Below are 72,089 nucleotides of genomic sequence, written 5' to 3'. Positions count from 1 at the left end.
CAACATAGTTTTCTCCTCTAAGATGATGAGGAGGTATTTTCATGTATAAGACATTTAAGAATATATCACAATTCAAATTCATAACTCAGTATTTGTAAACAAATTTAAGGGTAATTGACAACATTCATAAAAAATATAGCAGTATCCTCATATATAATAATTCTCCATCAAAAAATCATTGACAATTTTCAATATACATATATTACTATTAAATCAACATTTATCATAGATATCATTATTCCAAGGTAAATTCACAACATTACATCCAAAAATAGTAATGTCATCATACATAATCATTCTCCATAAAAAAACATTGACAGGTTTCAACGCATATATAAAGTAACAAGATAATACCAATAATATCGTCATCATCCTTAATCAAATCATCTAAAATTCAAATGTGTGATTATCATATCAAAATATTTCATGAACACCATTATTCTAAGGTAAATTCACAACATCCATCAAAAGATAGTAATATCATCATACATAATAATTCTCCATCAAAATAATGTTGATAATTTTCAATATATACATAAAAGAACAAGATAAAAATGATAATATCATCATCATATTTAATCAAATCAACTAAAAATCAATGTAAGATAACAAAATAGAAATGTTTCATAGATATCATTATGCTAAGGTGAATTCACAACATCCATAAAAAAATAGGAATCTCATCATGCACGATAATTCTTCATAAAAAAATTGTAAACAATTTTCAACATATTCACAAGGTAACAAGATAGTACCGATAGTATCATCATCATTATTCAAATAAACTAAAATTCAAATGTATGATTACCATAATAAGACATCCAACTAAATATAAAAAATAATGCATGGCTAGCTAGCACCACGAAAATCATAGCTAAGCTCATCCTCATGATCATTTCCATAATTATCATCCTAACCATCCTGATAATATCATCCACATAATCATCACCATTGCCATCGCCATCCTCATCATCATCATCTCTGATATATGATGTAATCTAAACATAGTCTATATCATCATCTTCGTGGTCATTACCTATAGTGTTCTGGAAAAAAAACAATATTACATGTTAGTACTAATTCTATAGAAAAATGCATATTTTTATTACAATAATAACAATAAAATGAGGTAGGATATAATAACATTTAATAGTAATAAAAATAAAATGAAAATATGGCTTAAGATGTATTGGAGATCCAACTAAGATTACACTTGTAATTCACATTAAGTAGTAGAATCATTCTTTAATCCATATGAAATAGGTACCTGTTTGTTCTTCATATTATATTGGGAATGTTTCTTATGATTTCCATGCATAATTGGTAAATTAATATTTACTGGAAGCTTTATTTCAAATTACAATTGTAATTCAAATTAGAAATAAAATAAATTTTAACAAAAAAAGAATGTCACATGAAAAAGTAAATTGTTTTTAATAAAAAATAAGTTGCATACAATATGAATGTCACATGAAATATTGAGTTGTTTTTAATGCATGTACTTTTCTCTATAATAAGATGGATCTTAATGTTCTTTCAAGAACAAATGCTCACAAATAATTACTTCATTTTATCCATTATAAAATTTAATCCATTATACCTAGTGATGACAATGATTCCATTCAATTTGTTTTGAACTCTCTAAATATAATGTAAAATAGAAAACTCCATGACCACGACCATGACCACGACCCCCTCCCTTGTCTTTTCCACCATCAAAGACAATGAACTTGGAGTTATGACCACGATAGCAACCCCTCCCTTGCCTTGTGTCCACCATTAGAGGCATTGAACTAGGAATTAAGAGCACTTATGTTTTCTTTGCTCTAATTAATCTCCAAGGAATCAAAACTTGATCAATATATCAAGGACTCCATCAAGGAATAGATATATCATAAGAGAATCTCAATAGGAGTTGCCAAAAGAGTGTGAAATAACACTTATCTCTGTTTTATGAAATAACTTGAGTGAGTGGAATGAATGGTGGGAAACACTTACCAAGGAAAGGAATATTTTTGGTCCATCTTTATTTCTATTATTATTTTTGCTTCTTAGAATGGAGGGAAGTGTTTAAAAAAAATTCAAAAAAATATTTTAAATTAAAATATATATATATATATATATATATATATATATATATATATATATATATATATATATATATTTGCTTAAGTTTAGTTTTTTTTTAATATATATTCAGTTTAGTATTTTTTTATTTTCTAAAAAAATATATTTAGTTTCTGGTTTTTTTATAACAAAAATTATATTTTCTTTTTATAAAAATGGATTTTAAACATCTATTCATGCTAAATTTGTGATTTTATGATATAAGTTTAAATTATATAGAAAAAAGTAACTTAATGCCATGCATTGTGTTGCTGAGATGGGTATTATACATCTCTTCCTTGCTAAGTTATAGAATGTGCTTGGGTTTTCTTAATGCAATAAAATTAATTCTTCTCTTCATTATATCTTGAGATGTTCAACTTGCACCTAATAAAAAAATAAGGTTAAAATAGGTTTGCCTTTTTCCTTTGTAGATTTATTTCCCCATTAATCCTTGTCTTAATAGATTAATTGTCTTATGGTGGCCTTGAGTGGCCACTCCCATTAGTTGCATGATTTTTAGTTTTATGTTAGTGACATTTCTTAGGATTGATAACATGTTATTTAATTTATGAAAATGTGTTATTTTCCATATTATTGTTAAATATTAATATTAAATATGTTGGTTTTGAACATGGTTTAGCAAAAAGTTCCCAAAAGGTTTATAGATTGTAATTTATAATGTAATGCTTCACTGCTTGATGAAATTGTTTTGGATATTTTTTTTAAAGATTCATTGATTGATGAAATTTTTATGGATGTTTTTTTAGTATATTAACTTGTATGTGATAAAGTCAAAAGTCACCTCTTTTTGATATTTTCATTGGTTAATTTCCCTTAAGGCTATCAAGTTCACCATTCAGTCCCAGGTTAAGGAAATATAGGAGTCATGAAGTGGCATTGTCCAATAACTTAAATCTTGGAACATGTTTTTTTTAGTCACATTATACTTCCTTTTTGTGTAAATTCTCCATGAAAATAGTCTCATGGAACATGAGGGACCTCAATAGCAAAGGAAAACAAATACTCCTAAAACAAAAATGGTACGCAAAGCACCCATCAATAATGTTGATATAATCCCAAATGCGGGGGATCGACAAGTACAGTGAGGTGGCAATCGACTGGGTTGGCATGTGGCTAGACCACATGGCCTTCTGTAGATTGGCACAGTGGTCCAAAATTGGCATTCACAAGAGCCATAAATGCACTTTACGCGGGCGCCATCTCCAACCTGTTAACCATCACCCACCTCGGCTCTGTGCAAACATGAATCCTCGGGAGAATTTCACTTCTGCATCTATCCGTCAACATCTGCCTCTACACGACCTCTGCCCTCAAGACGCAGCAGCACCCAGCTCCCACATAACCACCGGGAGACGCTGCCACCTCCTTTGCTGCATTGCTTTCGGATCCGGCATTCACTTCACCCAGAGCCTGGATTGCCATTTTATTTTCCATTCGGCCCTTGTTGTTAATCCCTCCGCTAAGTAGCTCACAAATTCAATAGTGTCTCTACACCACACTGTGCCCAATTCCAAAATGAATTCTCATACTCCTGCAGACAACATGCCAATATTACGACACCATATGCGCAGCCGTAGGGGAGGGATCCGAGGGAGCTTGATTCACCCCCAACACTCTCCTGCTTCGAACACCACTTCCTCCCTGGCAGAGCAAGCACCCAGGCATTACCAAAATACTCATAGTGGAAGAGAACGCCTCCATTCGGTGCTCCCTACCTCGCCTCCCAATAGCTTTCCCTCCATTTCAGCTTTGTCTCCCAGAGGCACTCCACCCCATCCTCAGCTGCAATCCCATAATGCCAAATTCACCTTCCGCTCTACCCTGAACAGGCCCATCATCACGGCCACTATATCCATTCTCTTTCACCAGGCAGAGCAGATCACAAAGGAACAAGCCACAGAGGTTGTCGGACACACCAGAGCAATTGCGGAGAAGGGCACTATGAGTGGTGGTAGCACCAGAGTCATTGGGGTACAGGACATTGCGGGTGGTGGATGCACCACAGACAAATGCAGCCACACCAAAGCCAAACCAGCAATGACTCAGATGAGCATCCAAGAGGCAGGGGATCAGGACAATGAGCAGAAGACAAGACGTGCAGGGAAGGAGGTACTGGACGAAGTAATGGACCCTTACTATTGTTTTGTCGAGGAAGAACACCCGGCAACGCAGGCAAGCAACACAGAGATCTCGCAATAGGCAGGTGGTGACATGGAGGAGTACAGGTGTTTTATCGTGGAGGAACACCCGCCATCTCCACCTTGCTCCTAGTCAGCCACTTTTCTTGCCTCGTGTCTGCCACATAGTATGCCACCTGTCTGCCACTCAGATTTCCACGCGTCCGCCACACAATCTGCCACACAGCATGCTACGTGTCTCTTCTCTCAGGTTTTTGGAACTCTGATTCCTAGTTTTCTTGTTTCCATAGTTTTGTCATTCCGGGGAAAAAACTATGGGTTTTAGGCTCTTCAGTTAGTTTTTTTTCTCATTATGAACACTGATAACAAATTGAGTGCTTCGCTAGTTTCCCCTGAGTGTGCAGCAAGCTAATTTTTTGAACTCTTTTTTACTAAGGACTGGTTTCCCTTCTTGGGCAGTCCAAATCTAGACTTTGTTGGTTTTTGCCATTTCTTAGGCATGGTTAAGTACAAGCTAAGGCCTCAGTGTATGATATCTTTTTCAGTAATAGAATTAGCATAACTTAGAAAAATAATAATAATAATAATGTTGTTATAAGAAATAAAAATATTAAGTGAGGTTCTACCTCATATAATTAGAAAATGGGGGAGGAATTTCAAAGTAGTAGTGATTGATGATTAAATATACTTGGGTGGAATGGCTATTATTTGGAATGTTCAGGACATCAAGATTACCAATATGTTTACCTATTTTTGCATTATGACAATATAATTCTAGTTAATTGACATCGAGGACTACTACCATGTATCCAATGTCTATGACTCCAATATCGCAAATGGAAAACCCTATTTCTCAATTCTATTTCCAGCACAAGTAATCTATACTCCCCATCTCCATGGATTATTGGGAGTGACTTCAATATTATCAAGTGTCTCAAGGAACTAAAAGGATGAATCACAATTTTTACCAAGACATTTTGTAAGATATACCATCAAGGCCCTAAAGTAGTATCCATTAAAGTTCTCAAGTAATGAGTCTCCAACCCACACATGTGGATCAATGACATGTAATACATGTGTGTGTGGTGACTAAGTTAATACACTAGTCTAATAACTCCACGAACTTAAGTATTTCACTCCATCACATGATTGACTGTAGTGTGACATAAGTAAACCAAGAGTAGACATGAAACCCTTAGGCAAGAAAAATTCCCTAGATCTTCAATTAGGTGCTTAAAGGATGAAGTGAAAATGAAAGGGGAAAATAGGACTTCATGATTTTACCATCACAAACATGTGATCAAGTGTGACTAGGAGTGTATATATTCATATGTTTTCCAAAGAGGGTGTGAATACATGAGTTACCATTCATTGGGCCTTATTTTTCTTTCTTTTGATTTTCTTATATATAGGAATTAGGGAATAAGGATTTCATAAGTTTTGAACAACTCATAGATATAATATTTACATAAATTTTCACTTTAACCTTAGATTTTAGACTTAGATAAATCATTATAGTGTATATTTAATGATTTTGGCTTTCACTTTTTGATTTTGTTTCATCACAAATGACAAAAAGGGGAAATATTTTGCCACAAATCTATGAATTCTTATTCATAAAGGCATCATGCGATGAAAAAAAATTAATGATGTTATTCCCTATGAAAATGATGGGTATTCTTGAGAAACACTTATTCTTGTGGATGTCTCCTCCCTGGTTGAGAGGGAGTGAGCATTGACACCATATTATCCATTTGTCATGTACTATGGCCGAGACTAACTATTGTAAGCCTACTAAAGACACCAATAGGGAGGATCGTGGATTAGATAAACATATGGGACCAATATTCTTTGAGAATTTGTGCTTTGGCTAGGACTAACTGCCATAAGTCAAGTACATTAATCCAAGATAAGAATAGTCATGAGGATCAACTTTTCCCGGTGTCAAATATTATGACAGTGGATTAGGAAATGATCATGTGAGGACATGTCTGATGAACATCCTAGTGCGGTAAGTGCCTAAAGAGGCAGTGGTGTCCAAATTTATGCCTCCCAACATTGTGCTATGATCTAATGGAGATATATAACTTGTTAGTTAAGGCCTTTCTATTTTGACAATGTTGGCTATGATGATTTAAATCATTGTTGATGCTTATCAATCCAAATCCCTTCTTATATGAATATTTCAACTTGATAGTACTTTTTTGTCTCATTATGAGTATCTCCCTAGTTTGGAGGGAGTGTCATCATCTTCATTATCATCATCATCACCACCATCAATCTAATCATTGCATTATCATCATAATCACCATTCATGTCGTCATAATCATCATCATGATTATGGACATTATTGTCAATTGTTCATAATTATAGGTGTCGTAAGAAATATCATCAACCCAAAAAATATTACGAATTCTCAAAAAGGGTTGTTAGGACACATGATATATGCAAGAGAAATGACAACTTTATTTTCTAGAGATGATCGATGACCATCATCACCACTACCATTATTATCATCATTATAATTTTCATCATCCCGATCATCATAATTAATGTAATTTCTATCATCATTGTTGTCAACTTCGTCATGAACATCATAATCATCATTCATGCCATTATTGTTGATGATGATGACCAAGATGAAAATAATGATAATGATGATCAAATGATGATGACTTGGAATATGACTCTAAAGATAATGATTATGGTTATGACCATGACAACATTTAAAAATTGGGAAGACTGTCCAAGGCCATTAGCATCGCCATCATCATTGTCATCATCATCATTTTTATTATAACCCCCATCATCTTTATCATCATTTTGATTATCATAATAATCACAATTCATGTCATCGTCATCATCTTCATTATCATCATCGACATAATTTTTGACATTGTCATCAGTTGTTCATAATTGTTAATGTCATAAGAAATATCATCAATGCAAAAATTATATGAGTGTTGGAAAATGGATGCAAAAGTCAAAAAAAGTGGGGGCAACAATGGATGTAAAATTGGATGAAGAGTGGACACAACATAAGTAGATGCAAAACAAGACAGAAAAATTGACACGAAAGTGGATGAAAAAGTAGATCTGATGCAAACTTGGACACAAAATAGGGTGCAAACATGGATGAAAAAGTGGAAGAAAACATGGGTGTAATAGTAGGCATAAAACTTGGCATGAATTTTTGTGAAATAAATGTGGACACAACAATGAACAAAAAAAAGACACAAACTTGGATGCAAAAAGGATGCAAAATTAGATTAAAAAATGGATGTAAACATGGACCAAACATGGGTGCAATAGTGGACACAAAATTAGATTCAAAATTGGACACATCAGAAGTGGATGTAAAAGTAGATGCAAAATGGGATGTAAAAAATAGAAAAATTATTTGATGCAAACTTGGACACAAAAGAGGATGAAAATGTGGATGCAAAATTGGAAGAAAATGTGGGTTTCAATGATAGGCACAAGATATGGAACAACAAAAGTGGATGTAATAAAAAACACAAAAAGTATGCAAACTTGGATGCAAGACAAGATGCAATAAGGGATGAAAAAGTGGATGCAAACATGGGTGCAATAGCATAAACAAAATTGGATGAAAAGTATGGATGCAATGGAGTTAGATGCAAAAGATGATACAAAACCCAACACAAAAGTGGATGCATAAATAGATGGAATATTTTGATGCAAAAGTGGATGCAAAGATGGATGCAAAATTGGAAGCAAATATGGGTACAATAGTAAGTACAAAAATGGTATAAATAGTGTCACAAAAAAAGTGGATGTAATGATAGATGCAAAAAAAGAAGCAAATGAAGATGAAAAATAAGATGCAAAAAGGGATGCAAAAGTGGACGTAAACATGGGTGCAACAATGGATGAAAAATATGATGCAAAATTTGATGCAACAAAATTAGATGCAAAAGTAGATGCAATATGAGACACAAAACCTAATGCAAATCTTGATGCAAAGGGGATGCAAAAAATGATGTAAAAATGGATGCAAAAAGTAATTTAAGAAATGATGCAAAAGAGGATGCAAGTGATGATGAAAAAGTTGATGCAAGTGTAGGCACAAAAAGTGGATGCAATAAATGATACAAAAGTTGGTGAAGCAAAATTAGGTGCCAAACTTGATGCAAAACATGGTGCAAAGGGTGGCACAAAACTTGGCATAAAACTTGGCTTAAAAACTGGTGTAAAACCTGATGCAAAACCTATTGCAATACCTGGTGCTAAACTTGGTGTAAGACTTGGTGAAAAATTTGGTGCAAAATTTGCATCAATTTTTGCACCATATTTTATTAATGGACACAAATAGCACCAAAAATGGGCTCTAGACACAAAAAAGGAAGAAAAAAGGGATGCTAATCACATGGTTTTTTTGTAGTGTATCCCAGAACCTAGAGAGCCTTTCCCTGCACAAATTAGCATCGATATCCTTATGTTTCCTGAAGGAATCATAATATGTGATGTGGTCTTCCTTCTCACAATGCTCTTTATACCACTCAAACTCTGCCATAATACATCATTTCTCACTCAATTCAATTATTAGCTAAGAAATGTTTGTGTTATGCTTGTGTTCCATGTTTCTTGCTATTTGCAAGGCGATCAGTGCTTTATCATTTTGCACAAAGTTGACAACACCAAATTCAAGAACACGTTTTAAGCATCAATTAGTACATGGAAATAAGAAAAAAAAATTAGAAACATAGATAACAGTCAGTGCTCACATTAGAATTTAATATCAAAGCTTACACAATAAGAAATAAGTAACATAAATTCTAGATAAACTAAGGGATAACCTCTTTTCCTGATCAAAGACTTCAAGCTCAAAAGAAAGTCATGACAATAAGCTTTTCAATCTTTTATATATTCTAATCATTGCAGAAATATTCAAAGGTCAAATTAATTAAAACAATATTCCATTCAACACTTGTAGTTCATCAGATTGCAATGTTGTCCAATTACATAAAGAAAGAAATGAGGTAATTAACATCCCATGCCTAGGAGATGTTTGTGTGCCTATGTGTATGTATAACGTTTATATATATCTATATATATATATATATATATATCAAATTATTTGGAGATGTTTTACCTTTGAAGTTCAAAACTTTTCTATTGTCTCTTTGCATAATAATTTTAAATGGTTAAATTTATAATACTTGATGAGTCATTTCACTTGTATAAAACCAAGTGAAATATTAAATGCTTCAGTAGTTCTTTCAAATTCTATTTGAAGAGGAATTGAGTATCACCTAAACATCAACACTAGTAGCTCCCAATTGTAATGTCATTCCCATCTTGTAAGAGGACTCTAAATCAGATTGTGCAATTGTTTCTTGACTAATGGACATTTCTATGACATGTTTTAAAATAGAAGCATACCCTATATGCTCTGAAAAGCAGTCATGTACGATATTATGATATGGTTTTTCATAGCTTTGCATTGTCAACTGAAGCATCTTCAAAACAGTCACAAAATTATCAATACAAGTTGTGCCTTCACTTAAACAAAACATGTAAGTGTTGAAAGGTCTATAGGGGCTCATCTTGATAACTCCATCTAACTCCCTTAGAGATTCAGGGCCATAGTTTGCTTGAGGTTATGCACTCGCCCGCACCCATTTTGTAGAGCAACTTAGTAGTAGCAAACTTAGTAAGTCATTTGTTACCCATAACCCCGTGAGTGTGTTGTAGGATGTAGAGAAAAATAGAACCAAAAAAATAACTTGTGAAAAGAGAAAATCATAAGCTAACAAACGACAATGGACAAAAAAGCTCACATGTTGGGAGAAAACAAAACTTGGTTCTCTTTCCTGGTCTAAACCCACCATGGATAAATGTTGATGGGTTATAATTATTTTAAAGATTAACACATTAAATGGTTACACACATCAAAATTTAGTTGACAGTTAAAACAATAAAATCTAAAGGTGGAAAAACTCTCGATTCTGTAACAATACTCTGACGGTCCAAAGGAATACAAAGTAATAACTAAAAAATTCCTTTTAAAAAACACCTCACCAAATAAATAATATTACATTTGATATATATGACATTAATATAAAATTTTATTTCTAATTATGAGATTGTAATTCTAAAAATATAAGAAAATAAATATAAAACTAAAGATGTAAGATAAACGTAATATTATGTTGAATGATATAAAGAAAAGTTATAAATATAGATCTTTGATTAATAAAAAGGAAGATCTAAGAAAGAATAAGATAATGCAATATTTTAAGCTCAAGTTTAATTTGGTTAAGAGAAAAAATAAATTGAATAATTATTATACGTTATTTAAATTTTTTATAATATTATTAGTTTTTTATATATTTTTTTAATAAATATTGATTTATTTAATTATTATTTATTTCTTTTTATATATAAATTTAAATATGGATTTTTTTTTAATTCTAAGTTCATATGATAGATAATATTTTCTTAACTTGAATAGTTCAGTTTTTTTTGTGGTTAGTTGCTATTACAATAAATTTAAATATAATTTAATTAACATGGATTTATCAAATGTTTCTACAAGTGTAACTATTTCCTCAATTTTCTCAATCTTTTGCATAATGAAAAGGCTTTTTATCAAAATGGATTTGATTTTAACTCTAATTATTTTCACAACGATTAGCCATTATTATTAGTTACCACAACTATTATTGCAATAATATTGACACTAACAAGTACATTCAAACATTTGAAATACCATATCATGTAAAGATCACAAAGTTTGTCATTTAACAATTTTAATCAGTTTAAAAATAACCATTTTAATCGGAAACATAAGTCATATTTATAATCTTAGCAACATTTTTCATATCATTTCAATTCAATTTTTTATATGTTAACTCTAAATATATTATGCATTAGAATTATTCAAGTTTTTTTAATTTTTATGTTAACTCTAAATATGTTATGCATGAGAATTATTCAATTTTTTTTAATTTAAAAAAAAAATCATCAGAAGGATTTGATTTCAAATTACATTGTATGATAAATTTAGATTTAAGATGGATTCACTTCACTTTTTTATACACATGATTTATGTGTCAAACTCTATAATAAATATTAAAAGAATACACATCTCTCCTAATAAGATGTAGAGAATAAGTCCCAAGGGATAGCTCGATTGGTCGAGCCCTCGTTGTTAAGTACTTTGCCTATTGGATGTCATGAGGTCAAATATCCTCGATGCCCTTGGGGTTGGGCCCGATATATTAGGCCATATTTGGTGGTTCTCTTTGGATTATTGCTCGTGGACATAGCAGCCACTTAGTGACTGCGAACCATGGTTTCCTTCAAAAAAAAATATGTAGAAAACACCTATAATAGGAATAAAAATGTTTATACTTCTAATTAATCTCTACTTACTAGATATCAAAATATTTACTTAAAGTGGACATAGTAAACATTGAAATATGGTTTTTCATAATAACATTTTTATAAAAATATTTACTTGAATTGGACATGGTAAACGTTCAAATGATTTTTCATAATAATATTTTCTTTCAAACATGATAGGTCAACTCCATCTTAAACATAAAGTGAATTTCACTTCTCCCACATGCTTAGTTAAACAATGAGTTATGATATATTTTGTTCCTTTAAATGGTTTACATATATTTATAGATAGAGGGGTTGTACATTAAAATATCTTAATTAATTGACGTTGTTTTTTTTTCTGTATTCAGGCTTCTATGATCCATAATAAATTAAATAAATTCTTTCGGTAGAAATCACATGAGAGAAATTTTTGGCCGATGCGTTTCGAACCAACAGGGGTTTTCTTATGAATATTTAACCTTTATAATAAATACTAAGACAATTGCATAATTTTTTTCTATAAAATTTTATATTTAATATTTAACAATTTTAACCAATAAATCTAAGTTGTGCTAGTAACATCCTTCATATAAATTTGATCAATGTCTTAATTAATGTGTTATTAGCATAAATCCATCTTAACTCCATGATCCAGGTGGATATTGGTGGCCACTCGCCTATTCATCCTAGACTTCGAGTCAGTTTCATCTGTGTCCTTATTTATTTCAGCATTTACTATTTTTAGTAGTTTTTCAGGTCGTGAACTTCCGAAGCAGTTTTGACCCCCTAAACAGTGTTTTTTTGAGCTCTGCAGTAGGCCTATAGCCTTTGGCAAGGGTCTGCTGCAAATCCTATAGTGCTTGGAGAGACCTTTCCAACAAGGTATTGTATGTGCCAAATAGAGATAATATGACCAAGTTACGACCCCAAGAAGTTGCTTGCCCAACTAACCCCAATGGGGCCCATAAATTCCTGGCATTCCATCTCCTAAGGTTAGGGTTTTGGTTGTTTAGGGTTTTCCCTTGTTGTTCAATATAAATAGGCACTTGAGATTCATTGTAACATAGTTAAAAGGCATGTAGTTGTCAGATCTCTTCTCAGAGATAGGCTACCACTGCCGAGCTAGTTCATCCCATTCTGTTTGTAAGAATATTTCAGTATTTTGATATTAATGAAATTATAGTGTTATTTCTGCTGCATCTCTGTATTTATGGTTATATCTGTAATTTGTTTTTTTCATGTTTAAGTTTGGATCAGTGGTATCAGAGGGGTCTACTCTTTCTCTATTTTTCTTTGCATGTCCCCAACGAGGTCACGGTATAAGGAGTTGAGGCTCGAACTGGTTAAACCTTTGCAAGACCACCCTTGCAAAACCAAATGGCCTCCCATGGAAGAAGAAAAGAAAGATGAGGGGGCAAGAGATCCTATCAAAATAGTGCTTGAGGAAGCCCTCGAGAGATAAAGGGATGCAATGATGAATAACTTTTCCCAGATCCTTCGACGACTACCCATAGGTGACACTATTTATCTAGAAGTCACTCTTGAGGTGCCGCTCCTTTTAAGGTACAAGTTAAATTCAATATTCCCATATTTGAGGGCCAGATAGATTTAGGCATCATAGATAAATGGTTAAATCTGTTGGAAGGATATTTTTCTTTTTATAACTTTTCCAATCAGGAAAATATTACTTTTGCACTTCTCAAAATCGCCCCACATGTCAAGGATTGGTGGGAAACATACTTTGAACAAAAGGATGAGAGGGAATTCTCACTGTTTTCAGTTGCACCCACTTGGGATTCTCTCCAAGATACCATCAAGGAACAATATTACCCTATCGAGAGCTATGAAGATAAATACAACAAGTGGATCATGCTACGACAAGGAACGGACAAATATGTGCTAGAGTTCACAAATGTTTTCCATACTCTTCATACAAAGGTGGGTATCAAGGATTCTGAGCGCATTTTGTACTCAAGTACTGCAACTATCTACATAAGTACATCTAGGATGAGATGGAGTTACTGGACATCTCCTCGCTTGGCACGACATACTGGTACACTGTTAAGATTGAGTAAAAGTTTAAAAAAAAGAAGTGAGACTTTGGATTTGTGAATCTAAAGCAAGAAAAAGGAACCCCTAAACCATAGAGCAAAGGACAAAGCCAAGGCAAGGTGACCCAGGACAACCCGATGAAGCCGCAAGCAAACAACAACACCACGAAGGTAAAGAAGGACACGGGAAATGGTGTGAGTTCCATAAGAGTTCCACTCACAACACAAGTGAGTGTCGAGCCAAGCAGTCACTGGTGGCTGAGCTGAAGGTTTTCGAATGAGACGTATGTTACGAATTTGAGCAAGAACCTGAAAAGCGGAATGACAAAGGGAAGCTGGTCATTGATGCGGAGCCTAGTTCCCCCATGGCCACTACCAAGATCCAAAAAAATGAGCTTGAAGATCCAAAGGAAGGGGAACACCTCTTCCACTCACAGATGTGGGTGAAGGGTTCTCCACTGCAGTTCATTGTTGACAGTGGGAGCCAAAACCTCATTTCAGTAGAGGTCATGAAGCGGCTGGGCCTCCTCACTACAACACATTTGTAGTCATACACCATCAAGTGGCTTCATCAAGGACTAGATCTCTGTGTCAGCCAGTAGTGTCACTTTCCCTACAACATGAAGCCCTTCAGAGATGAGGTACTGTGTGATGTTTCTCCTCTTGAAGTTTGTGATGTATTATTAGTACAACCATACTTGTGGAAGCAACATGTTGTATATGAGTCTAGACCTCGCTCTATGATTATTACTTTGGGTAATAAGTTGTATAGGATATCAGAGGTAGCCTTGCCTACTACCATCTCTTTGATCACTACAAAGAAATGCACTAAGATCATTTCCTAGGCCAGGAAATTTATTTTCCTTATGATTTTCCCTCAGGGAAAGAAGAAGGTTGTGGTCACGACTTCCAGACAGGGTTGCTCCATAGTGTAGTAGCAGATGGACAAGGTCAAGGAGGAGTACAAAGAAATGTTTGGCTCACCTACAGGGGTACCTCTGCACTGTTAGGTAAAGCACTCCATCAATCTGATCCCAGACACGCCATTAACCAATGGACTGATATATCAACTCTCTATTCTGGATAACAATGAGATCAAAAGGAAGATTCAGGAGTTGTTGTAGAAAGGGCATAGCAAGCCAAATTGATCACCCTGTGGGAGCTCGATTGTACTGGTACAGAAGAAGGATGGGACCTGGAGACTCTATATTGACTATTGGGTGCTTAACAAGATCAATGTCCAGAATAGGTACCCAATCCCACGACTTGATGACATTTTGGACCAGCTCAAGGGGGCCAAATATTTTAGAAAGATTGACTTGAAGTCTGGTTATCGTCAAGTGCCTATCGAACCCTTCAATGTGTGGAAGACTACCTTCAAATCTAAGGACGATATTTTTAAACAGTTGGTAATGCCTTTTAGGTTGATGAATGCCTGTGCAACCTTCATGAGATTGATGGAAGACATCTTGCAAGCCTTCAATAATGAATTCATGGTGGTGTAGTTAGATGACATCTTGATCTTCAGCCAGAGTTGGGAAGAGCAATTCCACCATATTCGACATGTCCTTCAAACCCTGCAACAACACAAGATGTGTGGCAATTTGGAGAAATTCACTTTTGGCATGACTTAGGTTCAATATTTGGGGTACATCATTAATGAGAAGGGTGTGCCTGTGGACCTAACCAAGATACAATTCATTCAGGATTGGCCAGCCCCAACCACTCTAATATAGCTCCACATCTTTCTCGGTCTTGCCATTTTTTACCGTAGGTTAATGTTGGGGTTCTCTCATACCACTTGGCCTTTAAGTGAAGTCACCAAGGGAGAAGCAAAATTAAAAAAAAATTGGCCTGAAACCCAACATAAGGCATTTGTTGAGTTGAAGCATGGCCTCTATTCTGCACCAATGGTCACATTACCAGACCTGCAACAACCATTTGAGATTCAGACAAATGCCTCCAACTATGCTATTGGTGAAGTTCTTACTCAGTAGGGGCATCTAGTGGCTTACCATAGTGAGACACTTTCAAACATAGTCCGAAAGCATCCCACTTACGAAAAAGAAATGTATTCCATTGTGTAGGCCTCCTGCTAATGGAAGCATTACATTATGTCGAAGGAAACGGTCATCCACAGAGACCACCGACCCCTGCAATTCATACAGACACAAGGGAAGTTGCAAAATGATCACCATTAGAAATGGTATAGATCCCTGCAACAGTTCCAATTGAACATTAAGTACAAGAAGGATAGCACCAATAAGGTTGTAGATTACCTCACATGACCACTAGGCATGACACTGATCACTTTTCTCGACTCCTATGGGCACGAGAATTTAGGGTGGACGCATCTTTACAAGAGCGATCCACAATCCAGCAGCACATACCAAACACTCCTCGAAGGTAAGAAAAGTCCAAATTTTCACCTCCAGGATGCACTGTTATTCCACCTGGAACACATCTGTGTTCCTTCAAGTGAGCGTGCAAGGATGATTTACGAGGCGCACTATAGTCTGGTCATTGGACATTTCGGAGTAGATAAAACAATGACAATAGTGTAGAAGTATTTTTATTGGTTGAAACTTCATCAAGATGTTAGGAAGTACATTAGATCTTGCACCCTATGTGTCATTGCCAAACAACCATCAAGAAGCAAGGATTATATACTCCTTTGCCCACTCCTAGTCGACCTTGGGAATCCATCTCCATGGATTACATGTCGTTCCTTCCTTCTACTAAGCACGAAAACGACTGCATTTTCATGGTCATTGATAGATCCTCTAAGAGGGCCATCATGGTGGCCTGCAAGGAGAGTATCACAATAGAGGCCACTGCTAATATATTCTTTCAATGAGTGTGGGTACACTTTCAGATCCCATAGGCCATTATCTCAGATCGAGACAACAAATTCCTAAGTTCATTTTTGTCAAATCTTTGGTTGATGCTAGATACAAAACTTTCTATGTCCATGATGTTCCATCCCCAAACTGATGGCAAAACATAGATTGTCAATAAAATGATCCTACATATTCTGCGCATGTACAACTCGAAGCATCCAAGCATATGGGATGAAATCCTCCCCTATATCCAGCAAAACTACAACAGACCTCTCCATAGCTTAATGGGTCATATCCCCTTTCAGATAAGGATGGGATTTTAGCCATTATGTCCCATTGATGTAGCCATACCATTTGCAGATACTTAGGAAGATTCATCTCACATCCAGTCTGAAGCCAACAGGGCTAACAACTTCATTTAGCGCATTCAACACATCTGCCAGCAAGTCCATGATATATTGAACAAAGCCAATTCTAAGTACAAGCAACACCATGATCAAGATCGAGTGTCACACAAGTTATAGGTGGGTGATTTCCTTGGTGGACCCCACCACAAGCTTCGCCAGCTCCAATATGGGCCATACACCATCACCAAGGTTGTAGGGCACAATGCCTTCGAGCTCAGCATCCCACCGTTCCTTGGTATGCACCTAGTGTTAAATTTAGACCGTCTTGAGCCATACTTTCCACCATTGTTCAACACATCCAACATTGCAAAATAACTCACACCAACAGAGCTAAACCCGGATTGCATGGAATAGGAAAAAATAGATCAAATCATGGACACACAAATCAATAACACTCGACAACAAAGGATCCAGCTATATAAAGTTGTCAAAGCAGGCCAACTCCTTCACCGAGGCAAGTGGCTCACCAGGGATCAGGTTCAACAGAAATTTTCCTCACCACATGGATGCTTTGCAAGTAATGGGTACCATTTCTTCCTAAGGGGGGAGGATTGATCCAGGTGGATATTGGTGGCCACCCAACTATTCTTCCTAGACCTCTAGTTAGTTTCATTTGTTTCCTTGTTTATTTTAGCATTTACTAGTTTTAGCAGTTTTGACCCCCTAAATGACGTTTTTTTGAGGTCCGCAGCAGGCCCATATCCATAGGCAAGGGCTTAACATAAATATTGTATTACTCATAGTGACCTTTCCAACAAGGTATCATACTTGCCAAATGAAGATAATATGACTAAGTTAAGACCCAGGGAAATTGGCTGTCCAACTAACTCCAACGGGGCCCACAAACTCTTGGTGTTCCATCTCCTGGGTTAGGGTATTCCTTTTTTTTTCCAATAAGAAATAGGCCCTTGAGCCTCATTGCAACAAAATCAAGGGGAATTTATCCATCACATATCTTCTCAGAGATAAGCTACCATCTGAGCTATTTCATCTCCATTTTGTTTGTAAGCATATTTCAGTATTTTGATATTAATGAAATGAAGTATTATTTTTGTTGCATCTCTATATTTATGGTTATATCTGTAATTTATTGCATTCCTGTTTTTAAGTTCGGATCAATCCATATATATCATGCAGGTGCAAATTTTTCCTCAAGTATTTTTAATCTCCTTATTTATAGTGCATGATAAATCAAGAGTTAAAATGGATTAATGCCACTTCTCTACACACACTCATAACCCCCATTTTTCAAATCTATATTAAGTAGTAAATGAATCCACATCTCCTTCATAATGAGATGATTATGAGAGGTAGATAACACTTATAGGGGGAATAAGCAATTGCATACTTTTATTTAATCTCATTATACTTGATATAAAAATATTTTATTTAAAGTGGACATGATAAACATTGAATATGATTTTTTTTATCAATATATATTTTTTGAAATGTCTCATGTCAACCTCATGTTGAGAATGAAATAAATTACAAATATCCCTCAAGTTTAGTTCAATAATCATAATTTTATTTTCTTTAATTTTTTATTTTAATATATAAGTTCCATCTTAATCACATATCTACCAAGCCCAAAGAGAGATCAAATTTCTTGATATGAAACCTTTTTAGACTAATGTCAAACCCTTCTTTCCTGTGAGTTTATTAGCCATATAAAAATTTGGCCTTATTACCACTTTTTACAAAATTAAATAACAAAGCAATGAAATGAAAATATTAAAAACACAAAAAATCGTAAAACAAGAGAGAAATGGATATATGTGATTCACTCAATCTATGCTAGGTCCATAGAGAAACAATGGGTCCTTCCTTTTGTATTATCCAACAATCTGAAGGGATATAACCTACAACACATCCATTGTCACTTCATCTTCGCTCTCACATAGTACCCTCTCTTTTACTCACGGAATAATACATATCCACAATACAATTCCCTCATATAAACTGAGTGTTTCCTGTAGAACATTCTCTATGGATCAGTTAGCTCTAATACCATGTAGAAATTCTCATTGTAGATTAAACTGATTATGCAATTTACTAAGCAAAATACTTAATCTACTTCTACAATCAAACTTGCGGAAGCTTAATCGATTTTGAGCAAGATCAACCAGAACACATATAACAGAGAAGAAGATTCAATCACACATGAAACATAGAAGAAAACTCTGGGGAAAGCCTCAGCTAAAAACCCCGCTATCTGTATTATCATACAAGTGGAAATATCTCAGGATTACATAAAGCTTTAGCTCACAAGCTATCCAGCTCTTAGTACAATCCCTCACTGCTGCTCATAGACAGAATAGACAACACATATGCCTTCCTTCAGTCCTCCAAGCATCCTATTTCCTTGCGCAATTTCTCTTGGGTCCTCCAGCTGCAACCTATGTGATTCTCACCTCACACACAACACTGACCTCTGAAATAATTGTGCAATCCTGAACGAGATAATTCCTTCTGGATGGATGAGTTTCCTTTATAGGAAAATTCCTCCAACTAATAGTACAATGTCCCTGTCTTTAATCTCAACTGGGTCTTTGTCTGAACTGACATGCATGAGTTATTTACGAGAGAATCTTCAGTTATCTGGAGTACACTAGTTTCATGCATGCATGCATTAACTGACTGAACTCACAATTAGTTCCTCCAAATGTTTGGAACTAATTTGACTCGACTTAACTCAGTTAACTAAGCTAATTAATTACAACTCAAATACAACTCATCCTTATCTCCTTAATTAAGGGATAACTTCCTCAATCAAAGGGATAATTGTTGCATGTCCTCAAAAAGGCTTCATGTTTGATTTTCTCTAACTAATTATATCAATATGAATTAATTAATTATTTTTCAAACAGCTGATCAGACCAAATTCAAATTTTAATTCTCAATTTTAATTTAGGGACTAATTAAAATTGGAATCTATCCTGAAATGCTATTTATAATAATGTTATTTTTAGCATTTGTATTTTTTTTCTATTTCCAACAGAGTTGGAGTATATCATGAAATGTCATTTATAGAAATGTTATTTATAGAATTTCTATTTTTAGCATTTCTTGTTGCTATTTTAAACACTCCCTCTCAACAAGAAAGACATTCAACTTGAACCCGATCCTGAACCTTTATAATGTTCTGCATGCAACACTTCTCTCAAGTGTTGTTGCTGCAGCAACTCCAGAAACAAAAAATATCCAACCTGAATTAGAATGATGCCTCTGTCATCAAAGTCTCTGACTGTTATTGCGTCTATCGACTGAAAACTCTGCACCTCTGTGCCCTTCCGTATCTGACTGCTCTAGCCTCTGTCACTTTGATCTCTGATTGCATCAATCACATTGATTCCTCCTGCTGCATTTGTGCTACTGTTGGTCCTATCTCCTAGCACTACATCTGCACTGCACCTCCTCTCATCATGTTGCATCGTGCTACCCATTGTTGCACTGTAACTCAATTACTGAGAAGTACGTAACTGATCTCCCAACTGACCTCCCAGTTGGGCTAGAAACACCCTCTGATGCTGAAGCTCCCTATGCCGCTGACAAGTGCTTCCTCTCTGATTCTGCATAGCTGCAACAACTCCCTGCATCTCACATTGTTGCACACCTCTCTGTGCCATCCTGCACTGGTGCAACACTCCTGTGCCTCTCGCATTGTTGTAGCCTGCTAGCTCTACATTGTCTTGGGACTCCTGCACTGTAGCTCTCTCTGTCGCTCCATCTACATCCGTCTCTACCCACTTAGCCAGTCCTGCTACTCCTTGTTGGGCTCCCGTAGCAAGGTCTAATAAAAAAGGTTGGGTACCTCAAGGATCCTGCCCCTATTTCAGCCTTCTTGGGAATATCACTCCACATCTCCCCACCTCCCACCTGGAGGTATGGATGCATGTGATCCCTCTGCCCACTTGGATTGAAATTTCCCCCTACTTGAGGTCTCTACATGGGTGGATGCCTCCACTCGATCTCCTCTCGGCTTCTCCAATTGTGGCTGCTCCACAACCTCCTGAAACTGCTTCACCAAATTGTGGCTCCTCCACAATTGTCTGAGACTTCTTCTAGCATTGCATGTTGAGAGGTAATGTACTCTCCCTCTCAACCACCAAGTCTCCAACAGTTGCCTTTCTCCTCAAGGCTTTGCATGCATCTTGAACCTCAAGAGAATATAGGTTCTTGACTCGTGAACCGATCTGCTTCATCTGTCTCGTGGTGATGTTTCTAAGGAAAACCTTTCCCTTACTGAAGACTGCATCATAGCCTTTGTCCTCTAACATTGCGATCGATACCAAGTTCTTCTTCAGTCCTGGCACAAACTTCACATCTATCAAGGTAATGCGAGCTCCATGCTCCCTCTAAAAAGAAACCGTGCCCACTCCTGAAACAGTATACTTTTCATCAGTACCCATATCTATGAGTATCTTAAGGTCTTTTTCCTCTAAGGTACTGAACAAACTCTTATTGTCAGTCATGTGGAATGAGGCTCCACTGTCAAGAAACCAACCATAACCCATCATCAATGAAACCATGCATGCGATGAAGGTAAAATCCAATTCGAACTGAGAGGCCAATGCCTCACCTTCAGATCCTTCCGAGGATCCCTTCTTGGATTTCTTCAATGGAAAATTAGTTGCATAATGGCCCACCTCATGACAATTAAAGCATCGCACTTTAGATTTGTCAATCTTCTTCCCACCATGGGAAGAACTCGATTTGGGATGAGAATCCTTCTCCTTCCCTTTCCTTACCTTACTAGCTAAGTCTATATTTTCTTCATCCTCCTTGGATGAAGAACCATCTTTGGTGCTTCTCTTGATCTTCTCATGCATCAGATCCGACCACAGTCATTCCCAATCTGGTAGTTTCTCTCTTCCATTCATTGAGTCCTGGTAGCTATGCCAGCTCTTAGGAAGGTCGAGGAGAGCAAGACTCACCATGTCATCATTGACTGTCGTGATTCCTACACTTCCAAGCTCATCTGTGCAAGTGGTGAGCTTGTTCAAATATGTAGAGATCGTGTCACCCTTTTCACATTTGATTTTCTGAAGCTTGTCCTTCAGCGCCAGCTTCCTTTGGTCCCTGTTGTTCTGATATAGATCCTTCAATGTCTTCCACATTGAAAATGGTGCCTCCTTCCCATGGAGACTCAAGACAATATGGTCTCCAACTCCCTCCAAAAGAATCCTCCTTGCTCTCGCCACACATTTCTTCCATTCTGCCAATTCTTGGGCATTAGCTGCTACTGGCTTGGGGAATTCTTGATCAATGAATTCCTTCAAACCGTTGTCCTCTAATACCGCTTCCATGCGATCCTTCCAAGCTATGTAATTTGAGCTACCATCTAGGGCATACTCAAGTCTCAAGCCATTGAATGCCATTGGTGAACTTTGAGATGTGATAAGAAATCGATTTTTTCCTACAATCAAGAACTCCAACCTTCGAACTTCTCCCTTATTTATATGTTGTTCTCTACTTTGATCACCTTTTCTCTGATAAACCTAGCTACGATACCATGTAGAAATCTCTCTATGGATCAGCTAGCTCTAATACCATGTAGAAATTCACAGTGTAGATTAAACTGATTATGCAAAGTACTAAAGCAAAATACTTAATCTACTTCTACAATCAAACTTGCGGAAGCATAATCAATTTTGAGCAAGGTCAACCAGAACACATATAACAGAGAAGAAGATTCAATCACACATGAAACACAGAATAATACTCTAGGGAAAGCCTTAGCTAAAAATCATGCTATCTGTATTATCATACAAGTGGAAATATCTCAGGATCACACAAAGCTTTAGCTCACAAGATATCCAGCTCTCAATACAATCCCTCACTCCTACTCATAGACAGAATAGACAACACATATTCCTTCCTTCAGTCCTCCAAGCCTCCTATTTCCTTGCGTAGTTTCTCCTGGGTCCTCCAGCTGCAACTTGTGTGATTCTCACCTCACACATAACACTGACTTATGAAATAATTGCACAATCCTGAAGGAGATAATTCCTTTTGCATGGATGAGTTTCCTTTATAGGAAAATTACTCCAACTGATAGTACAATGTCCATGTCTTTAATCTCAACTGGGTCTTTGTCTGAACTAACATGCATGAGTTATTTACGAGAGAATCTTCAGTTATCTGGAGTACACTAGTTTACACTAGTTTCATGCATGCATGCATTAACTAACTGAACTCACAATTAGTTCCTCCAACTGTTTGGAACTAATTTAACTGGACTTAACTCAGTTAACTGAGCTAACTAATTACAACTCAAATACAACTCATCCTTATCTCCTTAATTAATGGATAACTTCCTCAATGAAAGGGATAATTGTTTCATGTCTTCACAAAGACTTCATGTTTGATTTTCTCCAACTAATTAACTCAAGATGAATTAATTAATTATTTTTCAAACAGTTGCTGAGAACAAATTGAATTTTAATTCAGGGACTAATTAAAATTGGAATCTATCCTGTAATGCTATTTATAGCAATGTTATTTTTAGCATTTCTATTTTTGTTATTTCCAACAGAGTTGGAGTATATCCTAAAATGCTATTTATAGCATTTCTATTTTTAGCATTTCTTGCTGCTATATTCAACATTTCCTTGTAAGGGGAAAAAACCTAAATTAGCATAATTCCACCGTCAAATCTTCTATCTAATGAATCATTTATATTAACTACAAAATTACAACATTTTACAAGGTAAATTTCTATAAAAAAAATCTTTCGTGGGAACTTCCCCCTGAACCCCTGCCGGGGGGGCTTAAAATCATGTTTCCACCCCCCAAGACCCCCTTGCAGCAATAAAGGGGATCAAAGCCCCCTCACACCCCATCATGGATTAGGATCCAAATGCGACTAAACCAAGACCTCTGAATCATGAAGATAATTAGACTCCATACCCAATAAATGAGAAGAGTAGTTGAGGACTACTCACAACATTTCTTTTGTGTGTAAAAGGAGATTGGAGGAGTACCTAACCTAAAGGAGGTGATAAATCCCATTTTGTGCATCACATTATTAGAGAATAAATCCATTGTTTAAAGTATTGTTTGACCAAAGCTAATGTGGGTAAGTCTTTTCAAATCATAACCTTGAGAAGAATGGTGATGTTGTAGCTAGAGGTGTCTTCAACATGCAATTTTTTGTATTATTTCAAGATTATGAATACTTGTTGTTTGCTTGGAAGGGCCTTTTTTTTTTGGAAATATACACTTTAGATGAGGTCACCCTTAAATTTTCTCATTGAGATGGAGAGATGGATCGCTATAAGAAGGCCACCACCAATTTTGAGTGATTCCCCCCACTAATGTTATTGGAGTTGAAGACTAGTTTTTACTAGTTGGTTGGCCATATTTAAGTCTTGGATTTCAAATAAGTACAGGGTTATTAAGTTTCCCTTTTCTTACCAATTTGTGTTTCCTCCATTTAAAATATTTCTAGTTTTAAGTAATATTCTTTATAAATTGTTGTGTTGATTTGAGGACGATATCTTTTACCTAATGATAACCCACCCAACTTATTCATGTTGGGTTGGTATATTACAAATATACATGTTTTTTAAAACATCATAGGGTAAATGGTTTTTATTTTAAATTCTATTCCATTTTTGAACCCTTTCAACATTCTTCCATCTACCCAATTCCAAACATGAGAACTATATAAAATTTATTGTTTGTTTATTGCAATTCCATTATTGAATTTCTATGCACTTACTTTTCTACATGGGATAAAGATTCTTCATGCTCCTTATTAAAGGTTTCTCCCCAATAGAGTTCCATTATAATTGTAATCAAATTTAAGGTTGTTGTACATGTAAGAAGGATTCATTAAAAGAAATTGTAATTGAAGACATAGCACTCATAAATACACATAAAATAATATTCTTTATTACACACTTGATTCAATACATCACCTTTATATAGCTGATATCAGATAAAACTAATTCCAAACATATATATGGTTGAGATATTTTCTCAACAAAATACCAAACTAATTCTAAACTCAGCATGGAAGCATTATCTCCAAGTCCCTCCCTTAATGGTTACAATATGTAACAAATATTGAAAACAAACATTATAACAATAATATTGATATTTGTGTGGATGGTCTTCATCAACACTTACACCCACTCCACAATCTCGTAGACACCGCTCTTTCTTCACCACCAAAACTTTGAGCTACTACTTGACCCCCTTTTAAAACATAATTGGCTCTAACAATCATTGACAAACTTGAAAATTCGACCCTTTTTTACCTCCCGAAGGACAATATCGATATTGAACCACTCTATGGACTAATTTCCACATCTATAAAAATGCAACAAATTACAATTTTGACAATTATATAGGTAAGGTGTTTAGGTATTGAGTATATTTAGCAATCAATTATACAACTGGCCTTTCTTTACATACACAATTACATACTCACAAAAACAACATGTAGCTAATGCTCTTGAAGCACCCAAAAACAACAAGACCCATCGTTGTATAAAAAACTCACATAATCAAATTAGCGATATGTTCTCACGACACCGAAGAACATCGAGAACAACTAATTTAAATTAGTCTAATATATTCATTGATTGGATCTTTATTATAAAATTTTAGAAACAACTTGATTATATACTATTAATTATTGTTGCCACTTATGTCATACACAACATACACACCACACAATATCACTTCTTATAGTGTCAACAATAACATTTTGCAAAACATTCACAACATTAGGGTCTTTGTCTCCTCACATGGTTGAAGCTCAGTATTACATCTAGAGTCGACATAATTCTGTTGTATTCCTCCAAATTCATTGCTCAACTCATTCCCCAGTGATCTGTGTGTGTGTGTGTGTGTGTGTGTGTGTATAGTCAGGCTAGGAGTAACTCCACAAATGTGATTGATTTTTACATTAAGATAGGACATGGATATATACATGGAGAGGGAGATAGTTAGATGCCATCTCCCATTGTCTCTTCGACTTCCAGTTCCCTTTATTTTTATATCTACAATGTTTACATGGATTTACCTAATCCAAAATATTAGGTGTCAAGATTCCTCCCGCTTATTCTGAAGGGATGTTGGTGATTCCAAGCATCATTGTAAATCTTTCAAACTTTTCCCTTCCAAGCACTTTGGTGAAGATGTCTATAACCTACTCATTTGTGGAACAATGTCATAGGTGGATTGTTTTGGCCTCAACATGATGTCTAATCAAATGGTATTTTGTATTGATGTGTTTGGTTCGATCATGGAACTTTGAGTTCTTGGCCAACTTTATTGCAGAAGTGTTGTCAATCAAAAGAGGAGTTGAATGCACTTCTTTCTCCTACAAATCTTCCAGAATTTTCCTGAGCCACCCAATCTCCCACAATCTCCCACAATCTCCCACATTTGAGAAACATGAATCTCCTCTATCAGGACCAATCAATCAAGTAAAATTATCTCCCTCGGGACCTGTTGAATGTCCAAAAATGATTACAGATAAGATAACTCCTTTACATTGGTAAATCTTGATGTAAGTGCTATTCTTTAAACAAAAACCATTGTGCCTTTCTCACAACAAAGAAATGAACACACATAATTAACTACATGAAAAACAACGAAGTGAGAACTCATAGCAAATCAATCATTCTTTTAGGTTAACCTACTTACTTATAGAGAATCACCTATCATGGCGTTTACATCTTCCTAGCCCTCCCATGAGAGAGTTAAGCCAACACTAGCTCTAATACCAACAGAGAAATTGAAATTGAATACATAGTACTCAAAAATACACAATAATATTCTTTGTCACATACTTGATTCAAGTACATCACATTAATATAGTTGATGTCAAATCCAACTAATTGCAAACATTGAGATATTCTTTCAACAAAATCCCATACTAATTCTAAACTCAGCATGAAAACATTATCTCTAAATCTATTTCCCATTTGCCATCATTAAATGTGATAGTTATATTATTATCACAACTTCTTATTACTATTCTCTTTTTTTCTTTTTATATCTAACTTTTATTTTGAAACTTTAAACTTTGCCAACAAAACAACAATATTTAAATAAATGAATAACATGATATTTATATAAATCAATAACACTTACCATATCCTAAAATTCATATCCTTCTCACCATTTTCCTTCTTCCTTCTGGTTCAATCTTCTAACTAATTAAAGAATAATAAAATATGTTAGATAGAGAACATCCCAATCAAATAATGTTATGTAAAGAAAGAATAATGTCCAATAAAAAAGATTAACTATCTCCCATTTTTTATCATTAAATATGATAATTATATTTCTTATCACAAATACCTCTTACCAATCTCCCTATCATGAACTATCTCGCATAACATGATATTTATATAAATCAATAACACTTACCATATCCTAAAATTCATATCCTTCTCACCATTTTCCTTCTTGTTCAATCTTTTAACTAATTAAAGAATAATAAAATATGTTAGATAGAGAACATCCCAATCAAATAATGTTATGTAAAGAGAGAATAATGTCCAATAAAAAAGATTAACTATCTCCCATTTTTTATCATTAAATATGATAATTATATTTCTTATCACAAATACCTCTTACCAATCTCCCTATCATGAACTATCTCGGATTTTTTAACATTAAATGTAATAATTATATTCTAATCACAAATACCTCTTACCATTCTCCAAATCATTTTTCATATTTATCTTTATTTTGGCATGTTAAATTTTACCAACAAAATAACAATATTTGTATAAATCAAATAACAATAGAGAAAACATCCTCGTTATGCAGGGAGAAATAATTTTGCAAAGAGAATGTCAAATAATAATATTTAATAATGTTGAACAGAGAGAAGAGCCTTGTCGAATAATGTTTGATAATGAGGAAAACCCTTTCCACACGAACAACACAACATCATTTCCAAAGTTGATGGTGTAGGGCGCTAGAATGGAAGGGAGGATATGTCTCAAAGCCTTGTAAGGATGAAAAGGATGTAGGAGAAGCAGGGCATAACCAGTTTTAACAATTAGTGCATGATCAGTCTCAGATTGATAGGTGACTCGTTACAGGGGGGATAATGCAATGTTTTAGGATCGATGGACTTCCTTGACTCTAGACTAAGTAGGGTATGCTGGTCTGGAACATTTTCGGGCATAGAGGATTCGATCGTGGTTGGGTTGGACACCTGGGTGGTCCTGGACAACAGTTGTTGAAATTATTGCAACATCAACAAGATTTCTAGGGACCCGGGCAAATCGGTACGTGATATCAACTAGATATATCACCATGACGAGCATGGCATTATTAAATACTCCATCCTACTTACTGGTGGGGAGAGGGGTTCCAGATCAGCCCTCACCACTACAAGAATCCGTCGTGGGACTAGCATTAGGCACCTAATTTAGGAGGGCAGGACTTGCCTAGACATTAGAGGCATGCCATGCGGAGGGAGTAGGGGGAACATATAGTACATTGTTGTTGCAAGATGCTTAGTCTTCCAGACGGTTGACATGCAAGATGAAGGGTCACCATCCGTTGAGGCATTGATAGATGTAACAATCGAGGCAGAGTGGGAGGCCATGTCCAACTTATTAAAATATGCAAAACTGTCTGAGCAGGATATAGGGAAAGAGGATATTAGTGAGAGAAATGGAGAAGCGAAATCTGGAGCAAGACATGCTTCAAGTCCAAAAAAACACCCTTTGCAGGCGGTAAAGGGGGAGAGTCCATTAACCTTGGGCATTAGGGCATACTAGGACAGTATCGAGAGTCTAAGGCATAAATCATTGGTGGGAAGGTGGCACCATATCCATATGACAGGGGAACAAATGAAGCAATGGGTGGAGCGATGGTTTCCAATCGTTAAATATAGACCAAAGATCAATATTCTCTTCAATGGATGGGTGACATTTCACTTTCTGAATTCAGAGGACACAGAGAGGATACTAAAAGCGCCATGGGTGAAGGGCAGACGGTTTCTAGTATTACAAAGGTGGAAGGCAGGGTTCGATCCTTTTTTGGAAATACCATGTCGGTAATACATCTGGGCAAAGCTGCCAAGGCTCCCTTTGGAGCTTTAGAATGAGGAAGCTATAAAGGAAATCACAAATAGGATTGGCAATTATTACTATTGGGATCTTGCCTCCTTGGAGTAGTTAGGCAAAAGGATGGCATGGGTGCTCATAGAGGTGGAATTGGGTTGGGGTTTGACGGAAAAATTGGAGATTCGCTAGAGTAACTTTTCCTTCAACTTGACCATCGATTACTGGGGAATGCCATTCTGATGCTTTCTATTCCATGAGACTGGTCACCTGGTAGCTTCTTGCCCGGGGATGAAAGGCAGGAACGGGAATAAGGGAGATTCAGGCTTAGCACAGTATAGAAGGGTGAGTCAGATGGATTGGGCATCGAAGGGACACGAACTAGAACCAGGAAAGGCTCGGAAAACAAAGGAGGCATAGGCCATATATTGCGATCCCTGTCCAGGTAATTATGCCCTCTTGAATTCTCCTGTATATAAATCGAAAGATATTTATGGACATGGGCCTTCAGTGGAGGATGTGAAGGGGGTCGTCACCTGGGAAGGGATGGAGAGCCCATCTGAATCTGAGGGTTCGAGGTTTCCCCTGGGGGAGGGTCTCAAGACAAGCGACAAACCTGTACATGTTAGTTCCCCGCTGGATGGGAGGGAGGGTAATCCTCATCAATTGAATCACATGCATGGGAACTCCCGAAAAAATTCTTTCTCGCCAGACCGGGAGCTAGAAGCTCTCATCCTTTCATATGAGTCCCTGGTACCACTCACCATCAAGAGGTGTTTTTTCCATAATCAAGAGATTGTTGACAGAGGGACTAGTTGTCAAAATGTCACTCTTAGGAAAAAGAGGGCACCTCGAGACAAGAAAATTACGGAATGCAATCACATTGCATTATCTCCAACCTCAGACGTGGATTTGGGTGGGGTACCTTTTGGCATTGATTCTTCATTCACTGTTGGGTGTATTACGATCACTGATGCACTTGGTTCACAGGTCCTTAGAGAGGAATCGCCTGTCAAGGGTTCCCCCATGACCATCATATCTATTAATATCTGGGGGGTGGGAGTGGCCCATAAAATTCACTCTCTCCGAGGAATGGTTAGGACTCACAAACCGTCCATGATCCTTCTTCAAGAAACCATGACTAAGCGGGCTAAATCGGTGGAAGCCATGCTTGTAGTCTATCCACATTGGGAAGCATGTGCAACTGATGCCAATGGACAGTCGGGGGGATTGGGAGTTATGTGGAATCCCAGCATATATGATATGGTGGCATACAATTCATGTGCAGGTATTATCGTGTCCGTATACAATAAAGGGTCGACCAAGCCGATAAGGAGCTCAAACATATATGCCCCATATACTGGACACAGAAATTTTTGGGATAGAGTGACTAAATCTGGAGTATTTAAATTGAGTTAGAACATTATTGTTGGTGACCTAAACTTTACCTTGGGGCCGACAGAGATATGGGGGGACAAGGCATGGTTGATGGAATGTCCACATATTTTGAGGTATGGATGAGAGGTCTTGCTAGGGTGGATATTGTTCTGGAACCACTTTGGCCGACATGGAGGAATGGGCATACAAATGGAGAGGGTATTGCAAAAAGGATCGACATATTCTTAATATGTCAATCGCTTTCCCTCCTTCTTATAAATCTGGAATATTTTATTCTTGCAGAGAACATATCAGACCACAAACCCATTATGCTGGCTTGGAGCAGGGATTTGGATGTCAGATCTTACCCATTCAAATTTAATCTGAGGTGGCTTAATATGAAGGAATTTGAGAAATTAGTGCATTTGGTTTGGCAGGGGCCAATACTTCCAGGAACAAGCGACTGCTTGAACAATATTGCAAACAATCTCTCTCGGTTCAAAAAGGAAGCCCGAGTATGGATAGTGGGTAAAAAAAGACATGAAGATCAGGCCATTCAGGACATCAACGTTTTGATCAGAAAGATGAATGATCCTGATGACCCGCTATTTTTCTTGGTATTATACAAGAATAAGATCATAGAATTAGAAGGAATCAAAAGTGAGGTTCTACTGCAGAAGGAGAAGGATATCAAAATGAAGAGCAGGGTGATTTGGGTATAAGCAGGAGATAAAAATTCAAAATTTTTCCATAGTTAATTTAATCACAGGAAGAACAATAACTTTATCAAAAGCATACGTAAGAAAGACAAGAACTTTATATCATCACAAGCTTTGCTGGAGGATGAGGCTATGTGCCATTTCTAGGAGCAGTACAAGAAAATGGATTTGGACTACCACGTGCAATCGACTTTCATTACCCATATGCCGAAATGGTTCTCGGAGGAGGAAAATGATCAATTGTGTAGGCCGGTCATGGAGGAGGAACTAGTTGACACCATGAAAGAAATGGAAAAGGAGAAAAGTTCAGGTTCTGACGGCTAGGGAATGGATTTGTTCATACACTTTGCAGAATTGATGATACCTAATCTATTGGCAGTGATTGAGGAGTCAAGGATTAAAGGCCTTACGCCCAGGGTTGTAAATTCCACCTTTATCGCCCTTATTCCAAAGAGGAAAAGGCCTCAAACATTTGTGGATTTCTAGCCGATATCACTTTGTAATACAGTGCACAAACTGATTTCTAAAGTCATTGCTAGGTGGTTGAAGCCGATACTGTCAAAATTCATCTCGGAGGAGCAGTTTGGGTTCATCGAGGGAAGACAGATTCATGATGCTATTGGTATTGCCTAGGAGGTTATGCATACCATCAAATCCAGGAACCTAAAGTCTTGTATGCTAAAGGTTGATTTGACGAAGGCATACGGATGTGTTGATTGGGATTTACTTAAATTGATTATGATCAAAGTGGAGTTGTCCATGCTAGCCATTGGGTGGATTATGGCGTGCATCAAGACCACAAACTTTGTTGTTATTGTAAACGGAATCCCGTCCAAATTCTTCTCGGCCTACAGAGGGTTGAGGCAAGGGTGTGCCCTCTCGCCTATGTTATTCCTTATGGTAATTGACAACCTAAGCAAGAAAGTGAGGGAAGCAAAAGAGGTGGGGGAAATATCAGGTATCAAAGTGACAAAAAGGATCACCATTACGCACTTAATGTTCATAGATGACCTCCTATTCGATGTTCCACCTACCTTGGATGAATGGGCACCAATACATGGCATCATCACATCTTTTGCTAGAGCTTCTTGGTTATGCATGAATGGATCGAATTCTTTCATCATCCACAATGGGCATGTTGATCTAGAGATAGAGGAAATTAGATTGCACATATATGTGGGGGTGCGACACTTGGATGAGGGTTACACATATTTGGGTTTCAACTTGAAGCCCAACCATTATAACATCATGGACTAGGAATGGTTAGTAATTAGATTCCAAAAGAAGCTGGATGGATGGATAATCTGATGGTTGTCTATGGGAGGTAGGATGATAATGTTAAAAGTGGTTCTACAAAACCTTGTGGTATATTGGATGCACCTCTTCCAACTCCCAAGGAAGATCATCAATAAGATCCAATCTATTATGGGCCAATTCATTTGGAATGGGAAATTATCGCGTGGGAAAAATCATCTTGTTAAATGGTCACAAATAGTTAGACCCATTGAGGAAGGGGGATGGGGCATCATTGATCCAGTCGCCTTCAATAGTGCCCTGATTATAAAGAACATGTGGAGGGCAGTTTCTCGATCAGGCATTTGGTCTGGGTTCATTTTTTATAAGTACATGTATGACAGTTTTTCACGGAGTGGATTTCGGGTGGGACCAAGAAGAAGACTAACTCCTCATACATTTGGAGGAGTATGATGAAAAACATCTAATGGATGATGGGATCAGTTTGATGGGAGGTAGGAGATCAGACCGGATGCCATTAAAGGTATGGGAGGGAATCACACTCTATCATTTGGTAGTCTTAATTTACTGCATAATAGAGGACTGAATTTCCTAAATTAGATCTACAAGATTGATACATTATGCATAGATTGCCAATCATGGAAAAGTACTCGGGACATTCAACTACGGAGGGGGAGGTCAGTGAATGGGAAGGCCATATCAACAAATTGAGAAATGCAGACATCTCTCTAAATGATCAGTAGGACCACATGTCATGGGGGGTGGGGGGGCCTTGAAGAAAGGGCATCCTATCGTAAAAGAGATATACAATGGCATCCCCAGGGAGGCATTGGGATAGCAGGGAGACTCCTGGACTCAGAAAATTTGGAAAGGGGATATCCCCAACAAACAAAAAAAAGTGTTTTAGCGGGTTCGCTATAAAGGACAGAGTACTGACATGGAATAACTTACTAAACAGAGGATTCATAGGGTCGGGGATATGCCTCCTCTGTAAGGTAAGTAGTGAGGATAATGCACATTTATTTCTGCATTGCCCATATGCGATGGTTTTTTGGGAAGGAGTAATGGACTCATTTGGCATCAAGTCGATGGAGCAATTCACTACATTAAGAAGCTGCATTAGGAAGTGGTTTAAAACTCATGACAAATTTCGTTTTCTTTCTCTATACCTCATATGGATCATTTGGAGGAGAAGAAATGCACTCATATTTGAGAACAAGAATCCAACTATTAGGGAGGACGTAATCAAAACAGTGACATATTTCTTGGAGATAGGACCAGCCCAAATTGCAAGCAAACAAAGAAGAATCATCTGGAAAAACATATGGCATACACTCCCAGTGGGATTCTTGCAGTGGGCGGAAATGTGGATGTGGAGTGTAAAAAGCTATCATTTTTTGTGGGAAGGAGGACAAGGCACGAATAGTAAGGCAGAGATTGTGGCACTATGGGGAGTGCTGATAGCAAGGAAATGGTTGAGATTGGAGAACCTATAAGTCTATGAGGATGCAAAAGGCATTATCGACTCGGCTAAGGGACTGAATAATTTCAACCCTCTGAACTTGAACAATTGGATGAAGTGCATCAAGACTATGGTGAGTACATATCAACTCATCAACATTGATCACATATATAGAAAACAAAACTCGATTCTAGACTTACTGTCCACAAGAGGTATTGAGAAAGATCCTGGTAAGTTTTTTTTACAGCACTTGAACATGGGATTAAAGTAAATGCTGGAAGTATCAACTTCTCAAAGAGTTAGATGCTAATGCCACTTCATGGGTAAGAAGGACAAAAGGGATGTAAGATATTGTAAGAAGATAAACACATTTTGAGTTTTCTTTTTATCATAAAAGATTCCTGAACTAAGTATGTTCGATAGCGAACTAAAGAGATTATGATTATAGAACTAGAGGTTAAGACTAGCAGGAAAGTGACCTCACTGTTAATTTTTTGGAAGTAATGAATGCTGTGGAAGCAAACTGTAATCAAGAAATATGTAATATGTATTATCTGTTTTTTTACTAACACAGAAGCGTTTTATCATTTCCAAACAAGAATTGCTACGAATCGCTGTGACCTTTTGGATTTCTATATTATCGTAAAGCATCCACTCGTAGAAGCCTATCAACTCTCCAGTGAAAGGATTCATGATGGCATTTCGTTCAGCGAATGTTATAGCCATTGCATTTGCATTAGCATTCATTCAATGCACCAGTGCTCAGCTGAGCCCTACCTTTTACCAGAATACATGTCCCAATGTTACCAATATAGTGGGGCAGGTCATCCAGCAAGCTCTGCAAAATGATTCAAGGATAGCAGCCTCTCTCCTTCGTATGCATTTTCACGACTGCTTCGTTAATGTAAGTAGCAATATGTCTCTTTACTGAAGAGATTTGTATTCAGCAAAAAGATTTGTAATACTGATACTTAATTCACTCTTTGATTTGAAGGGCTGTGATGGATCCGTTCTTTTAGATGACACGCCCACTTTTACTGGGGAGAAGACAGCACCTCCTAACCTCAATTCTCTCAGGGGTTTTGACGTGGTTGACAATATCAAGGCAGCAGTAGAGAGTGCATGCAGCGGAACAGTTTCTTGTGCCGACATTCTTGCCATTGCTGCAGAGCAGTCAGTCGTATTGGTTTGTATAAATCGATCATAATTCCTGATCGATCATAGATTATCTATGAAACGTACTAACATGGTTGGCTGCAACATGGTACAGTCCGGCGGCCCATCGTGGAGTCTGCAGTTAGGAAGACGGGATAGCACCACTACAAATGCAACTCTTCCGAACACAGCCCTTCCTGCACCTACAGACGACATCTCCACAATTATAGCGAAGTTCCAAAATGTGGGACTTTCCGTCACTGATGTAGTTGCTTTGTCAGGTATGGTAATTGCACTGTGCATCGTTTTGTCCGACAACTTGTAAATTCAACCAGTTGCGAACATTGTTTTCACTTTCACATTTTATGATTAAAATCCTCCCATGTATTTAATGGGAAGGTAATGTTACATAGTTAAATGTGACCATTATTGTTGCATACTGAATCGTTACACAGTTTATTCTGCACCATTCAAGATGCGTTAATATCTTCCAATATACTTACACCATTGTTGATTGCTCGTTAAATACAGGTGGTCATACAATCGGGCGAGCTCGCTGCACAGTGTTTGCGAACAGACTTTACAATTTCAACGGAGCAGGCAATCCGGATCCCACAATCAATTCCTTCTATCTATCAACCTTACAGAGCATTTGTCCACAAAATGGTGACGGGAACAGCATAACATCACTTGATACGGGCAGTCCGGAAAAGTTCGATAACAACTACTTCATAAATCTGCAAAAGAACATGGGGCTTCTACAGGCAGATCAAGAACTTCTTTCCACAAGTGGGGCAACCACCATTTCTATTGTGAATGACTACATCAGTAGCCAAACCAATTTTTTCTCCAACTTTTCCAACTCGATGATAAAAATGGGAAACATAATTCCTCTAACAGGGAAAAACGGAGAAATCCGGCTGAACTGCAGGAAGGCCAATGGCTAGACAATCCCGGTCCGGTGATCTTGTTTCTTTCTGTTTCTAATTGGCTCTGTGCTTTTTTCTGTTTCTTTCGATAACAATATACTTTTCACTATTAACTTCAGCAATATTTATTTAATATAAAATTATACAAATTTTAATATTTATTTAATATAAAATTATACAAATTTTGACAATAATTAAAATAATTTTATTGTAATTTGTTAAAGAATTTAGCTCAAATAATATGATATATATTTAGTGTCTCCTGCGGTATGAATTCAAATCTCTAGGGTAGTATAATCGTATTTCATGCTATGTAGATTGTAAACTGACCCTTATCTCATTTATGAAATAATTATTCTTCTGAGATGAAATTATGGCATTCCACTCAATAAAATATACTCGTTATTTTAAATTATCTTATAATTTACTTACAAATTCCAAACTTACTTAACTCTTTAAAATAATAAAGCGATAATTTACTCTCCAGCCTGTCAAGTAATGTAGACAAATTTATTAAAGAAAAATGTTAAATAACATATACAAATTTATTAAATAAACTTACATTGTTTATTTTTGTCGACTAACATCGGAAAGTTTCTCACTAAACTTTTTAAAATTATAAAGCTAAAGGAAAATAGCCTCTTATCATTTACACTCTAACAAGTAGCATAATATTGATAAATTTATTAAAGGGAAATGGTATTATAGAGTAGCATAATATTAATAAATTTATTAAAGGGAAATGTTATATAATAGAGACAAAATTATTGGAGTAAAATATTTTTCGTTATTAATTTTTTTTAAAGTTAATTTATAAGAATACATAAATTTATTAAAGGAAAATATTTTGTTATTTTTTTGGATTTCAGCTACTAATTTATTACAATTATTTTTTAATAATTTATTTTATTGTTGTTGATTTTAGGCTTCTGTGATTTATGTCAAGTTTTTTGAGAAGAATCTTTTAGGGAAATCACATAAATATTCTATCATTATTAATCTAAAATCTAGTAAATATCTTATTATTGAGATTAATAAATATATTATTACTAATTGTAATTTAAATAATTATTGTTGGAAGTAATGCTTCCATGTGTATGATGTGATCTATACATTGTCATTGTGAGTCCTTACTAGTTAATCTAGAAGTCATTGTTCCCTATGTCTGAGTTGTAGTTGTGACATGAGTCATAGATCCACTTTCTTAGGATCTAGATTTGGTGAAGTTTCTGATTTATGTCCTATATATTTGTAACTGTTGTGATGAATAAAGATATCAAGTGACTTATGTGTGTCATAATGTGCTCTCTCTATTTTTCTAACATGGTATCAACGTTGGTATTGGCTTGACTCCCTCAAGGGAGGGCGAGGAATATGTGAGGGATCCTAAGTGTTACTGTTTTTGTACATGTTAGTATAGATATGTGAGAGTTTATTTTTAGTGTGTGAAATTGTTTGTGATTCTGTGTGTGTAGATCTATTTGTTGTTTGCAACTTCTTCAAGCATCGTCGATGTCTGAGTCTTATGTTATAGTACTTAATGTCAAGCTTGGTAATTTAATTTGGTAAGTTTGTAGCTATGTCAAACCTTGTGACATGATTTACAAATACAAAGGTGGAAAAATCTACTGTGTTTCTTCCTTGCGTTGCGTTTGAGGATTTTGAACTTCAAAAGGTCACGATGGCACTAAAAAAGTTTCTAGATCACATGGAGTGTTTTAAAAGCTTAATTTCACTTCCAACAAGTCATTATTTCGTCACTTGTTCTCTTGAGGCACTCTGGATGTCAATAGGACACTTGATGTGCCAATGTTGCAGGGAATTCATTGCGATTTCACAATGGTTATGGTTTCTTCCACCTTAACGACCTCTAGGTTATATAAGTTTGCTTTTCTTGTTCATTTGCATTTAACACCTCAAAAATTCATCTGAAAATTTCTATGAGTGCACTCAACTAGTCACTTTCATATCTATTCCTTCACCGTTGCATTTTTTTGTTGTGCTATTATCAAAAGTATTAGGGTTGGGTAGAAAGTCAAGATTTTGGAATGTTTTCTTGTGTGTAAGAGCTTAAAGGAGGTTTATAAAAGTGGCACATAAAATCCATCAGCTATGTCGATTAGTCAGAGATCTGAACATCAGGTCAAATCATGCAAGTAAACATTTGTTGCACTTTTGTTGTAGGTGCATATTTTGAATAGATAGAGTTTTGTAGCTTAAACAGGTGTTATCTAACGAGTGTATGATGATCCTAAGCATGTCTCTCACCTAGATATCACATTCAGAAGGCCAAAGGGTGATTTGAAATATGAAAAGAGAGAAATCGTTGCGCTTTTGCTGAAGGAAGGAGAAACACAGCAAAATTGTTGTGTTTTTACATAGTCAACAATTTGACCCTCCAATTCGGCTTAATTTCGCTTCCAACAAGTCATTTATTTTGTCACTTGTTCTCTTGAGGCACTCTGGATGTCAATAGGACACTTGATGCACCAATGTTGCAGGGAATTCATTGCAATTTCACAATGGTTATGGTTTCTTCCACCTTAACAACCTCTAGGTTATATAAGTTTGTTTTTCTTGTTCATTTGCATTTAATACGTGAAAATTCATCTGAAAATTTTTAAGAGTGCACTCAACTAGTCACTTTCATATCTATTCCTTCACCACTGTGTTTTTCTATTGCGCCATTATCAAAAGTATTAGGGTTTGGTAGAAAGTCAAGGTTTTGGAATCTTTTCTTGTGTGTAAGAGCTTAAAGGAGGTTTATAAAAGTGGCACATCATCCATCAGCTATGTCGATTAGTCAGAGATCTGAACATCAGGTCAAATCATGCAAGTAAACATTTGTTGCACTTTTGTTGTAGGTGCATATTTTGAAGAGATAGAGTTTTATAGCTTAAATAGGTGTTATCTAACCAGTGTATGATGATCCTAAGGATGTCTCTCACCTGCATATCACATTCAGAAGGCCAAAGGATGATCTGAAATATGAAAAGAGAGAAGTCATTGCGCTTTTGCTGAAGGAAGGAGAAAACACAGCAAAATTGTTGTGTTTTTACATAGTCAACCATTTGACCCTTCAATTCGGCTCCAAACCTCTTGAAATCATTTTGTATGGTTATGAAAGGTATCTTTTGGTGTCTTGGATATTCGAGCCTCATTCTTATGAAGGCATTCAATGTCAATTTCCTTGTGCTTAGTTGTTGCACTTTCTATTTAGAATTTGATGTTTAAAGAATGGGAGGATGTAGTATGATCAAAAGTGTTTTAATAGGTATATTATGTTCCAAGAATCATTCATCACCTATAAAACCCTTTCAAAATTCAAGGGGGTCCCAAAATTCACAAAGGTTGAACTTGTTGCGTTTTTGATGCGTTTTTTACTATGTTATTAGTCAACTTCAAGAGTAGTTTGGGACCAACTAGAGATGGATTTTGGAAAAAAAAAAATGTTTTTGTCACATGTTGGCCAATTAATGAAAAAATCATATTTTACATAGTTAGCATGGTTTGGAAGATATGCAATGACCTTTAAGGCCTATTTTTCAAAGAATAAAATTCTATACTTTTTCTTGTTTTAACCATTGTTTTTTGGCACCCTTTTATAATAGTTGGAAGTGAATCATTAAAAAAGAAGACGTTTTTGTCAATAATGAATCAAATAAAAAATAACTCTCAGTTTTTATGCAAGTGTTACAGTTTGGGAATTACGAGTGTCACTTTGAGACCCATTTTTCACAATTTCACCAAGCCAGATTTGATGACATAGTTCTAGAATTGTTTGGAATTCGACTTGGTTTCTCCAACTTGGCATAATTGACTCCAAATTGATTTGGTTCATGACTTTTAAAGATTATTTTACCCAATTGTAACAGGCCTGGTTAAAAACTCATGTAAAAATATATAAGACCATGGTTGATGGGATACGTATTCCAGGTTCAATGGTGGGAGAAACATCCTAGTGGGGTGTCACTTCAGCTTAGTATGGCTAAGGAAATTGGAAAAGGCAATGTCAAAGGCTTTGGAAAGGAAAAATAGCTTTTTTTGCACATTTATTTATGAAAATAATGGGAATTAGGAGAAAAGGAAGGTGACTGGTCCCACATTGCATGTGAGGAGGAAATTGAAGGAAAATAATGGAAAATGAAGAAAGTAGAAGCCTCATTGATAAAAAAGATTCTGAGGATTATTTGGAAATATTTTGCTAAAGTTTTGCATTGGATCAAGAAAGGAAAAGAAGGCAAGAGGAAGGAAGGAGAAAGCAAAGAAGAGCAGGAACAAGTAGTTACAACAGGATTCTTTGTAATTATCGATTTGCATGTGTGTTTTCCTTGCTATATTTGGAATGCATGGTATTGCATGTGGTTCTTTTGTTGTTACTGTATGGGTTTTTCCAGGTGTGAGAATGTTTTTAACCTAGCCTTGCCATTTCTGGATAGCCATGGTGTGATGGGGTTCTCATGTTTGGTTAAGCTGGATTGCTAGATGGATTTGAAGCTAAGTGAGGTGGATCTTCGAATGATAGAACACATGGCCTAGTGGTCCCTTAACTGGAGTGTGGATCACAGTAAAGCCACTGGTCTAGTAACCCCTGAACTAGAATGTGGGTTGTGGTAAAGCCAGGATTGTGTGCCTCGATGGGCCTAAGAATTCTTATCGGTGAATGGAAATATATACGGTAAAGCCAAGAGGTGGATTGCTCTCCCTTGGGCCTAGTAATCTCAGGATGGGATATGCAGTAAAGCCTGAAGAGTGGGTCTTGGTTGAGGGCCTAGTGATTCGGTGTGGTTTGTGATAAAGCCAGAGAGACTAAGAGACAGGAAAAATCCTCATGGTGTAGATGGAGAAATCTAGTGGCATCCATGTTTGTTTGGCCTAGTTATCTGGCGGAGATCATGGTGAAGCCTGTTATTACATGTTTATTGTGTTTGCCTAGTGATCCGAGATGGATTACGATAAAGCCTAGTTTCTGTTGACGAGGGTGAGGTGGTTTAGCCTCGGTATGCCCTAGTTGGTTCTTTTGGTTTGAGTCCCACATTTATGCTTGAAATATCGCACGGAGGTGAATGGCTGAAGAGACATTTGGCTCAGCCATTCTATGGTCGGGTGGAACGTGATAGTCCCATCTTGGGTTTGGATTTTACATCATTAATATGAGGTTATTTCTCCTTTTATTTCTATGAGTATTATATTGGTTTATATGTGGATCATATGGCTTGATTTCCTTGGTATTTTTGTTGCTATTATGTTGGTTATGTATATGTTTTATGAGAATGGATATGTATGCCTCTCCCATGTTTTTACTATTAAAAGAATGAACAATGTATCTATGACCTAATAGACGATAATGCAACAAATTATATAAAGGAACAGTGCTTCTTAGAGATTATCAGATAAGTATGAGACCCCTATGCTTACATCTATTGTTTACACCTGTAGATTGCATTTTTGTGATATGTTTGACGAAATTCTTGTGATGGCTAGCATGGGTCTGGTTAAGGGCTTGTTCAAGTATTTGCATTTTCATCCTCGTTTATTTGTTATCTTTATGTTTTGAAGGTGTCTTTCAATTATGGGAAGTGACCTAGGCTCTGGGCCTTAAAAGTGGCTCAAATCTCAGGGACACTAGCACAGTACTGAGAAAAATAGTCCTTGGATGCTAGCATGCCTTGGCTTGGGAGCATCCAAAGCCTCCTGGATGTTATCAGGTCCATACCATGGAGTGTCCTGGGGTCAAGTGGTCTAAAACCTTAGTAGGACCTAGGGGCATGATACCTGAGTGGTTGGGATGGCTCTCGGGAGTGTTTTTATTGATGTGAAAGGTATGTTTAATGTGTTTCCATTGATTCCACTTCCTTAAGGTGACCTAGGAGGTTGAATCATATCATAGTAGTCTCTCATCACATGTTTACCCTGGTTGGACAGTTACTTGGGTAGATGTTGGACGAGAGTGTTACAGAGTGGTATCAGAGCATGGTTCACCCCTCGAACTGGATAAGCAGTGTGCTAGTCATGCATTCATGTCGGTTTCATAGGTGTTCCTTATGTTTGTAGTCCATGTTCTTGTTGCATTTTCATGGTGTTTATCATGGTTGTAGTGATGTCGCCATGTGAAAGTCGATGGTGTTGTTGTGGAATGTGTCGTCATGAGTGTATGGTTGTATATGTATTTGTTATGCATGTCGGTGTCTATATGTTGTTATGCATGCATTGTCATGGTTATAAATATGCATGTATAGTAGGTCAAACATGCATTGTGAGGTCATCGTATGCAATTAGGTCATCATGATGTAGTTATTATGTTATAATTATTATGTGTTGACGGAGATAAAGCAGAAGATGCAGACCATCAAAGTGAAGTTGCAGTGTTGGACCTCGAGGTAAGAGCATGTCATCATACATGTTTGTATGTTGGGCATTCAGGTATGTACATTAATGGATTTATATGCATTAGGTTTATATACATTAGGTTTATGTACATGTATATTGATGTTATGGTTACATGTATGATATATGCTAGTTGATTATTATATTCCTATGCACATGTGTCAGATAATCATGAATGATATTATCCCGTGGTTGTATGCATTACTATTGTTGTTGTATGTTAAATAAATTGATGATTATGTTATATGTTTTTGATGAGTATGTTATAGGTTAACTTATTGTTGTTATATGATAGTTGGCTTGATGATCAGGTTATATGTTCTTGATGATCATGATATATAACTTGTTGTTGTTATATGCTAGTAACATTATTAATAGGGTTATTGCATTAATATCTTGATGTTATATTTATCATATTAAGTTGGATTGGTCTATGCAAATGGTTAGGGTTATGACATTCAGGTATGAGTTAATATGTTGTGATATTATGTCATACTAATCTAGAATGACCATGAGTATGTGATGATTATGTATGAATGATAATTTTTTATGAGTTTATGATGTGAACATGTTAGTCAGTGACTACTATGGATGTCATTATCTTATTTATGTTTGAGTTGATGTGTTATAAAGTTATATCATGTTAACTAGATTGATTGTGTAGACAACATAACCTCCCCTTAGATACATTAATATATGATTTGGCTTATGTCATCTATTGGATGTTTGAGTGTTTAATTATGTCATCTACTTGATTTATTTAACATGGTATGTTTGTAGGTTGGTTGAATGTTTGACGAATTTCATAATATGAGTATGTGTTCAAATGATCTTGTTTTAAGATGGTGATACTAACACATATGTGTTGAGATAGTTGACATGTGCTTGAGTGTAATAGGTGACAATTGTAGCATTATGTCTAATGACTATGAGTTGACTATGGATTATGATATGATTGTTAGTCTTAGTAAGGGTTGATTTTGAATTAATAGATATAATTGTCTTTATATTTGGAACATGTGGTTGATATGTGTGATTAGTTGCAGGGTAACATGCTTGGGAAGGTAAGATAATTGGTATATTGTTACATTTATTTATGCACTGACAGTTATGTCTTTATAGTAGTACGATGTAGGGAGTTACATGACAAAGAAATTTCCATGAAATATTGAAGAAGGCTCAGGTTGAGCTTTCCCTTGGAATCATTGTGAACCATGGGGATTGAGTCATGGTGTTTGTTTTCATTCTTATTCTTTTGGTCTTCTTTTTTTTTGTGCTTGATTGCAGTTGTGTTTACGTCTTGTACATGGCCATGCCACTTTGGTTGCGATGTTATATTATTTTTGGTTTTCATGGTCTTATTCTTGTTTTCTTCTTGTTCTTGCATTTTAAGTTTTGAGTCTTGGGACTTGGTTGGGAAAGAAGAAAGTTGATGGAACTCTGGTAGAGATGTGTAGAACCCAACAGGTAATGAGAGACTCAGATGAAGTTGGTGCATGTGTAAAGGCAACTAAAGGAAAGAGTATGACAGTGAGTTGGATTGGTTGGGTATATTGGGGTAAATGGAAAATGGATAGACAGACACAAGAAAGGTAAGAGGAAAGGTGAAGTAAATGGATCTGAGGTGCCAGGTGCCTTGGCTATGTTGGGAACGATTGTTCTTAATGTTGTGCATGGTGTGCACAAATAAATGAAATTCTCTTAACCTTGACCTTATGATATCTGGTAATTATGTTATGACCATGATTATGTTGATGTTTATATATGTATACATGTATGTATGTATGTATGTCATGTCTCATAGGGTCATCATGGATCATGGTGGTTTAATGCTAATGTTTATATGTATATAAGTGTATATGTATGTCATTCTCTAACATGATCATGCTTGTTTTATGCTAATGTTTATGAGTATGTATGTATATATCCATGTATCTATGTCATTGTCCGACAGGGTTGTCAGGGATCATTCTTATGGAGGAATGATTGCTTGTGAAAATGAATGGCATGACAAGTTTCCTGGTTTATGAGCAACCAAGTGGAAGAGTAGTTATGAAAAATGTATGAGGTAAGTATCATGTGGTTATGAGTCGATATTATGTGATTATATTATGTCTATGTTATGGATAGGCTATACCGAGGGATACATCAGTGAAATGAAGGAATTTTGGTTTGTGGCATGCTCGGACAAGAATGGATAAAACACTCGAAGCAAGGTTGCTTGGTAGAGACAATGTGGTTTTGGATGTGTGGTACTACCATTGTGTGTATTATGTATATGTTTTACGTGTTGCATCTGCGATGTTGTACACATGCGGTGTGGTGTATATATAGTGTATGTACATGTTGTTTATGCAATGTTATGTATAGGGTGGTACATATAATGTTGTGTCCATATTTTGTTGTGTGCATGTTCGATATGCAGTGTTGTGTACATGTTGTATATGCAGTGCTATGTGCATATGGTGTTGTGCGCATGTTGTACATGTGGTTTTGTGTACATATGGTGTTGTGTGCATGATTGTACAAGTGGTGTTGTGAGCATGTGGTGTTGTGTACATGCTGTGCATGAGGTGTTATGTGAAGATGGTGTTGTATACATGTTGCGTATATGGTGTTGTGTACATCTGGTTGTGTGTACATGTGCATGTGGTGTTGTGTATGTATGGCATTGTGTACAGGCGGTACAACGTACATGTGGCATTGTGTACACATTGTGCAAGTGGTTCCATGTACATGTGATGTTGTGCACACATTGTGCAGGTGGTGCTTTTTACAAGTGGTATTCTGTAAATGTTGTAAATATGGTACTCATGTACATGTGGTATTGTGTGCATGTTTTACATGTTGTGTTGCGGGCATGTGGTACTATGTATGTGCAATGTGTAGTCATGGTATCGTGACATATGTATGCGTTGTGTTGTACTCTATGTACATATATGTATTATGTTGTACATCAGGTGTAGGTGTATGTATTGTGTAGTGGTGTACAGTAGATGTAGGTGTATGTATTATGTTGTGTTGTACACTGGGTATAGATGTATGTGTGGTATGTGAGATGTAGGTGCATGTATTGCATGGTGTTGTATATTGTGTGTGGTTGTATGTGTGTGATTCACACTATGTGTATGTGCACATGGCTGCAGAGAAAGCACTGGTTGTTTTCCGGGTGTGGCAACTAATTCAGAGTGTGTATGGAATAAGGACAATGTTATAAGCTAAGGATTGATTAAAGGATAAGTATCAATATTTTATTTCAGTTTTATTATGCATGTGATTTATGATTCTAGTATAGGATGATTACATGTGATATTTGATTATGGTTTATGATGGTTACATGTGATTTATGGTTTTGATCTATGATGGTTGTGTTTTGAGCTAACCTGATGTGATATGTTTATACATGATGATTTGGTCAAAGATGTTAGTTTGACTTGTTGTGATAGGAAGCAAACATAATTGAAAGTACACCTTGTTGACAGGCCACCAATGAGGTATGATTTGAAGTTATTTCAATTGATTTTAAATCTAATGGAAATCATGTGCTTGGTACAAGAAAGCATGAAATACCAAGTTGGGTGGTTGAATTGACTGCAAGAATTTGTAATAGCAAAAGGAACTGGAAAATGCAGTAGTATGTTGGTAAAGTATTCAGGAGCAGGACCATTGTGGGACACTGGTACCCAATAGTGTCCATTGATTTCCAGGAGCATGCTATGACTGGTATGATGGTTTTGAGGCAGGTATATGCTTTGGTTATTTGACCTTCTGATGCAAGGACACCTTGTCAAGGGATGCATCACCTTGGATAGGGGATGCCAGGGAACTTGGAACATGAGTCACTGCATGGAAGGGGTGACATGGTTGCCTGAGGGATTGTGTAGCAGAGAAGGGAAAGCTAGGGATATATTTTTTTTGGTCATTATCATTGCCATATGGAATCAAATGCACATTGGGAGTGTTCCCTCAAACAATGATCAAATAAATTTTCACTAAGAGAACAAGTGGCCCTGGATTGTAGCATTGGACATTGGATGCATATTTGACCTTGGAGTAGATTTTGGACTTCTTGGGAAGTAGGTGAATCCTAATATTACTTTGAGGGTGGAGGTGTGAGCCTCTAGATTCCCTTGTTGCAAATGCAAGAATCGTATCTTTTTATTTTCTAGTTGAGAAAATGTGCATATGTGTATATGTGTATGTCATTGTAAACTGTATCGAGATGGATTTATAAATCTCCATAGACAGTATGGTTATTTATTGGTTGAAGAAAATGTGTATGCGTGTATATGTGGTCATTATTTTAAATACTATAATGAGTTGTGTTATAAAGCTCCAGTAACCAATATGTTTTTCATGTTTTAGCAGATGGTAATTGTAAATATTGCAACGAGTTGTGCTATAAAACTCCACAGGCAGTATGCTTTGTTGTCAGCACTCTTGCTGGTTATCAGTGTCATTGAACACTAAGGATGGTGATCGCCTAAGGGGGGGATTCTGTAACAACCTTGGTTAAAAAATCATGTAAAAATATATAAGACAATGGTTGATGGGACACGTATTCCAATATGAATGGTGGGAAAACTATCCTAGTGGGTGTCACTTCAGTTTATTATGGCTAAGGAAATTGGCAAAGGAAATGGAAAAGGCTTTGGAGAGGAAAAATGGCATTTTGGGAAAATTTATTTATGAAAATAATGGAAATTAGGAGAAAAGGAAGGTGAAAGGTCACATGATGAATGTGAGGAGGAAATTGGAGAAAAATAATGGAAAATGAAGAAAATAGAGGCCTCATTAATAAAAATGTTTCTGAGAATCAGTTGGAAAGTTTTTGATGAGCTTTTTCATTGGATCAAGAAACGAAAAGAAGGCAAGAGGAAGGAAGGAGCAAGCAAGGAAGAGCGGGATCAAGAAGAAGCTATAATAGGATTCTTTGCAGGTATTGATTTACATGTGTGTTTCCCTTGCTATATTTGGCATGCATGGTATTGCATGTGGTTATTTTGATATTATGGCATGGTTTTTTCCGAGTGTGATAGTGTTTTCAGCCTAGCCTTTCCATTTCCGAATAGTCATGGTGTGATGGGGTTCTCATATTTGGTTGAGCTAGATTATCGGATGGATTCGAAGCTAATTGAGGTGGATCTCTAAATGTTAAAACACATGGCCTAGTGGTCCTTAAACCGGACTGTGGATTACGATAAAGAGGCTAACCTAGTAACCCTTGAGCCAGACTCTAGGTTGTGGTAAAGCCATGATTCTATGCCTAGGTGGGCCTTGGAATCCTTGTTGGTGAATGACGGGATATACAACAAAGCCAAGAGTTGGATTTCTCTCCATTTGGCCTAATAATCTCGGGATGGGATATGCGGTAAAGCTTAGAGAGTGGGTCTTAGTTTAGGGCCTAGTGAACCATTGTGGATTACGGTAAAGTCTGAGAGACTAAGAGACAGGAAAATTCCTCATGGTATAGGTGAAGAAATCCAGTGGCCTCCTTGCTTGTTTGACCTAGTGATCTAGTGGAGATCATGGTAAATCTTCTTATTACATGTTTATTATGTTGGCCTAGTGATCCAGGATGGATTACGGTAAAGCCTGGTTTCTATTGATGAGGGTGAGGTGGTTTAGCCTCGGGATGCCCTGGTCAGTTCCTTTGGTTTGAGTCACACATTCATGCTTGGAATATGGCACAGGAGTGAATGGTTGAAGATAGATTTGGCTCTACTATTCTATGGTCAGGTGGAATGTGGTAATCCCATCCTAGGTTAGGATTTTGCATCATCAATATGAGGTTATTTCTTCTTGTATTTCTATGAGTGTTATATTGTTTTATATTTGGATCATATGGTTATGATTTTCTTGGTATTTCTATTGTTATTATGTTGGTTATGTATATGTTTTATGACAGTGGTTATGTATGGTTCTCTCATGTTTTTACTGGTAAAAGAATGAATAATGTATCTATGACCTAATATATGATAATGCAACAAACGATATAAGAATACAATGCTTCATATCGATTCTAAAATAAGTATAAGACCCCTATGCTTAAAACTATTATTTACACCTGTAGAATACATTTTTGTGATATGTTTGATGAAATGTCTCTCATGGCTAGTAGGGGTCCGGATAAGGGCTTGTTCAAGTATTTGTATTTGCATCATTGTTTCCTTGTTACATTTCTTTTTTGAAGGTGTCATTCAATTCTGGGTAGTGACCTGGGCTCTCAGCCTGAAAAGTGGCTCAAATCCTGAGGAGGTTGGCACAAAACTAAGAAAAATAATCCCTAGACATTAGCATGCCTTGGCATGAGAGTGTCCATAGCCACTTGGATGTTGTCACGTCCATACCACGAGAGCGTCTACGGGTCAAGTGGTCTAAAACATCAGTGGGACCCAGGGGCATGATACTTGAGTGGTTGGGATGGCTCGTGGGAGTGTTGTTGTTGATGTGGAAGGTATGATTGACGTGTTTCTGTCGATTCCACTTCCTTAAGGTCACCTAGGGGGTTGAATCATATCATAGTAGCCTCTCATCACATGTTTACCCTGGTTGGTTGATTACTTGGGCAAATGTGGGAGGAGGATGTTAGACGAATCCCATGATTTTGTCTTCCGTTAGCATATTTTTGGTTAGTCAAAAACCAAACCCTATATAGTAGGATATGGGAAGATTTTCCAAATATTTTATTCCTAAAGGATTTTAACCTCTTCCTACCTTTGGGAAAATGATGTATTTTGACTTCCTTAGTCCAGCAATGATGTAATTGTATACATTTCATGAACTTTAGTGTGAAAAATGTTGATTGGGGAAGTAGTAAGAGAGATCCGCTCTTTGATATTGTAAACTATGGAGTTTTAATACAAGTGATCAATATAGAAGTACACAACCCTTTTTCTCAAGGATTCATGTGTCATCAACTTCTGGTGATTTTTCTTTCTACGTTTATGTGTTATTTTATGGTTATCCATGAACATGTACTTCTTTTCATTATTTGAATGAAGACTATATGTTACAGAATTCATCCTAGATAGATGCTAATTTGTTTCATTCCATTTCAAATAATACCAATGTTTTTCATCTAAAGTTAAGCGTAAAATTCATGCTTGATAGATGCTTTATGTTTAATGGGTTTTGATTCTTAATTCCTCTACCATATGCTACAACGAATTTATAGATCCAGAAGTTTTGGCTACATTTCCCTTGTCCTAAATCTACTCCATAACAAGTTATTGATCACTTTAGTCAATTAGACTCCATTTCCAAATGTATATCTCTATTTCTCTGCCATTAAAATTTTAGAAACCTATTCCTCTATGATCTCAATACCTAGCCTAAAATCGAAGAAAACCAGTCATCTAAGTGACTGGAGATTCATATAGAGAGAGCTCTCTCTGAAGTTGGATGGGCTAGATTCCAGTTTTAAAGTGGTTTGTGGTTACCTTTGTGTTTCCTTCCTACAACTAAAGGAAATTACAGAGTGATAACAATCATATCCTTCCGTGATTTTTCTATTTGTAAATTTTTGTATGTGATTATATGCTCGGAACCTGCAGAGTTAAATTCATACCTGGATGGTTTTGTCAAAATTGTGTGCACCGTCATATTATAAATTTGTAAAATTGTGCCCACGAACTATACATTTTGCCGCACGGATCTAGACTTAAGATCTGGATTTGTGATCTGGTGCGGAGGATATTCAAGTGGCTAGTGATATATGTCAAAAGTGTTAAAATTGGAGGTAGATCTCAATTTTTAGCTTCTACGGGAAAGAGATCTCTGTATGAGATGTTTATGTTGCAAGTTTGTTTCGATCTCAAATTTTGGATTTTGCATTTTAAACATATTGAGTCTAGTCAACTCAATATGTGAGTGTAAGTTTGTTAGAATTGACCACTCTAACAAATGCTTTGTGAAGACGAGAAAACTCCAAGATAAAGATTGAACAAGATGAACAACTTTTGACCTGTGTTAAGGAGGGATGTGGTGACTTGTCTATGCCTGGATGATAGCTAATAGTTTGATGATTATTGAGTTTGTAGTTGTAAGATGTCTTTGTCAAGTAGTTTTCTATTTCTTTCAATTCTGGTTATAAAAAGGCTTGGTGGTTTTTAAAATGGAAGCCTCAATGTCTGAAACATCAATTCTTGTGTTAGTAAGGTCAAGTTCTTTGATCAAATTTTGAACACAGTTAGTATCGAGATCTCCATCCTATCAACTGACGGATAGATGAAAGAAAAATATCTGACAAATGGTGGTTGGTACATAGGATGGTTCATTACTTGACGACTCTTATTGCGGAAGCCTCGACGAGTCGAGGTGTCAATATTGTTGATCTTGCGAAGTTTATCAACAATGGTTAGAGGTAGTTACATTTTAAATGGAGGTCAACTGACAAATCAAAGATGCGATGGTGAAAGAGTGATGTTTGTGAGATTCTAGAGTGGATGTGAGTGTTGATGAAGACTAGTTTGATAGAGATTCATTTATTTTGTAATGTGTGTTTCTATATTTGTCAGGTAAGGATTAAGGGAGGGCGTTGGAGGTAATAATTCCATATGTATGATGTGATCTATAGGTTGTCATTATGAGTCCCGAGGTGTAAATCTGAGTTGTAGTTGTGTCATTTCCAAATCATAGATCCACTTTATTAAGATTTGTGATGAATAAGGATATAAAATGATTTATTTATGTCATAATATGCTTTTTCTAACATTAAAATAATATGTATTCAATAAAATATTTTTAATAAAACTATAAAAATAATTCCACATTATTAATAATTTGTTATAATATATGATGGTTTGTTATAATATATTAGTGGTAATAAAAATATAAAAAAATAATATTATATTAAAAGATTTGAAAAAAAAATACAATTTATTTAAATATAGTTTATAAATAAAAAAATAGTTTTTGGAAAAGAAATTATGTTTCTCAAAATTGCATTATTAATCCTCTCAAGCAATCAATTTACTTGTTTACTAACACAAATTATAATATTTAACTTTAAAATAGTTAAAGTATTTTTTATTTTAATTAAAAAAAATAGTTAACATTTTATTACATTACATTATAATGTTTAACTTTAAAAATAATTTAATATAAATCATTAACATTTTATTGAACTACATTATAATGTTTAACTTTAAAAATAATTAAAATATCTGTTATTTTAATTTAAAAAACAATTCGTTAACCTTTGATTCCACAAAAATTTAGATGTCTAATTCTTGGTGTGATCCATGCGATCTAACCGATAAAATTTGCTAATCCTAGGACTTTCCCGTATTCATAGCCATTATGCTTTTTGCAACATCTTTCTTAAGATGATCTTCTAACCTGGCCTTTTTCCATGCCAATACCAACAACTTTCTTGGCATTGGCAAGTGGTTTTCGTTGATGAGTTTTTGCATCCATATTACTGTTTTTGTGTGTGCCCGCTGGGAACTCCCACACCTCAGACTCTCTTTCTTTCTTTGTTCAGTTATAGGTCACGAATCAGCTTATTTCTTCTATACTTGGTTTTAATGTGTTGAAGATTAAATGCATATTTCATCCTTACTCAACACCATGAGTTATGGTTTGGTTGAATGTTTTGATTTCTGCAGGGAAAAATGTTTCTTAACTTTGTCACCTGGTTGAGAATGGGGTAAACTTGTTTTAACGGAAGTACAAAAACCTTGCATCTATAGCATCAACCTTGATATTCCCTTTGTCCTTTCACACTGTCAAAGAACTGCGAAATTATGTTACACCTCAATCATAAAAGAGGATGGGAGTTCTTGTGTCTGTGGAGTACAACAACCGATCATTGGCCTGAATGGGTGGGCGTTACAGTGACTTTTGTTATAAGATGATATGCATGATTCATTATAATTGTTGATTTGGGACATTTTCAATTCAAAAATATTAAAGTATCATGTTATATAATTTGAGCATAATTTAATTATAAATTTTAAAATATTAAAAAAAATATTCCAAAATTTACCATTAACATAAAAATGATATACAAAATGTTGAACCTATATAGTTGTTCATTTTTGGACAAAATTTTGACTTAGTCGTTCAACTTGCATACAAGGGGTTCTTGTTGCTTTTCCCCTGGCTTATTGTTTCAAATTCAATTACAACTGCCTAACCATGGGGCTGGTTTGTAATTTTAAAAAATTGGAGAGAAAACTTTTCACAAGTTACCGGTTGGAGTTTTGAAATAGTAAAATCGTTATTTTAAATAATGCATAAAATATTAACTCTTAACATATATATATACAATTACGGATTGGTTGCGCGCGCTCTGATATGCGATCAGGCTAGGTCTGCGATCGTCTGCCCGCCGCCATGGCTGCTCCAGGGGGTGCGGAGCCCTCTCCCACCCCTCCGCTATCACCAGCAGAAGCCTTCAGAAGCATTCTAACGCAGAGGGGGAAAAAAAGAACTCATCCTGAAGTCCCGAAGTTTATCAAAAAGCTGGATGAAATCCCAGAAATCGCTTTGCCGGAAGACCAAACGATCAAAATCGCCCTTGCCTTGGCTGACAGAGGTTTAGTGGGGCAATTTATGGGTCGGTGGCCAACAACAAAATCGACTGATGAATGGGTTCAACGAAACTGGAGACCCCTGCTTCCCAACAATGTGATCAGCTACGCGGTTGGAAGGGGCTTTTTCATCTTCGAATTCACTACCAAGGAAGACCGAGATCTGGTGTTCAGAAATGGCCCATATTTCATGGGAAACCAAGGTCTCTTTCTGAATAAATGGACACCCGACTTTGACCCCTCAGTCGATGTTCCAAAGGAGGTCCATGTTTGGGTTCGGATTCCCAATCTGCCAATACACTGCTGGAGCTATCAATCTCTGCAAAAGATAGGAAACGGACTGGGCAGATTCATCGACAAAGCTGATAACAAGGGCCAATACACCTGCGCCAGAATCTGCGTGGAAGTTGACCTAGAAGCTGGACTACCGGAAGCCATCAAGCTTACAGTGGGAGATTGGCACCACTTCCAAAAGCTGGACTACGAGCAACTGCCATTTAAATGCAGAATCTGCCATGAGCACGACCATTTTCAACGAAACTGCCCCAAAGCACCATCAGGGGACAAAGAGGAAGAAGAAGGATGGAAGGAAATAAAAAAGGGAAAGGTAGTCTCAAAGCCAAATGAGAAGAAGCAGACAGGACCAAAGGGGAACCCCCAGTCCAATGACAAGACCAAACCAGTCTCAAATGAAGGCCCATCCTCAGGTGAAAAGGGGGAGGCCTCAGAGAACCATGAAGAAACTGAAGATCAGCCGAAGAAAAGGAAAGATACCGAAGAAGAATCAAATGCCCACCTAGCCAAGGCAGATCAAGGGGAAAAAGCAGGCAACGACGAGCACATTAGTCTTGCATCTGACTCAGGGGAAGAATCAGAAGAAAGAGAATCTGAATCAGACAGCTCACAAATTTCTCCTATCAAATCGACCAGGGGCCGAAAATCCAAGAAGAAACAGAGAGAGGAGAAAACTTACATGGATGTTCTCCAAGGCTCCCAGAAAACTCTCAAGGGAATGATGAACACCAGATCAGGGCGCAAGCATAACAAGGCTCCAAAAGGAGCCACTCCCCCCCACCCCAGTAAATAATGAAATACGTCTCCTGGAATTGCAGAGGATTAGGTAGCAGGCTGAAAGAAGAGGCCCTAAAAGACATTGTGAGGTTGCATGTGCCTGAAATCCTTCTCATCCAGGAGACAAAGCTGGAGGACACTCTTCTCCTCCAATCCAGCAAAACATTCTGGCGCAAAGGCCCTGGTAGAGCTGTCAGTGCTAGAGGTGCCTCTGGTGGGATTGCCTCCTTCTGGGACAGCTCCAAATACGACTTGATTCAAGAAGAAAGTTGCCAGCACTGGATTTTCACTCAGCTCCTCCACAAAGACTCTGGTCAACAAGTAAGTATGTTTAACCTTTATGCTCCGGTCTCTCCATCGGAGAAAAAAATTTGTTGGGACTCGCTCCAGTCCTTTCTTTTATTGCACAATCCAGAAAACATCATTATTGCAGGGGATCTGAACGTTACTCTAGCTGCTGAAGAGAAAAAAGGTGGTTCCCCTGTAAGGGATCCAGCTAGAGAATGGGTAGAAGATATCATGATTGGCTGGGATTTGGAGGACATCAAACCATCAGCTGGGAAATACACTTGGTCTAATAAAAGATTAGGCCCCAGCCATATAGCTGCTCGATTGGACAGATTCCTAGTCCAAGCCTCCTTTCTTACTAGCGGGCTAATGGCATCATCCAAAATTCTGCCCAACTGCACCTCCGATCATAAACCCATAAGTCTCGAGCTCTCCATGGATGGTTTTCTTGGCCCCATTCCATTTAGATTTAGCCCTTTGTGGATTCAGCAAGAGGGTTTCAATGAGGTGGTTTCTGAAGTCTGGAACCGGAAAATACAGGGATCCCCTTTCTTCGTGTGGGAAGAAAAGTTGCGGGCTCTTAAGAGAAGACTCAAGGAGTGGGCTAAAGCTTTGAAAACACCTGCTGCCAAGAGAAAAGAGTCTATAGAAAACCTTGCTGCCCTTCAATCATCAATGGAGGATTCAGTTATTACCCAAAGTCTGCTCCAAAAAGAAGTTGAGTTGCAAAAAGCCCTTCATAAAGCTAGTAGGGACGAAGAGGAGTATTGGAGACAAAAATCCAGAAACTTATGGTTACAGGCCGGCGACAAAAATACTAGTTTTTTCCACAAGCATGCCGAAGCTCGAAAGCAATTCAAAAATGTTTCAGAAATCCGCTCCCAAGATGCAGTGGTTAAAGATTTTGAAGGCATCAAGAGAGCAGCCTTCTCCTATTTCAAAGATCTCTACTCAGCGCCTGATGACCAGCCTATAGATCCTCAAGCCTATCCGTATAATCTAATCCCCTTCTGTGTGCAAGACCCTGTCAATAATATGCTGACTGCCCCGATCAGCATGGATGAGCTCAAGAAAGCCTTGGATTGCATGGAACCGGATAAGGCGCCAGGGCCTGATGGGTTCACTGCTAGGTTCTTTCAGTCTTGCTGGTCAACTATCAATAAAGACCTCCTGAGAATGGTTAGGAAGTCCCAATTTTGCGCAAAGATAGGAGGCAGTACCAATTCAGCCTTCCTTGCATTGATTCCGAAAGAGAAAGGAGCTTCAGATTTCAGTAGATTTCGACCCATTTCGTTGTGTAATACTAGCTATAAACTGATTACCAAAATAATATCCATTCGCCTCAAGAATATTCTGCCGGACATCATACCGGAGAACCAAGGAGGCTTCATCAAAGGGAGAAAGATACTGGATAATATTGTGCTGGTTCAAGAGGCAGTTCACTCAAGTGGCCAGAGAAAAGAGAAAGGAATGGTAATAAAACTCGATTTGGCTAATGCCTTTGACAGGGTGAGGCATGACTTTTTGTTTGTTGTTATGACGAAAATGGGCTTCTCAATAAACTTCATAAATTGGGTGAAAGCCTGCATTGCCTCTCCTTGGATTGCACCGTTGGTAAATGGACGTTCGACTGAATTTTTTACAGCTTCCAGGGGATTAAGACAAGGTTGTCCGCTGTCCCCGCTTCTCTATGCTATTCAAGCCTCAGTGCTTAGTTTCCAGCTCGACTTCTGTCAGCAAGTCCAAATTCTGCCAGGCCTCAGAATGGTGCATAATGTCAAAGACATAAACCATGCCCAATTTGCCGACGATACTCTGCTACTAGGTGGAGCGAGCATTAATTCGGCCAGATCTTTTAAAAAGGAACTGGACATCTATAAGGAAGCCTCCGGCAGCAAGATAAACTATTCAAAAAGCACAATCTTTGGCTGGAACTGCTCAGCCAAAAATCTGGCTGACATAGCTAGGCTTCTTGAGATGAAAATCTGTCAGGATTGGGAATCATTCAAATATCTTGGGATCCCAATTTTCAGATCCATCCCTAAAGTTACCCACTGGATGCCCCTTTTGGACAAGCTTAAGCTCAGAATACAAGCCTGGGGAGCCTCCTGGCTGAACACTGCTGGGAAAATAATTCTTATAAAATCTGTCCTAACAAGCATGCCTCTTTTTCAGCACTCCATTCTCCTTGCCCCCAAAACCTTTCTCAGTAAAATGGATGGTATGCTGAGGAGATTCCTGTGGGAAGGGGGGAAAAACAATGAAAGAAGACTTCATTTAGTAAATTGGGATACCATTAAGAGACCATTCATGGAAGGAGGTCTGCAAATGAGAGATTTGGCTGCTCAAAATCTCGCTCTAGGCTCAAAAATTTTGTGGAATATTGTGGCTGGGAAAATAAGCTGGAGCAAGAAAGTACTGTGGAAGAAATACTTTCAAGGTCAACGTTTGAGATGTTTGGACCTTCCACCAAAAACCTCCAAAGGTTCCCCAATATCCAAGCTTTGTATCGCGGCTCTGGAGAACTTCAGTCCCAACCTCTATTGGATCCCAGGTAATGGGAAAAAAATTAGAATTTGGAAAGATCAGATTCTTGGAGACCAGCAGCTACACCATATAGAAGGCCTGGCAAATATTATACTATGGCTGCAATCCAACAATAAGGAAACACTTTGGGACATATCCACCTGGACGGAGGATGCTGGCAGAAGATGGGACAGCTGGAATCTAGGAGAGGTACCACACCATTTGCAATCTGAAGCTTCATTACTATTAGACAAACTCCAAGGAAAATCTCCCTTGTCAGCAACAGCCAAGGACAAAAGAGGGTGGGGCTCCCATACTGGTTCCTTCTCGGTTGCTGAAGGATACAAAAGTTTGATTGTTGTTCCGAATGTTCCTCCAGACCCAACGCAATGGAAATTCATATGGAGCTTCCCTTCACTCCCAAAAATAGACTTCTTCTGCTGGACGCTAGCTCATAACAGTATTCTCACAGGAGATAACCTGAGAAAACGTGGAATGGAAGGGCCATCCAGATGCCCATTATGTATGTCAGAGGAAGAAACAGCTGATCACCTGTTGTTGTTGTGCCCCTTTGCCAAGGCAGTTTGGAAGGGGGTTCTGAGCTCAAGGGCGGACAAGATTGAGCTGCCAAGAAATGTGCCAAACCTGCTTCACGAGTGGGCCAAGCTATCATCGTTCTGCCTCAATAAAAAAAACCTGCTTAAGACTGCATGGATGTGGATCCCTAAATTCATCTGCTGGAAGTTATGGCTGGAAAGGAATAACAGAATATTAAGAGGAGAAATCTGCACATCAAACAACGTTATATCCAAAATTAAAGCTATTCTGGGAGAGACATTGGAAGCTAAGCCGGCCTTAAGGAATGAAGCGAAGCTGGACAGTGAGGAGGAGCTTTGGCTGAAAGATATTGTCCCAAATAATCAAACCAACCCTATTACTCCAGCCTCTTGCCATGCTATGTGGGAAATACGCCTGGAAGAACAGGAATTTCTAAAGTGGAGATCGGCCCTAGATGACCATTGTCTATTCTTCGACGGGGCCTCTAAAGGCAATCCAGGAGCTGCGGGTGGAGGTGGAATTCTGCTGAATCCCGATGGCACTACATTACTCAGGTATCATTGGGGTCTGGGAATCGAATCAAACAATAGAGCTGAGGCTCTAGCTTTGTGGCAGGGGCTGACTCTGGCTCTTAAACGGAATATTCAATCCCTGACGGTCTTTGGAGACTCTCGGCTCATCATTCAAGCAATGAACTCACTCTCGAATCCTTTGCAGATCCATTTAGGCCGAATTCTCAAGAAAATTAGACCCATGCTGGCCAAGTTTCGGAAAATTTCCTTCTATCATATAATGAGGCAGCTAAATTCTCAAGCCGATTTGGAAGCCAATCTTGGCTCAGCCAGAAGCCAAAGAACCCTTTCAGTCAACTCTGAAGAATCTCTCTGCATCATCCCTTAATAGTCTTACCCAGGAAAACTGTTCTTTCTGATGTATTGGGGATCAGCTACTGAACCAGCAATCTTGGATATCCATCAGGCTTTTGCTGAGCTAGTTACCAGATCACCTGTTTCTGAATCAATTACACCAAGCTCCAAGGGCAGGCAATCAAGAAAGTTAGATGCTTTGGAATCTCTGTTACTGGCAGGCTCTATAATCTCTGTTCCCAGCAGAATCCTGAGTCGATTTGGGCGTTGTGAGATTGAATGGAAGAATGCACTTTACAGGTGTGCAATCTCTCGGTTCTCATCTGTTGTCAAGTGGCTATATTCAGTTCTGTGGCGCAAACACAATCAATAGACCTGTTGGAGGTAAAGTTCAGAATCTATCCCAAGGATTTGCTGTTGCAGTAGCCCAGTTAGTAAATTCAAGCAGCGGCGCAGCACTGTCTAAGACCGATCCTTCTTCAGCTCATCCAGAAAGCGGGTGGTTCTTCAGTCGACTGTGGACTCAGAGAAATGACGAGGAGTAAGCATTGATCATTATCACGGGACAGAGCAACAAAACGGACAGCACAAATTGACAGCCCGGACAAATCCGGCAGTTATCAGAACCTTTAGGCAGGGACTCTGCGGATATTTCCCAAAGGGCGATTCTATGTCAAAGCATAACCATGGACCTCACTGTGTAACAAGAAATCTGAGAGACAAGAAAATTGAGGAATCTATTCCGGTGTAATAAGTACGCGGCAGCTGTTTTGCCGCCAATCAAAAATTAACCGTTAAAGTCAAAAAAAAAACATATATATATACAGTTTGAATGGGTCTAATGGTTAAGAGCATGTGTTTTTTTTTCCAATATTACAGGTTCAAAATTACTTAGAGAAATAGAATATATATGCTTTAATGGATTATAGAAATAAATCCCTTGTCTTTAACTTTAAAATTGAATAATAATAATATATATATATATATTTTTTAAAGATAAAAACAATATCACAATGATAACATTATTCTTATATTTATTTGTAAGGTAGATAGTAAATCCTTTCAGATAAGTCAATTCTTTGCATTAGGATATAAAATTTTCCATGTAATTATATTTTTACGGTTGCAGAAGAGGCAATAAGTGATGTATGATGCCAAGTAAAAAAGAATGTAGAATATGCAATCAGAGTCCTAGGCTAAGCTTGTAAATGAATGTCAGATTTTGGAATATTTAATGGACATGAAGCAATCGAAACAGTTGACTTTAATAATGTATATTAAATTTCTAAAATATTTCGATTTCCGTGAATGCACCGACAAATGTATATTAAATTTCTAAAATGTTTCGATTTCCATGAATGCACCGACAAAATCATGTTGGCATATTGAATGGAGAAATCAATACTCCACCACTTCTCTGTTTTCGATACAGGTTAAATATTTGGTGGTTATTGTGTTTTGTTTTACCATAACATAGTCAATATATACAGAATAAGTCGATGATGATACAAGAAAGAGAGACATGAACTAGGCATGGTGGTAGAGCCCTGAAAACAGGTTAAATATTTGGTGGTTATTGTGTTTTGTTTTACCATAACGTAGTCAATATATACAGAATATGTCGATGATGATAAAAAAAGAAAGACATGAATTAGGGAGGGTGGTAGAGCCCTGAAAATTTTCCAAAACTTGTTGTGGATGAACTCCTTGGAGTTTATGAATGAACATAGTCCGAGTTCTTCCATTTGGTTTTCTCTTGTAATACTCCATGTATGTTAGGAATCTTATCGTCTCAAATATCTCTCACATGGCCGCCATAACCATACTAACTGATACATAATAAGACAACAATGTTTGTATATTTGCTTCCCATGACCTTGCTTTATACAGTGTTTCGTTTTGTTATTTCCAAGGGCAAATTCCAACGGTACAATGATCTGTATGTCTTACCATATGTTTTATTTTTTATTTTTCTATAACTCATTTACACAATAAAATAAGAGCCGCTGGAGGCAGCAGTAGTCCCTGCCGAGCAAGTCAAGAGCTGGATAATCATGGGTAGAGCTATAATTTTATTTTATGTTCTTTACTGTGCCACAGTTTGAGAAGAATAAAAATAAAAAAATCCTCAATTGAAACATGTAAAGCATTTAGGTACGGATGTTGCTTTCAAGTGATGCTTCTTTGTCTGTATAAGAGAAATGAATTTGCATGTCTGCTCCAGGAGAAAGAATGTTGAACTTTTCATCAAAAACATATATTCCAAACAAGGTTGAACTTGTAATAAAAATATCGATTCCATGTACCACAATGAAGAGACAACAAGGGTGAAAGAAATGTATCCTTCTTGGATGAAGAAAGTTATATATAGTTATATTGCGTATGCAGATTTTTTTTAAGAAAGAAATGTATCCTTCTCGGATGAAGAAAGTTGTATATAGTTATATTGCGTATGCAGATTTTCTTGAGAAAGATCCATATTTTTCAGACTTCCCAAACTCAGAATACAACCCTGAGTACGATTTTGAGAAACAACATAATAATTGAGAGGGTTTAAAATAAAAAATAAAAAACTAAATAAAATTTTCCATACGCTCTCTATGGGCGTGCAATCTCATCAGAGCTTCCTACGATCTCTTGATATGTGCTAGTGATACATAAATTATAATACAAAAACACTGAATTTATCAAACACTAGCAACGACGTTAAACATATTAATTTACTATACTATAAAGTCATTATCATTGTAATATTTCATTTTTTTTTGGATATGGTTAAAATGGATCGATTTTTTTTTTCTAAGTAAGAGTAATCTATTGATAAAAATAAAAAAGGTATTACAAAGGTGTCTTGGCCGGAAAGGAACACGGCCTAACTCAGCTTGCTGCCATTAACAAGATCTGAGGTTGTCCTAACAGAGGGGAAACCAGTTTTAGAGAGAGAGATACAAAAGAACACCAAAAATTATCCACAGTTTTCTGAAAAAAACCAATAAAACAACATTGCAAACCCAGCAACCCCACCCAAAACCAGCGGACCACCCAGAAAACCGGCAGTGCGTCCGCACTGGACCACCAACCTGGACAAAAAGAGGCAGAAAAAACCAAGAGCTAAGTGAAGTGCCACCTGGCATTCGTGACGCGCGTAATGAAATCCTCTGTGGCAGGTTCCTCCACAATCGGGCAAGCCCAGTCATCTGGGTTGTCTGACTCAGTATGGCCCACTGCCTGCTGCTCGCCTTCTCTGCTGCCGGCTTCCAGCTGCGGGCCCGACGTGTCCGTCATGCGGCTTTCCACAGCCTGCGTGTCACTCTACAGGCCCAAATCCTCATGCGAGCTGCCAACGATGGCCTTCCCATTCCATTTGTTCCGACCACCATTACCACCTTGAGCTTCTTCATTGTCTCTGTTTCGACTCGGTCCAGCTCTATGCATCTCGTCCATGGAGATTGTCATCGGGATACTCTGCTCTGCTTCCTCAGTAATGGAGATGGAAATAGTGGCGATGATGATCGGTCTGTTTAGAGAGCTTCTGAATTGGAATTGCGTGGTATGGGGGGTCTGGTGCAGGGGCAAAGGGAAGGGAGCAGAGCGCACAGCCGTCGCACCGCTACCAGAGCAGTGAAGGCCTGCTCTGCCCTGGCCACTTCTGGTGTTTGGATAGTGGGGATTTTCCACCGAGGAAGTTGGAGAATCCAAGATAATGCGATGCCGAGCCTAAGACCTAGAGCTACCACCCCGCGTGCCGCCACGTATGTTAAGCATATGGTGGCGAACCATGGTGGAAGGAGGAGCAGAGAGAGAGTCAACGTAAGTGGTGGGGGAGTAGATAGGGGATTTGGGCACTGAGGAATCAGAATGCTGGAGAGCGGGTGCTGAATTGCAGAGAATTTTTTGGGAATGGTGGTAACCATTGCCCGAAACAAGGCTGCAAACAATCCAACAACGTTGCCTTGTGTTGGTTCTTTCAATATGCTCGGCCACCTGCAGAGGGCAAGTGCAATGGAACAGGGGAAGAATGCCAGGTTTGTGAGCGGCCGTCATGGTTAAATAGGGTATGGCTCTGCCTCGGCTATAGCAAGCATTTAATGTCATCTACGAGGTGCTCTGAGGAGTATTAACTCTGGTCTTGGGAAGATTGCCAAGGACCATGTGGCCAGCCCATCCACCATTGTCCCATCTTCTCACCGCAAGCGCATTAATGGTCACCCGCATCCGAGGGTTGAGCTTCCTGTTGCACCAAGTCAGTGTAAGTTTGCAGTTGATTGTGGTCATCTATGATGTCGAGCGGTCCATAGTGAAGGATCTAGTCTTGATCTGTCCCGATGTTTGCTAGAAGATCAGCAACTTTGTTACAATCCCCTTTGACATGAATAAAAGTTATTGCTTTTCTGTCTTTTATCCATTTCTCTATTGTTTCAAGCCTGGTCATTAGTCTCCAACTGTTGACAACTCGTAAGGTAGATCTTCCTTGTTGTATTTGAGTAGCCATATTGATGAGGATTTGAGTATCCCCTTCTATAAGGATTGGATAGAGATTATGTTGGTCAGCGAGCTTCATACCTTGCCACAGGCCTTTCAATTCTGCTGAGTTGTTCGTGTCCCATCCAATGGAACCAAAAAAAGATAATAAAGGTTGGCCCTCATGATTTCTAAATATGCCTCCATATCCTGCTTTGCCCAAGTTGCCTTTGGAGGCTCCATCAAAGTTTAATTTAATCATTCATGTAGGGGGGTGAGACCAGTATGAGAGCTGCTTGGTTGTGATGCTGGTTCTATCATGAGCCGATTGAACTTGTGGGAGTTGTAGATTCCAGTTGGCCCATATACTTAATTCCTGTGGCTCGGTTGGAAAGCCCTCCGTTGTCCATTGATGCAAGGTGAGAGTTTCCTTGATGTTCTGACATAGGTTAGTCCATATTGTTTCTAAGGAAGTTTGATGATTTTTGAAAATTCACTTATTTCTTTCCTTCCAAATTGTTCATAGAAGGAGACCTAGCAGGATGGTCCATAACTTATTGAGAATTTTGCTGTTGTAGGGCTATGGAGTCCAATCACTGATGGTGCTTCTTAAATCCCCAAGAATTCAGCAAGGTCTCTAGCATCTGAATGTGAGCTTCTCCTAGAGTTGATTTGCCATGCTGCAGGAATCCATTAGGTGTTGAATGTTTTCTTCATTGTTTTGACAGTTGGGACAGTAAGAAGGACCATGAAATCCTCTTTTAATTAAGTTATCCCATGTGAGAATTCTTTGATGATACAACAGCCAGATAAAAGTGGAGACTTTGGGCCAAATCCCTGTAGTCCATATACGTTGCCAGACAGGATCAATTGGTTCCTAAGTTTGGCATAGTATTTGGTATGCCTCTTTGGTGGTGTATGTACCTTTCGGTGTGTAGCCCCATCTTAGAACATCACTTTCTGTATGGACTCTAATTCTTCTATTGGTAAGCTCTTTGTGTAGCTCCAAGTGATACGCTTCCGTTGCTTGCTGTACTATTTGCCTTATCAGTTTCCATTGCCTGAATCCTTGTGTAATTCCAAGAGTCCATAATTGTGCAACATTGTTTGCCTGGTTAATGTGATTTGCATGATGGCTTGTATCTGGTAAGAATGCTTCAATTTTGGGTCTCTGTTGCCAAGAGTCCATCCAGAAACGAGTCGTTCTTCCATCCCTTATCTCCTAGAAGATATGTTGGTAAATTACCTCTCTGTGTTGCCTGGCCGCGTTCCAGATTAGGGAACCTGTAGGTGTAGTCATGATTCTGATTATTTCTTGTTGCAGTCTATTGTTAGCATATTTTGTTCTCCATAGTTGCGCCCATAGCTTCTTTGGACAGGAGACCCATTGCCACCAGATCCTTGCTCCCATCAAAGTGTTTCTTTGTTCAGGATCTCGTAAGCCGAGGCCACCCTTTCTTTGGGCTTGCAGACTTTATCCCATTTGACTAGAGCCCACTTTCTGTTTTGCCCTGTGGAGCCCCATAGGAAATTGCGTTGCAAATTGCGAATTCTTTTCAGTACCCATTTCAGCGCTGCAAGCACTGAGAACAGATAAAGGGGAATAGCTTGAAGAACAGCTTTTATCAAGACTAGTCTACTTGCCATATTGAGAGTTCTATATGTCCAAGATACTAGTCGGTTTTCCATTTTCTCTGTGAGTTGATGCGAGGAAGTATGTTTTAAAGCTGAGACTATAAGAGGGGCACCTAAATACTGAGACGGAAGCTTGGCTTGAGAGAAACCAATGATGCGAGTGATGATTCTTTGGGTGGGAATAGGAGTATAGAAGAAAAAGATCTAAGATTTGGAGGTGTTGATGGTGGTGCCGAGGCTTCTGAAAACGTGTCTAGAATAGCTTTGAAGGTTCTAGCTTCTTGTATAGAGGGGTGACCAAAGAGCATATTGTCATCAACAAATTGTTGATGGGTAATGGTAGGGGATCCATGGACAGAGAGTCCTCTGATATCATTGGATTGCACTGCATGTTTTATGATACGACCTAGACCTTCAGCCATGATTACAAAAAGAAAAGGGGACAGTGGGTCACCTTGACAAATTCCTCTGGAAGGGTGATAAGGTTTAGATGGGATTCCATTGACAAGAACAGAGCAAAGAGGGAAGGATATGAGTGTTATCATCCATCGAACCCAAGTTGGACTGAAACCAAAGGCCTTTAGCATCTGTCTTATATATGTCCAGCTGAGTTTATCAAAAGCTTTGGAAAGGTCAATTTTCAGAAACATACCTGCTTGTTTGTTCAATTTGAGCGAATGAATGGTTTCATGGGTTAGAATTATACCATCTAGAATTTTGCAACCTTCTACATATCCAGATTGCTCTGGAGAGATGATAATAGGAAAGAGCGGTTTGAGGCGATTGGCTATGACTTTAGAGATAATTTTGTAGATAACATTGCGGAGGGCAATAGGCCTGAACTTCTCCGGAGTGCTTGGTTACGCGACTTTGGGAATAAGGGCAATGAAGGTTGAATTGAACGAAGGGAGTAACCAATACATTTTTCTTGATTCTGCTACTACCTTCCAGACATCTTCTTTAATAAGATCCCAGAAGTGATGATAAAAATTGGATGTGAAGCCATCAGGTCCCGGCGCCTTCCCGGCCTTTAGTTGATTGGACGCTTCTTCAACTTCCATAATTGTTACTGGTCTCAGCAGTAATTTATTATGCTCCTCAGTAATGAGTTTAGGTATGTGTTGTAGGATATCATTGATGGCACTCTGTCTATCTGCGGGTTGTTCTTGGTGAACAGTTTTGAAGTGATTTATCAACTCCTCTATGTCTTCCTGTTTTTCCAGTTTGTCTCCTTGAGAGTTTTGAATATGTGAGACTGTATTGTGCATTCTTCTTTGTATGGTTGTGCTGTGGAATAACTTCGTATTTCGTTCCCCTTCTTTGAGCCATCTAATTCTTGATTTCTGTCGCCATAGTAGTTCCTCTTGTTTGCCTCTTTCATCTAGCTGAGATAGTAGTGTTTGTTCCTGCCTTGGAAGAACCTCGTATTTCGTTCCCCTTCTTTGAGCCATCTAATTCTTGAATTTTGTTGCCATAGCAGTTCCTCTTGTTTGCCTCTTTCATCTAGCTGAGATAGTAGTGTTTGTTCCTGCCTTGCATACTCCTCTGTTCTACCTTCAAGGATGATTTTCTGCTGAAGTTCGGTCATGCTCTGCTCCAGGATTTTTTTCTCTTGGAAGATGTTACCAAAGGTGGTATGGTTCCAGATTTTAATTTGTCTTTTGATATGTTTCAGTCTTTGCTGGAATTGGTACATAACTAAGCCTCCGTTGGGAATAAAGCTTTCCCAAGCGTCTTTGACCATGGTATTGAACTCAGGATGGGTAAGCCAGAAAGCTTCAAATTTGAATGGTTTTCTGTTGGAGTTTCCTGGATTCTTCCATTGTAAAGAAATAGGCCAATGATCCGAGCCAGCTAAGGGTAGGATAGAGGCACTTATATCTCCACCAAGATGAACAAAATTGTCTGAGAGTAGAAACCTGTCCAACCTGGATGCTATTTGGTGAGTACCTTCTCTTTTGTTGTTCCAGGTGAAGATGCCATTGTCAAAGGGTGGATCCATAAGACTATTGTGTTGAATATATGCTTTGAACTCATTGCTTTCTTTGTCCAGCTTTCATCTACCGCCCTTTTTTCCCTCCAACTGTGTTATCATGTTGAAGTCTCCTCTTGTTATCCAAAGTGGATGGGCTCTTGGAGCGTTGAGGATCCTCAATGTTTCTAATTACTTTATCTTTTGCGTACTTTCCTGAGGGAAGTAAACATTAGTTAGGTGTCCATGTATGTTGGTGCTGATCAAATGGAACATGGCTTGAATGAAATAGTGTGAAGCATGGATATTTGTTAAAGAAATATACTGGGAGTTCCATGCTATGGCTAATCCTCCTGATGCACCGGTTGCGTCGACTATCGCCAATTGACAGCCCGCCCAGGCTTTGGATAGAATGGGTTCTAAGGTACTGGCACTGCATTTTATTTCTTGCATGAAAACAATGTGTGGTTGTTCTTGCAAGATCATGTTCTTCAGCATTCTGTACTTCCCAGGACCATTAAGTCCTCTTACATTCCATGAGATGAGCTTCATGGTTAACTGGTAGGTAAGGATCGGTAATACTTGGTCAACTTGAAGCATCTTCCCGACTCCACTAGCATTTCCCCAATTAATATGGTACATTGTAGATCTGTCTTTCTGCCTCTTTTCTTTCCATCTTTAATAATATGTTTCCAATCCCATTTTCCTACTTGCTGTATGCCCAAAGTATTGTGCTGATGCACCCTTGTGAGCACTACTTCCAAATTTTCCAGTTGTCTGTCCGGCATTGAGTCGAAATCTTTTCTTTTGCAGACCTACTCTAGATTGAAGATGTCTATTTCCCCCAGATCAAAGCTTTCTGGTTCCTCTTCCATTAATCTTTGCTGATTTCCCCCATCCTGGTGGATTGATGGCTGAGAGGGTTCTGCCTGAGTATCATCTATGTCCATATTTTTTTCAGACCATAAGGCTTTGTGAATAATAGGATCGGAGTTGGGTTGCGAATCGGAGGCCGGATTTTCGGAGGGGATGGCTTTCACGGGATGACTGGTGTTAGCTTGGGTGAGAGTGGGGGGCAGAGGTTTGGAAAGAACAGAGTGAGGGTTTTCTGGCCTGGGCGATTCTGAATCGAGTTGTTCTAGATCCGTCAGAATATTAAAGCTGTTGCTGGAGGAAGGCATAGCCGAAGATGGAGCTACATTTTTGGGTGCTGATGGAGGTTTCTTGTTATGCTTTTTCCTGCTTGTTACCTTGGTGAAGCCTTCTGGATCTGACGTGCCACCTGAGTCTGTGGTTTTAGGTGGTATATTTAAGGGGCAGTCACGAAAGAGGTGACCGTGGGTATGGCATCACCTGCAACGGAAGGGTACATGTTCATAGTCAAGGGGTTGAATACATTCAAATTCATCGTGAAGAAGACTTACCCTGTCCGGTAGCTCATGGCCAAGCTTCATGTAGACGCAGATCCTCGCATAAGATGTGTATCTCCGAAGATTAGTTTCCTCTGCTGCCTTTGTAAACTCACCAAGTCCATTGCCAATGGCTGTTAGGGAATCCTCATCCGAGTATTCCAGTGGAAGCGAATACAAGCGTATCCAGACTGGCGCCCAGCTGAAATCTTCCTTGTCGGGGTTGAATCTTTCGACCCAGTCATGCAGATATAGACCCGCTGCATTGAAGAAGTAAGGTCCTCTATCCAGGACCCTGTTCTGGTCTTCAAGGCAGTTGAAAGTGGCAGTGAAGAAGCCTTTAGGGCCCAGCTGTAGAGTTACATGACCTTTGGGCTTCCATTTGGAGGAGTTTCGGCCTTGCAGAGCTTTTTCAGTAGGCCAGAAGCCTATAAATTTGCCAATCAGGGCATGATCTTTCATGTATTGTATTTGCGCATTGATCATGTGGGCAATAAAGAATTCTTCGGCTTGCCTGAAGTCGTTGGTCTATCTGATTTCTCTTGTTCCACATCTTCTTATTCATTCTCCTCCGGCTGCTGTGCAGGCTGCGTTTCATATTTCTCTGCTATTTTAGTTTCATTCTCAGTATGGTTTCCCTTATTGTGCGTTTTGGGGGAAGGCGCTGATGCCTCCCCCATTGGACTGCTCATTGTCCTTTGCTATCAGAGTTCTAGAGTCAGAGCTAACAGATCTGTTGGTGAATGTAGAGCTATGTGCTCAGACTGTGCGCCAAAAATGGACCGAATTTACTCATGGTATTTTTCATGGTATTTTTCCATGGCATTGGCTCATAGTATTTGACTTTGTTTTTTGAGGGAAAACAATAAAATAAAGTCTCTAGAAATTCCATCAAACCTATAAAAAGGGATCAAATCCTAACAGTGTGATCATCGTGAGTTGTCTATCTATTTTCTCATTGTTGAGAACTTGGCAAGGCCACTTCCAATTTGATCCGAAGGACAAAAGCCCCGTGGGTGTAATTGTTTGGTGGATCCATCAGGGTCCACGATTGTGCTTCAGAGTTCATTTGGTTGAGATTTTGTTTAGCATTCGTCTTGGCATACATTGTCCTATATTTATTTATTAAATAAAGTGGATGTGATTTTTTTGGGTTAATCTTTGTTTTGTGTTTTGGCAAATTGATTCCTCAGATGTTTTAATTGTAAATATTTGCATTATAACGAGATCTAATAACTGTTGTTGATTGGAACGTTTTGGTGATCTAGATCCCATCAAAAATTTCCTGTTGGGAATCTTACATTAATATGAGAGTTGAGCATCGTGCCAGGGTTCTATGGAGTTGTGCATCCTGCCAGGGGTTTTATGCAGGAAACTTCGGTGGGATTTATTCTCACCGTGGAGAGCAGTTCTATCTTCTAGTTGGCCTCTTATTTTTCAATTAATTATTTTTGGAAGTATTATTCTTCTTGCAAGGCTTATTAGATTGGATATGGGCTTGTTGTACCAGATATGCAGTTCTTCTCATTCACATTTGAGTTCAGTAGATGATATTTGTTGCAATGTCAACATTGAGAAGATTGTGGGAGAATATTGTATCATATCGATGCCCTTATGGCGTTAAATAGGGACCAAATGCTTCAAATTTAAGATCCGCATTGCCGATCGGGAATTGTTGTTCTCTGCAATCGAACAGAAAGGTCGATCCCTATGCACAGAAGCAGATCCAGCCACCAGACTTCTGTAGTCTCACTGTATATGAGGGGAGATTGTGAAATACTACATGGCAGACCAGAATCCTTTTTAGCAGCAGCGGAATTGGAATTACTTTTGCAACGCCACTCAAACTTAGTGCACAGGAAGACCAATTCCAATGTGTGGTGGGGTTATTTGATTCAACCATTCGTTTTGGATGGTTGGCATAATAAAGTTGCATGTTGGATAGAGTGCCATTAGACTCACGACAACCGGATTCAGCACTCGGTGGAGTCCAATCTGAAGTCGAAGTTTATATTAAGTTGAGTGGTGAATGGCGAGGGCCAGACATCAATGCTACAACACCACAGCACCAGGAGATCAGGGGGAGGGTCGAGCAACGACATATCTGTTGAATTAAGTCGGACGCAAAAAAAAAAAGAGGAGGCCCCACGATCAGCGTGGAGTAGTTTAACTTGTTGCTGTGGTGCACATCTCAGTTTTACTGTTAACACGAGTCAGAATTCATTGCACGCTGATTGTTTGGGCCGAACTTACTAATCCTATAGAAGCCGATTTCGAGGGTCTATATTCACGACGAGCACAGTCGAGAGGTTATCCAGCAGATCTTCCCCCTGGATTTTGAGCACGTCGGGCAACAGAATTTTGTGCTTGGGTGACGATTCTTTGGTTCATTGCCTGGCCAAGTCCACGTATCCAACAGTTGGACAAGGATCATAGGGGAAACCATTCTCAGAGGAGGCGTGTTACCATTGCACACGCTGGAGAGAGAGACCATGGGCCTTGAGGTGAGTGCGTCAATAGCAAGTCGTAGTCCAGGCTCTTGTTTCCAGCAACGTTCTGTAGGAGAAATTCATTCATTTGCAAATCGGTCAATAAAAATGTTGATCCAGAATAGTAAAGCACACTGACGAAAACTACAACGTCGAAGGGAGAGGGATCACGGAACTGGAGAATCATGGTAAGAGACTGTAGGGCGTTATAGTGAATTCCAGATCGATGATCGTGGAACCACTAAACTCACACATTTATCCCCACCGTGTCGTCGATTCTGAGCTCCTCATAAAGTAGAATCGGATAAATACAATGTATCTATGTTGACCGACAGTTTATTGGTGGGAGGGGTATGAATTAAACTACGGTGAAACGTTTGTAAATGCGCCTCATTTATTACGTTGGGCCGATATACTAATATAATCATATATTTGATTTTGGTTGGGTTAAATTGTATGTTGGGTATGGTTGTTAGGACAACAACGTTAGCATGGTCGCATCATTGATCACAGTACAACCTTTCATAAAGTCAAAGGGGCCACATGATGATCACATAGGCCACAGAGCTTTCATGTGGTGAACAGTGGACGAATGGAACGAGGGACCTAGCAAGTTGGGCGCAGAGAGAATCGTTCATATAGGCTCATTCCAGCAGGTAAGTATAACAGACATATCATATCTATTTGTAGATTGAGTGATAGTGTATTTTCATGCACATAGGGTCTACATGCTATCACCTTTAAAAGTTGAGTTAATTCCTTGGTGCGTTGGGTATTTGTAATTAAATAATCATCTTACATTGTCTCATTGCATGGGAATTTGGTATAAAAACTTTGGACCGGTGATCTAGATATAAAATTATAAAAATAAAATAAAATAAAAACAATTCACATACTATTGAAGATTTTGCAAAATGTCTCTTTTTCGGTAGTATTGCAGATTTTTTTTTTCCATTGGGTTATTATTTTTGTAGCAGATTGTTCCTCCAATATTAGTGAGAATTCAAGCTCAATATAGATTAACTTCTCAAAGGGGGTAAATCGATTTTATTGAAGAAAGTTGGGGTGAGAGAAGGAAGGATCAGCCATAATGTCATCATTTTACTTTTGGAAACACCTCAAGAATCGACATGGTAGTACATCAGCTGGTCCTTTGGGCTACAATACTTTTGCAGATCAAAAATGGCAACAACGTACAAATCATAAGCAAGAGTAGAAAAACTTGCCTTTCTCTTGGAAGGTCCATGCTATCCTTTAGCAATCAAAGGATATCCGAAAGGAAGATGTAAAAATAAAGCATGTCTTTGAACTTGGATCCAAATTTCAATATACAAATTCTGAAGATGTACTCTTACAGTTGGACACATTAGATATGGATTTGTCCTTGTTAAAGCAATTAGATTGTAAAAGATTAGGTTCGGCCTTGAAACCATTAATGATTGCTTTAATATAGCCCATGTTCTTGGAGCATTCATGTGAAAAGGTTAGACTCACAGTTGCCTTATGTCTCAGCAGGATCATAGCTTTAACATTGCCACTACCACCTTACAACAATGATATCATGAGGGAGATATTGCAGCTGATAGTAGAAACCCTTCAAGGATTGAACAACATCATGCTTCCTACCTTTCAAAAGCAGCAAAAAATTCCAGAATTGATGGCAGAGTTCAGCTTTGGCACATTCATGCTGAACCTGGAATGTCACAAGTTGATTTTTCAATTTCTCCAAAACTTTTACACCAGTATTACATCAAGTCATTCAGACCATGTTAAGATATGCATGCAAAAGAATGTGTCCCTATTCTTAAAAGGACATGCCAACATCTGCAAGAGACTAAGATCCAAATTGTTGACCATTTGGAGGAAGGAACCAATGGTATCACCATCCGCTTATGATCTATTCAATAATTTGGTCATGCAAAACATAAAATTGCTAAGAAGGGTGCTGACTAGGAAGGGGTTGAGAAGGATTGATGAAGAAATAAAGAACAAAACCTATAGCAAGAATGAACTAAGGATGAGAGGACTAT

The 72,089-nt window shown here is 37.8% G+C and overlaps 2 protein-coding genes across 2 annotated transcripts; both read left to right on the top strand.

The window, feature by feature from the left end:
- The first annotated feature begins 34,466 nt into the window (after nt 1-34,466).
- Nucleotides 34,467-35,877, top strand: LOC149151111 (peroxidase A2-like). Its single transcript, XM_089440261.1, has 4 exons — nt 34,467-34,679; nt 34,770-34,961; nt 35,046-35,211; nt 35,462-35,877. The coding sequence occupies exons 1-4, from the start codon at nt 34,467-34,469 to the stop codon at nt 35,875-35,877; spliced, it is 987 nt and encodes a 328-aa protein (XP_089296387.1).
- A 16,710-nt stretch (nt 35,878-52,587) lies between these two features.
- Nucleotides 52,588-58,127, top strand: LOC149151110 (uncharacterized). Its single transcript, XM_089443063.1, has 5 exons — nt 52,588-52,810; nt 53,030-53,611; nt 53,905-54,069; nt 54,310-55,590; nt 55,789-58,127. The coding sequence occupies exons 1-5, from the start codon at nt 52,588-52,590 to the stop codon at nt 58,125-58,127; spliced, it is 4,590 nt and encodes a 1,529-aa protein (XP_089299189.1).
- The last annotated feature ends 13,962 nt before the right edge of the window (nt 58,128-72,089 follow it).

Source organism: Pinus tabuliformis, chromosome 9, assembly GCF_031772625.1.
Source record: "Pinus tabuliformis cultivar Carrire ecotype Pingquan chromosome 9, CPIR1, whole genome shotgun sequence".
NCBI lineage: Eukaryota > Viridiplantae > Streptophyta > Pinopsida > Pinales > Pinaceae > Pinus > Pinus tabuliformis.
Note: the sequence above shows the minus strand (reverse complement) of the source record. Positions and strands in the feature narration are given on the sequence as shown.

Excerpts from the sequence above, each read along its gene's own strand:
- LOC149151111 (XM_089440261.1), top strand. The coding sequence starts at position 34,467 with ATGATGGCATTTCGTTCAGCGAATGTTATAGCCATTGCATTTGCATTA. Across the intron at positions 34,962-35,045 it reads CAGAGCAGTCAGTCGTATTG|TCCGGCGGCCCATCGTGGAG; the intron begins GTTTGTATAAAT and ends AACATGGTACAG. Across the intron at positions 35,212-35,461 it reads TGATGTAGTTGCTTTGTCAG|GTGGTCATACAATCGGGCGA; the intron begins GTATGGTAATTG and ends CGTTAAATACAG.
- LOC149151110 (XM_089443063.1), top strand. The coding sequence starts at position 52,588 with ATGGCTGCTCCAGGGGGTGCGGAGCCCTCTCCCACCCCTCCGCTATCA. Across the intron at positions 52,811-53,029 it reads TTTAGTGGGGCAATTTATGG|TCGATGTTCCAAAGGAGGTC; the intron begins GTCGGTGGCCAA and ends TTGACCCCTCAG. Across the intron at positions 54,070-54,309 it reads CAGTGCTAGAGGTGCCTCTG|CTGCTGAAGAGAAAAAAGGT; the intron begins GTGGGATTGCCT and ends ACGTTACTCTAG.